Source organism: Miniopterus schreibersii, assembly GCF_964146895.1.
Source record: "Miniopterus schreibersii genome assembly, chromosome: 2".
In the NCBI taxonomy this organism is placed as follows: Eukaryota; Metazoa; Chordata; class Mammalia; order Chiroptera; family Miniopteridae; genus Miniopterus; species Miniopterus schreibersii.
Genome location: NC_138102.1, coordinates 184,985,925 through 185,054,681, shown reverse-complemented (window position 1 = coordinate 185,054,681; position 68,757 = coordinate 184,985,925). Strand labels below are relative to the sequence as shown.

The 68,757-nt window shown below is 61.0% G+C and overlaps 1 protein-coding gene across 1 annotated transcript; it reads left to right on the top strand.

Moving 5' to 3' along the window:
• Positions 1–15,869: 15,869 nt before the first annotated feature.
• On the top strand, positions 15,870–67,820 carry PHF21B (PHD finger protein 21B). The gene is made up of 13 exons (XM_081129245.1): positions 15,870–15,984; positions 16,847–16,912; positions 49,781–49,873; positions 52,143–52,490; positions 54,330–54,482; positions 55,909–55,960; positions 57,238–57,314; positions 58,978–59,032; positions 60,432–60,454; positions 62,247–62,405; positions 64,248–64,323; positions 64,571–64,674; positions 65,845–67,820. The coding sequence occupies exons 1-13, from the start codon at positions 15,931–15,933 to the stop codon at positions 66,061–66,063; spliced, it is 1,479 nt and encodes a 492-aa protein (XP_080985371.1). The 5' UTR covers positions 15,870–15,930; the 3' UTR covers positions 66,064–67,820.
• Positions 67,821–68,757: the final 937 nt, after the last annotated feature.

The following is a 68,757-nucleotide window of genomic DNA, read 5'->3' as shown; positions in this document are numbered from 1 at the left end:
GGGCCAAGGGGTGCCGGGGGCTGTTCCCTCCAGGGCCAAGGGGTGCCGGGGGCTGTTCCCTCCAGGGCCAAGGGGTGCCGGGGGGCTGTTCCCTCCAGGGCCAAGGGGCGCCGGGGGGGGCTGCTCCCTCCAGGGCCAAGGGGTCCCGGGGGGCTGTTCCCTCCAGGGCCAAGGGGTCCCTGGGGACTGTTCCCTCCAGGGCCAAGGGGCGCCGGGGGGCTGTTCCCTCCAGGGCCAAGGGGCGCCGGGGGGGCTGCTCCCTCCAGGGCCAAGGGGTGCCAGGGGGGCTGCTCCCTGCATTGTGTAAATGGTGCTTCGAGACGTTGGGCGCACAGGTTAGGCACTCGGACGGCTGAGCGATGCCCTCCCTGTTGCCACCGCAGTCGGTGAAAATCACAGGCCACGTTGTAACAGAAAGGATTTTTTCACCTGATAGGTCATAATAGCTCCCCAGGGTAGTGACGGCCTGAAGAGTCCGTGAGAGCTCGGGAGGTGGGGGGCGGGGCGGGGTGGGGGCAGGAGGGGAGCGCATCCTGTCCTTCCCCCCAGAGCCAGCAGAGAAACGCCGCTCCCACCGCCCCTGGAACTTCAGCCCCTAACTGCACTGTGCTCAGCGGGCCCCTCAACATCACGGACTCCTTTTCTACGTGTATTTTTTAGACAAGGAGTTTCTGTTTCATTGTAAGTATTAGGTTGATCAACGTAAAGTCGTTGATTTTCTTTCTTTAAAAAATTTAAATTAGCCCGGCCGGGCCTGGCTCAGCGGCTGGGCATCGGCCTAGGATCCAGGGGGTCGGGTTCGAGTCCCGGTCAGGGCACAGGCCCGGGTTGGGGCTCGATCCCCAGTCGGGGGCGTAAGGGAGGCAGCCGATCGATGACTCTCTGTCGTTGATGTTTCTCTCTCTCTCCCTCTCCCTTCCTCTCTCTCTGAAATCAATAAAAATATTTTTTAAAAAATTGAAATTATTTTTTTAAGCACAGTTGGTATACAGTGTTACGTTCAGGTATACAATATAGTGATTCGACATTTAATACACCTTACGATGCGATCGTCCCACTAACTCTAGTAACCACCTGTCACCGTGCAAACTTGTCGGGATGTTGTAGACTCTGTACCCCCCCCCCCCCCCGGCCCCGTCAGCTCATCTCTGCTCCTGGGAGTGGCTCTGCCTGTCTGCCCTCTGAGGGGCCGCAGCAGGCAGCAGGAGGTGCTGGGCACTTGCTGAATGAACGGCCTTCGGAAGTCCCGTGTTCTTGTTCTAAGCGAGCCCACGCGGTCAGCCTGAGCATGCGGACAGGAAAGCGAGAGCTCTCCGGGGGTCACTCGGCCAGTTGCCTGTAAGACCCTGGAGTCCACACGGGTCTTTCTCAAAGGGTGACCCATGGGCCGACCGCATCTGAACCCTGGGAGGGGCCCGGAATCTGCATTTTAAACTCTGTAGGTGATTTTTTAAAAATATTTTTTTAATTGATTTTTTAGAGAGAATGGAAGGGGGAGGGAGAGAGAGAAACATCAATGTGAGAAAGAAACATCTCTCGGGGATCAAACCCGAAACCTGGGTGTGTGCCCTCACTGGGAATTGAACCCGTGACCTTTGGGTGCCCAGGTTGAGGCTCAACCAACTGAGCCACACCAGCCAGGGCCAAACTCTGTAGGTCATTTTTTTAAAATATGTTTTTTACTGACTTTAGAGACAGAAGAGAGAGAGAGAGAAATATCAAGGAGAGAGAAACATCGATCAGCTGCCTCCTGCACACCGGCACTGGGCATTGAGCCCAAAACCAGGGCATGTGCCCGGACCGGGAATTGAACCGGTGACCTCTTGGTGCGTGGGATGACACTCAGCCGGGCAGGGCCATCGCTTTTCTTTTATTGGCTGACAAAGCCACTCTTACAGAGCTTTCATTGTCCCCTGCCTGGGTCTCTGCGGTGGCCTCCCAGCTGGTCTTTCTGCGCCACCTGTGTCCCCTCTAGTCGATTCTCACAACAGCCCCAGTGACCCTGTAAATCCTGAGACCCTCCTCTGTCCAAAGTCCCCCACCCACGGCTCCCACGTCACTCGTGGGGAAAGCCACAGCCCCCACAGGGGCCGGCAAGGCCCTGGCCCCCTCTGCACCCCGTCGGCCCCGCTCCTCCCCACCCCCACCCCAGGGCCTGTGCACTGAGGGTCACTGGCCTGGACGCACCTCGCTGTCTTCAGGGCCCTCTGTCGGAAAGCCCTTTCCGTCCCTCCCCATCAAAGTAGCAGCCCCCACGCTCTCTTTCGGTGGGATTGTCACCTGTCACGCGAGGTATTTACCTGGACTGTGGGCCCTGCGTCGGTGGGAGCTCCATCCCTGTGGTCTGATAGGGGATCTTCTTGGCACGCAGCGGTGTCGGCCTTTGCTGGTGAATGAATGAACGGGGGTGCGGGAGGAGTGGCCGTCTGTCCTGGGAGCGCTGCCCAAGCCGGCCTGACCCAGCGCCGTGGGCCTCGCACCCAACTCTCTCTCTCTTTTATTTCTAATTGTGGTAAAGTAGAGAGACCATAAAACACCAAGATCGCCCTTTTCTAAGCGAGTGGCTCAGGGGCGTTAAGCACACTCACATTGTTGCCCAGCCGTCCCCACCGTCCATTCATTCCCAGCATTTTCCATCTTCGCAAACTGAAACCGGGTCTCCACCCAACACCAACTCCCCAGCCCCCGCCTCCCCCAGCCCCGGCCGACCCCGTCCCACCTTCTAGGCCCCTCATATGAGTGGGGTCCCACAGGGCGCGTTCTTTTGTGACTGGCTCATTTCACTGGGGCGTTTTCAAGGAGCGTCCTGTGGCAGCGGGGGCAGAGGACCCTGCCCTTTTGGGCTGCATCCCGCTCGGTTGTAGGGACGGATCCCATCCTGCTGGCCCGCCCGTCTGTCCGCGGACACCGGCTGCTTCCACCTTTTTGGCTACTGCGACCAGGTCTGCTATGAACAAGGGCGGACAAGCGTCGGTTCCATCTCCCCACTTCCAATTCTGTTTCGCGTTTACCCAGAAAAGGGGTTTGCTGGGTGGTAGGGTAACCCTACGTCTAACGTCGCGAGGAACCGCCCAACCTAGCTCCCTTTTTCCTGTCTCAGGAAAATGCTTAGTCTTGATGTAAATCCCTGGCTTCCCTCACGTCTCACCGCCTGGCTGACAATCCTGCGGCCGGTTCCACGGTGGAGCCTCTGGTCGGCGGGCCTGGCCGGCTGTCCACCCGTGTCCCGCGCCCCAGTGTCCTGGGCTGGCCTCGCCCGCGCGGCCGAGCCTCTCCCAGTCACTAGGGGGCGCTGCAGCGCAGTACAGCTTTCCCCTCTCCTTCCCGCCTGGGAGAAGCCCCCTGGGCTCTTCTGGGCTGGGGTACAGGCTCCCCCTGCCAGGCTGGGGGGGCCGCTTTCCAGGGCTCCCCACCCAGGGCTACATTGCCGGGAAGCTTGGCGACGCTTCTGAGTCCCTAATGTTTTTAGTTGGGGAAGCCCGCACCGCCCCCCTTTCAAAAAGGGGCAATGGTGTTGGGAAAACACGGGCATGTTTGAAAGAACACCGGGTGGGGGGGTCAGAAATCCTACATTTTAAGCCTAGTCCCATCCTGAGAACTCTGTGCGACCGGGACACGTCACCTGGGCCCTCCCGGCCTCAGTTTCTCCCCACCTGCGAAATCTGAGGGTTGGATTAGCAAGTGGCTCTCCGTCCTGGGGGTGCCTGAGGCCCCCTCAGGAGAGGCATCGGTGCCGGTGGAGTCAGGATCTCCAAAGAGCTTCAGGAGGCTCCGGGTGGGGGTGGGGGTGCTGCAGGGTGGGGAGGACCCCTGGGGAGGGGGGCCCTGAGAGCCTGTGGCTGTCACCAGCTGGGTGACCTGGTCGCAATGACCTATGAGGAGGATGCTGGGAATTCGGGATATTGGGGTTGGAAGGGACCTTAAAATGCACCGGATGGGAACCCCCGCGGTGCCTTCACTGCTTCCGCAGCAGGCTGCCGGGGCCGCCTTGGGAATTTGGTTTTTGAGTCCGCCCCATGTGAAGATCCAGACTGTTCAGCTGTAGACAAAATAAAAATAAATGCTTAGAGTGGGAGTCTGAGGGCTCGCTCGTGCGTATAGGCGGGAACCTCAGGGTCTGGATTCTGGGCATCGCTTCTGGAGGCCCAGGAGCCGGCCTCTGCTAGTGACTGTTCTGGAGAATGTTCCAGATAGGACCGTGGAGCTGCAAAGAGGCGGGGGGGAGACCGCGGCACTGGCCTTGGCAGGAGCCTGGGCTTGCGTCTTTATGTTGGGAGGATCTGTCCCCGGGTCCTCATGGAGTCCTCATGGGGCCCTGGGGGGGGGGGGGGGGACAAGCACTTGTCACTCCTCCGTGGGGGCGCGTGGGGGGCAGATAATCGGCACCTGGCAGTGGGAAGGCCCCTGAGCTGCCCACAGTGACTAAGCCTGATGCATGGAAATAGCAGCTGAAAACGTCACCACCTGCCCCCAAAACTTTCCAAGGAAACAGCAAAACCTTGACGCGGCGTGTGGCTGGCGGCGAGCTCAGTGAAGGAGCAGCGGCGTGTCTGCAGCCGGAGCCCGGGGTCCCTGCAGGAACGCTGCTCCTGACTGCCTGCCTTCGCCGTCCCGGACGAACAGACTCCCTAATGGGCGCCTGCGGCCGGAGCCCAGCCCTTCCCCTGACGGGGCCCCTTCCTCCACACCAGGGTGGCCCGAGTTGGGGGGGGGGCAGGTCGGCTGCCCCAAGAGGACAGGCCACTTGGAACCCGCCAGCCTTGGGTCCTCTGCAGAGGGCTCGGCCCGCTCAGGCTGCCGCCCCGAGCGAGGTGCGTGGACGGTGCTCCAACCAACCGAGCCGCCGGCCTGGGCCGCCGAGGCCTTCAGTGATGAAAGGGACGTGGGGGGCGGGGTTGTAGATGAAAATACACACTGCATTTTGAAGATTTAGTGAAAAAAAGATATAAAATATCTCGCTAATAACTTTACTATTTGATTACGTGTCAAAATGATGATAGTTTGAACATATTTGATTAAATAAAATATATTATTAAATTATTAAAAAAATAAGATAGTGCAAGGTTGTAATGAAATGACTCGGAGAGCCCGGGGACCTCAGGGTGGGGCGCTGAGCCGGGGTCCACCCTGTACAGCCGAGATGTTGCCCCGACACAGGACGCACTGAGCCCCGCGGGGACCCCCCAGCGCCCCCTGCTGCCTGGCCTCCCGGCTGGGCCCCAAGCACCACGCGGCATGACCGGTTGTTTCATGTTCAGTCAACAGTCTTTTTAAGGTTCTGATCAATAGTAATAAACCCTGAAAACCCCAGGAAAGGCGAACTTTGGAGGGATTTAGGGGACAGGTGGAAGCGGCAGCTGGGAGATGAAGTCGTAAGGCTGGGGCCCTTCTCTGATAGGATTAGTGTCCCCGTAAGAAGAAACACCAGAGCCCCGGCCGGGTGGCTTGGTTGGTTGGAGCACCGCCCTGCCCACCAAAAGGTTATGGGTTCGATTCCCGGTCAGGGCACATACCCAGGTTTTGAGTTCGAAGTTCAGTCGGGCATATGTGGGAGGCAACTGATCAACGTGTCTCTCTCACATCAATGTTTCTCTCTCTCTCTCTCCCCTTCCCTTCCACTCTCTAAAAAAATCAATGGGAAGAATATTCTCGGGTGAAGATTAACAAATAAAGGAACAAGTGAAGAATGGACGGTGGTTCAGGCAGCTGGGTTACTGAGGCACGATTTTTGCAGCGTATATGAAATAACCCCTTCAACTCTCTCTGCACCCCTGCGAGGCCGGGGCTACTATCACCTGCAGTGAACAAACTGGGAAACTGAGGCCTGCACAGCTCCATATGTGGTGCACTTGGGCTCACAGGACGCCCCACAGGCCAGGATGGGGGCCCCCCTCTGGGCTCCTGGGCTGCACCCTTCTCTGCGGGGCCATCGGCCTGGTCCCACTGGGCAGTGACGTCACGAGGGGCCGGCTGCTGGCCCAGGAGGAGCGGGGCGGCTCCCAGGGTGGGTGCAGGCTCACCAGCAAGGCCTTGGGTGCTCGGGACCCCCCGTCAGAGCTGAACCCACTGCAGACCCTACAGCCTCCAGGGACCTGTCGACCGCCCACTGGGCGAGGCACCCCCTTTGCATCCTCAGTACCTCCTCGCCCGACCTGTATAATTTCCGTCTAGTCTCAGCGTCGGCTCCCGTCTCCTCCCTTCATTCCTGAATCTCCTTTGTTAAAAATTCCAATAGACAAACCGCCTTTTTTTTTTTTTTAAAACTGTTCTCTGGCAAGGATTTCTAACCGTGTTGTTTTCACATACGCGTCAGATTTCGCCAGCGGCTTCTTTGAGTTTCTATATTTCATTACGTTATTTTGGGAGACCATATGCAAGGATCATTTCGTAGGTGCCGTTTCTGATCGCGGTGTGTTTCTCTCTGGTTATTAAAAGGCACAGTTTATAAACCAGGCACATAAAGATGGCACTTCCCTCAGCTTCCAGGGCGATGCCACGACAAACTCAGCGGCTCGCCTTCTGTAATGTTTTTCTTTTATTTGTTCTTCCGAGTTTCCCGGGGGGGACAGGCCTCCAAGTCATTTCCTTAGGAGATCAGGAGTCCCCTGTGTCTGCTCGTCTCATGCCGTGCCTGGATGAGTCTGTGCACCATTCCTGCTGTTGTACATGTCCGCTAACTGCCAAGTCTCCTTACGTTGCCCCACCCCTGATGGGATTTTTTTTTTGCATTCTTTATTTTTTAATTTTTTTAAAAAAAGTATGTTTTTATTTATTTGAGAAAGAGAGAAACACCAGCTGCCTCCTGCATGCCCCCTACTGGGGGTCGAGCCTGCAACCCAGGCATGTGCCCTGACCGGTAATCGAACCCGAGACACCTCTTGGTGCACAGCCAACTGAGCCACATGGGCCAGGCGCAGACTGAGCCTTTTATTGGGTCTGAACCCCACCGTGTCCTACGGGGAGGAGGCTCTGAGCACGGGCGACTTGGGAGCAAGATGCTGGCACATTCGGGCTCCAGACACCCAGCCCTGGAGCAGAACCCTACGTTCTCCTCATGCCTTTTTCCGTGTACAGCCTCTCCTTCATCCCAGCCGCCGTCCCCCCGGTCCCCCCGGTCCCCCCGGTCCCCCCGGTCCCCCCGGTCCCCCCGCCTGCCCGGGAGCTCGCCCGCTGCAGGGAAGCAGAGCCGAGCGGCTCCAGGTGGGGACTCGGTGTGTTTTTGCTGTTCTTTCAAACTTCTTCCCTCCGCAGATTAATGATCTCTATCCGTCACCCCCTACAGGGCGAATAACTCACGGTGGGAACCGTGGCCGTGGGAATTGCACCTGATTTACCTGGAACGGCTTTGAACTTCAAAGCTCCCCCCTTTCACTGTGGAGCTGACAGGACTCGGGATCGTACAGTGATTGTAATTACACTGCTGCTTAGTTCGTAGCAGGGATGTGCTGGACACTCCACACCCACGCTCTCAGCTTCCCCGAAACCTCTGCGAGTCAGGAATTACCGTCCCCTCTGAGGGGGGGAGAGAGGGAGGGAGAGAGAGACTGACTAAAGTGTGTATTCCAGGAAGGTCCAATAACTTAAGGCCACACAGTGGGTCAAATTTGACCCAGGGTGTGAACCAGGCCTGCCCACGCTTCTTTCAGTCTCAGTGAGGCTCCGGTTCAAGGACATGGAAACGACCAAGTGCCTTAATATTGCCCCCCCCCTCGACTTCGCAGGTGAAGACACACCCCTCCGAGGGACACGAGGACAGGGGCAGGATTCTTGGGGGGGGGGGCTGTGCAGAGTGAGTGAGGGGGTGAGGCTGTCTGTGCTCCTGGATGGGGGCAGGGAGGAGGGGGGGGGTGATGGCCAGCTGGGGACAGGCTAGTCCCAGGCAGGCCAGCGACCCCTTGATGTCGCAGGCCTACACGGCACTTCCAGCGGGGGAACCGCGGCAGCCCCCCCCCCCCCCCCCCCCCCCCCCCCCGTGCCTGCTGCGTTTCCCAGGTCTCTGTGTTCTGTGACCTAATCACCTTCAGTCAGAAGTCAAAGGGCAGAAGCAGCAGCAGTTAGGTGGGCAGGGTGGGAGGGAGGGAAGAAGACTGTGCAGAGGCCCACTCCTCTCCTCCGAGGTCCTTCCCTTCACCGGCTCCTCAAACCAGCAGGAGAACACCCCCCGCGCCCCACCTCCCTGCCGAGTTCCGCTGGCCCGAGGCCCAGGCCTCCCTGCCCCCCCACTTTCCCGCTCTGTTCCTTCCTTCATTTGTTCACACATCTGCGCTCTCTCGAGGGCCACCTACTGGGCTCCCCGTGGGCCAGGGCCAGGGCCCCAGGAAGGAATTGGGCCTAGGGCTCTGGCCTCCGCAGAAGCCTCTGGATGGTGGGAAAGACCGTGTGCTGGAATATAAGACACAAGATAAACTGATGAACAAAATAGATCCAGAGACCCAGAAGCATGGAGCAGACTGAGGGGTGTCAGAGGGAAGGCGGGGTGGGGAGAGATTCATCAGAGAACTTATATGTTTATAAGCGTAACCTACGGACACAGACATTGGTCTGGGGCGGGCCTGGGGGTGGGGTGGAGGGGATCCATGGGGGAAAGAGGGGGACATCTGTAATACTTTCAACAATAAATATAAATTAAAAAAAAAATTTAGAGCAGGGGTTGGCAAACTACAGCCTCTGGGCCAAATTTAGCCGCCTGTTTTATAAATAAAGTTTTATTGGAACACACACACACACACACACACACACACACACCCAGGTGTGCCCACCAGCAGGTACAGGTGAGGGAGGGGCTGTGGTAAGACAGAGGGGCATGGTTCGGAGGGGTGGCAGTGCCACACCAGGGGAGGTGACACTGAAGCTGGGTTGGGGGGATCATTCAGAATCCATCACAACCTTCCCCCAAGTACTTGGGTCCACTCAGACCCTCTCTCATCTCAACACCAGTGACGTCCTTCATCACCCACAGTCCAGTGCCAGGAGCCACAGAGTCCTGCCCCCTACAGGCAGCCTCCGGCCAGGCCGGGACACCCCCTCTGTGAGGCCTAGAGGAAGACTGTGACACCCCAGTCTAGAACCCCCCCTTTTTTTGGGTTAATACTCAATGGAGGATATTTTTTCCCATTGATTTTTAGAGAGAGTGGGAGGGAGGGGGAGAGAGACAGAGAGGCATTGATCGGTTGCCTCCCACACACACCCTGACTGGAGCCGGGATTGAACCCCAAACCCAGGTACACACCCTTAACCAGCAATCAAACCCGCAACCCTTCAGGCTGCAGGGCGATACTCCAGCCACTGAGCCACAGCAGCCAGGGCTGCACGTTTATTTTGCACTGAGCTCTGCAAGTTACGTAGCCGGTCCTGGCCCAGCCTTAACCCCTTCCTTCCAGCGGAAACACCTAGAGGTGAAACTCTCAGGGTCCTGGGCACTTGACACACTCCAGGGACATCTCACTGCATTTCCTGGCCTCCCCACTCACCGGCCTGATCGCCGCCTTGGGAACAGTTTCTGGCAACAAAGAATGTCCTTGTCTGACGCTCTTTTTATTAAGCGACGCAATAGCGTCAGTAGAGACTCCGCATGTGAATTAGGAAGTGATTATTCCCGTTGGAAAACGGTTCCCAGCGGAATTCCTGAAATAGCCCGCTTTCCTCACCCGCGCTAATGCGCTTCACACATTAGCGGTTATTTACGCGCGGTCTTCCCGGGCCTGCTCATACCCGGTGCGCGCTGGGCTCCGGCTCCGGCTCCGGCTCCGGCTCAGCCCGCCTGGGAGCAGAGGGAGGCCGGGTCCCTCCCAGAGGAGGTCGCCTGGACAGGGGTCACCCCGGAAGGTTTCCCAAAGCAGGGAGCCTGCAGATGGGGCTTGACAGGCGGCCCTGGAGCTTGCCAGGCAGGAGGCAGGGATGGGGGTTCCTGGGAGGGGCTCTGGGCGGAGGCCGGGCCACGTGGGGAGGGCTGTGGCCCCAGAGGAGGGGATGGGCTTGGCTGGTGGCAGAGAGCAGGGGCCTTGTGCTGGTCTGAGGGGTGAGGCCACGAGGCAGTGGGGAGAGGGGCGTGTCACCCCAGAGCCTGTTCTAGGAAATACTTCGGCCCTGGTAGGACAGCTCAGAGCTGGGCCAGCCTGGTCCTGGGTGCAGGTGATGGTAAGGATCAGGCAGCCTGGGGCCGTCTGAGGCACCGACACTGGGAGGGGCAGATTCAGAAATCATCTCCAAGGTGGCACCAGACAGGGGACCGAGGTGTGGAACGAGGGGGCGGGGTGGGGCCGGTGGAAGTGAGAAAAACCATCTCTCTTCTAACTTGGGCCAAAGCTGGAGGGAAGGGGTGACGTACACGTTAGCTGCACGGAGCCCCGGTGGGCACAGGAGGGTTCAGGAGAGAAGACCCAGCCTAGCCGGGTGGCTTCCAGGTGTTCGTCTGCTGAGAGTTTCCAACGTGGGGACGGGAGGAGAGAGGGGCTGTTCAGAAAGAAAACAGGAGAGAAAAGTGAAAGGTGGGGCTAGGTAAGCTGGGCCCCAGGCCGGAGAGGGTGAAGCAGGTCAGCTGGAGGGGGGGGAGCTGGGGGAGGGGGGCTGTGGGAACCTCAAGGATGGTCGACGTGAGCTGGGGGCCCGGGAAGACCACGAGCAGAGACACAAAGGGAGGAGGGTCCTGGAGAACGGTGCGTGTGGGGAAGGGAGGGATGAGCCGGGGACCAGGCGAAGGCTGGGGGACCTCATGTTTCCCATGCGACGTGGAGCCGTCCATATGCACTGGTGGGGCTGGTGATGCCAGAGGCAGGGGTGATGCAGACTCCCTGGCAGTGGCCAAGGACCAGCCCCCGGGCCCCGCATTTTACAGACGAGGACCCTCAGTTGGGGGGGACAGGAGTGTGTCTAAAGTCACTCAGCAAGGTGGACACGGGATGGGAGAGATCGCCAAGCCCGGGGCCAGGTCCCCTCATCCCCAGCCACGGCCCCGCTGGGAGCCACGCGTGGCACAGGTGGGTACGTTGGGGGTACTTGGCAGACTGCGTGTCTGCTGAATGCGGCTCACGCTTCCAGGTGACCGAGCGACATAGTTCAGGTCAGCCACCCTGGGTCACCCCAACGGGTGAACTCTTTATATTCTATCTGCCTCATGTCCTTCTCGGGTGTATTTTTACCCCTTGGCTCTATTTACAAATGCGGGTGCCGGTTATGTCCCGCCCTGCACTCACGCCCCCGCCCTCCGGGTCTGCTCGGGGCTTGGCTGGGAGCCTCCGAACGGCCCCAGGGGCCCGGGTGTCGTGGGCTCCTCTGTCTGTCTGTCTGTCTGTCTGGTGCCCCAGGAGCCACCCTGGGGGAACGGCTTGGATAAGCAATTCTTTGAAAGGCTTCTCCCACGGCGCCAGGCAGATGTTCGGAACTTCCAAGGTCACACAGTTGCTCGCACGCGTCCCTCCCTCTCCTCCCTGATTCACAAGCCTTGAACCAGCTTCTAATTTCCCCAATAAATTCGTAATTATTGCAGTTAAGGCCTGTTCGTGGCGCCTCTCGTGATTATAATAATGACCGTTTCCTTGTTATGTTATCCATAACTCGTAACTGCGTATCTGCGGTTCTCCCCGGGGGCTGCTGCGAGGCAGTCGAAGGGTTTTTACCCGCGCGGTCCCCAGAGAGACCTAAACCGGGGGCTCGGCCCGTACTCCGGCCTCCCGCTGTAACTTGCCCGCAGGCCCGCGGTCAGGCCCCTGGGGTTGCGGGGCGTCAGGGCTGCGAGGCCGGGGGAACCACGCCAGGCTGGGGCCTGGTTCCTTGCAGGTGGATGTCATTACTCACCAGTTTTCCTTCCTTACACAGGCCATTAGGTAGGCGGGCACCTGCCAGGCCTCGAACCCGCAGCGCCTGTCTCCACGGGACTAGATGCACAAAGCAGAAACAAGGACTGAGAGCTAAACCGAGGGCCGTTACGGTGCCGGGCACAGGGACCGGCATGACGTCAGAGCTTAATAAATACTCGTGAGACCCAGAGTGAGTGACAGCCAAGCTCCTGATTGGCTCTTACACTGGAAATCCGACCCCCAAATCCGTATGTCAGAGTCCTGACGTCCAGCGCCTCAGAACATGGTCTCACTTGGAAACAGGTGTTTATAGAGGTCATCAAGCTCAGGCGAGGACGCCTGGAGCGAAGGTGCCCTGCGACATCCAAGGAGATGCGCAGGGGCAGCTGGTCACAGGCCCGAGCCTGCCCGTGTGCGCAGGTGTCTCCCAGGTACACTCGCGGACTCCGAGCTGCTGGGTGAGTGACGTCAGGGCCTGGCCACCCAATTTGTAGGAAGCAGAGCGACAATCTGTGACACAGTAGTTATCCATACGGCTGGACCCCGGCGGCACCCGAGTCCCCTGCGCCTGTGTCCCAGGCTCCAGACAGTGTCATTCCTGGCTTCCGGCCGCTGCTGCAGGGGACACTGTGCCGGGGTGAGACAACACAGAGTGTGGAAAAGACAGCGGGCTCTGGAGTCATTAAAACTGAAGGTAAATTTCTCTGAAGCTGGAGAACCGTATAATTCATCACCCAAGAAGAGACGGGGGCCGAGCTGTTGAGTAACTGGCCCAAGGTCACGGGGCTGCTAAGGGCTGGACCCAGGTCTGAAACCCAGACGCAGTTCCAACCCAGGCCCCTGTCCACCCGACCGCAACGGAGGGGAAGGGATGTGTGGACCCGGGAGCGAAGTGCAGACATCTCATTTCTATGGCCATCATTACGAGCCCATCTTTCCAAAACCAGAATGCATCTCTCTCAGCATCATTCATTCGTCCATTCATTCATTCGCTCATCCCCTCAATCACTTATTCATCCATTAAGCACCTACGTGGCTCCAGGCGCGCGGTCCCTCGACGTGCTTATGCTGTGCCCGCGGGCCAGGCTCGGTCAGCTCCACGGTGAAGACAACGCCACCTTCAGCACGACTCACAGGCCCAGGGTGGTGCCTCTGCCGGCGGACGGTGCAGAATCCACGTGCAGGCGTCAGGGCAAGTTCCCCAGGAGGGGCAGCGCAGGGCGGGAACAGGATTTGTAAGCGGTGGGCTCCGAGGGAAAGGGCTCCCCAGCGGGAGGGCACGCAGGGGCCAAGGCCCCGCAGCCTGGCCTGCAGGGCGCAGGCAGGGAAAGCGTCTGCCCAGGCGCCTCCTGGGTCTGCCTAGGAAACCGCAACTGCGGCGTGGGTTCCCCTCCGCGTAACCAACGCCCCCATCCTCAGACAGCGCCCGCCGCGGGCTTGCTCGGGAATTAGGGGGCTGTGGAAACGACAGAGGGGCGAGCAGATGATCGTTTCTGTAATCCGAATTCATCAACAGAAACTTTGCAAACGGCCCTGGCCGGTTCGGCTCCGTGGTTAGAGCTCGGCCTGGCGTGTGGGTCAAGGGGTCACGGGTTTGAATCCCCGTTTAGGGCGCCTGGGTTGCAGGGTTCCCGCCCCTGCCCGGCGCTTGCAGGAGGCAACCCATCCAAGTGTCTCTCTCACACTGATGTCTCTCTCTCTCCCCCCCTCCCTTCCACTTTCTCTAAAAAAATCAATGGAAAAAAATAACCTCGGTGAAGATTAACCAGAAAAACACACACACACACAAAAAAAAACAAAGAGAAAGGAAACTTTGCAAACAGAACTTTAAAGTCTCTTCAGTGGGCGCCGCTCTCCTCCAGCCAGCATCCGCCTGAGCCTGCGCAGGTCGTGAACAACCTGACTGTCTGCCCTCCGTTGATTTCAATCCCTGCGCAGCCAATAAAATTATAAATTTTTACCGAAAAGCCAGCGACATTTACAGAGATTACAGTAGGACTCCTCTCATGAGCTCCCTCTCTCTGGCTCCCTGAACCCCGGTCCCTGGGGCCGTCCAGTTTACCAGGCTGGCATCCAGGCCAGCAAAGCACTAAAAGGGGCGGCTGCCACCAGGAGATGGACACCATCTGAGCTGAACCCCGAAGGGCAGGAGCCAGAGCGAGCTTTTTTATTTTGCATTTGGTGGATTCTGCGTCTCTCCGGTTGGCCCTAGACCCAGCGGAACAGGACAGGACCACTTAGAACAGGGGTCAGTGCCCGGCTGGTGTGGCTCAGCGGCTGAGCCTCGAAGCATGAACCAGGAGGTCTCGGTTGGATTCCCGGGCAGGGCACATGCCCATGTTGTGGGCTGGATCCCCAGCAGGGGGTGTGCAGGAGGCAGCCGATCAGTGACCCTCCTCATTGATGTTTCTCTCTCTCCCTCTCCCTTCCTCTCTCTGAAATCAATAAAAACTTATTAAAAAACAACAGAACATGTGTTAGTTTCCGTGGGATAACAAAGCTCAGGAGTTAACCGGTGACCCTTACTGAGCCCTTCCTAAAGGGGGCAGGGATGACAGGCCCCCCAGTGTTTGGGGAGCCCCCCCTCACTTGTGGCAAATGCACTAACAGAGTCCAGAGCTACATTGGGGTTCCCAGCTGAAAAAAAAATGCCAACGAGTTCTGCGGACCCCAGACGTAATTTCTGGCCGGCTGGCATATGTGGAAAGGGGCATCTATTTGTTGATTGTGTGCCTGCCTGAGTATTTTTTGCGCAGTGGAGAGATAGGAAGTTATAATGATTTATCAGTTTAAACGTTTGCTTTGAAGTAGGATCGCAGCATTTCTCCCCAGCGCCTTCCAGGCATCCCTTCGGGGGACGCCGTCCACCGGGCCCACGTTAATTGACGGGGATGGAAACTGCACCTCGACGGTGATATCGACTCGGGGACATTAACCTCCCGGGTGCGGGCCTGGGAGTTCGGAAATGCGATCTCCGCGGCCGCAGTTAGAATTGTTTTATGTCCCATTGACCGCGCAACGTTTACGGTTTTTAACAACAGTCTGTAAAAAGTCCAGCGACATCTGTTGAGAGTTTAATTGTGGGTGTAAAAAAAAAAAAAATCATTAAAGGATCAGTCAAGAGATCAATTTTCATCCTGTTTAAACAACGCGGAGGCCATCGGGCGGCGGGGGAGTCTGGCGACGGCGGATTCCGTCTCCAGGCCGCTGCGCTCGGGCGCACGGAGGCGGGAGGGGCGGGGAGCGGTGACCGGCGGCAGGGAGGCGGGCGAGGCCGGTGCGGGGGAGCGGCGAGGCCGGAGGAGACGGGGCACGAAAAGCGAACATTTTTCCTCCCCCCCCCATAAGTATCTTTAACCCCGGCCTTAGGCTGGCGCGGAGGGGATGGGGCGCCCCGTTATCCGCGGGCTTGGCTGGGGTGGGCCAGAGGAAGACGGCGTCGCGGGCGATTCGGGGCGCGCCGCCAGAGCGGCCCTGGAGCAGGCGCCCCGAGCCCCGGGCCCGCGAGTTTGCGCCCCTAGGTGCCACCACTTTTGTTCTCAGCTCGGGGCGCCGGGCCGCGGCGGGGAGGCAGTGCGCACGCGCGGGAGGGGCGGAGCGGGGGCGGAGCGGGGGCGGGGCGAGCTGCGGGCTCCCGCCCCGCTCCCGCCCCGCCCCCGCCGCCCCGGCCCGCTCCATCCGGGCACTGCCGAATTAGCATCGGGCCGAGGCACAACTTTGCCGAGACCCAGCGAGATCCGAGCGCGCTCCGGAGGAAATATAGTCCCTGCCTGCGGGCGGCGGCGGCGGGGCGGGCGCGCGCCGAGCTGCGCGGGGCTGCGCGGGGCTGCGCGGGTCTCCCGGCGCCGGGGGGCCATGCGCCGGGCGGCGCGGGCAGCCTGGGGACCCGGCGCAACTTGCCGGGCGTCCTGAGGAGTTGGGGGGACCGCGGGATCGGCGCCGCGGCGCCCGGCCGCCTTTCTTCCCCTTCGCCAGAACCCCCCCTCCTTTTCGGCCGTGGGGGAGGGGGCTCGTGTCCCCCCTCCCCGGAGGCCCGGCCTGCCCCCGCCCGCCCCCGCCCCCGTCCGCGCGGAGCCGTGCAACTTATCGGGAGCCTGGGCCAAAGTGAGCGCAAAGTGCTGCCCAAGTTGCCGGGATGGAGCTGCAGAGCCGGCCCGAGGCGCTCGCGGTGGAACTCGCGCGCCACCAGGTAGGCGCCCGGGGACCCTGGGCCAGGGTGGGGGCTTCAGGGACCCCAGCCTGGCGTCCTGTTTCTCCTCGCGGGGTCTGCTCCACTGGTGGTGCCAGGAGAGGGGGCTCTTCCTTGAACCTGCCCCGGAGGTGGGGGAAGTAGATACCTGCAGGACCCCGCTGGCTTCCCCCTCCATCCCCTTTCGTGCACAGTTTTGCGGGTATCGGGGGCCCGTGGGACCAGAGCCTGGTGTGCAGACTCGGCGTCTGCAGGACTGAGGGTGCCGGGTGGGGACCCTTCGTGAGCCTGTCCCTGGGCCTGTGCGAGTGTGCGCGCCGACCCCCTGCGGTCCCCACCCCCGTGCGACCCCGCACAGTTTGCAAAAGTAGTTTCGGTGATTGTTGCTGGGCGAGCAGCGGCGTGGCGGCCGGAGCGCGAGCGGTCTTGCGGCGTGCGCGTGTGTGTGTTGGAAAGATTAGGACGCGACTTGAATATTTATGAGCATTGCTCGACACGGACTCGCCGTGTTTACTTGGCTCTTTGTTCCTCCCCCCTCCCCCGGCACACGCTCACACTCACACTCACTTGCACACGCACCCCGGCCTGCAAACTTGCAAGGCTCGGGGCGCGCCGCCGGGTGGCCTCGGCCCCCGCCCCGCCCCACGAGCTGCCCCGATGAGGCGGCAGCCACAGGTAAGCGGCCCGGCACCGCACTGCCCCGCGGCCGCGCGTGCGGGACGCGGCCAGGGAACTTGGGGGCGCGCTGCGGGAGGCCCGGCCCGCGGGCTGCAGGGCCGGGGAGGGCTAAGGCCCGTGGGGCTCCGGGCGTCCCCCACCCCCCGGGCTACCAGCCTGAGCCCACTCCTCCGTGTTTCCGCAGAACGGCGACCTCAAGAAGCAGCTCCACGAGAGGCAGCCGCGGATCGCCGCGCTCAGCGACAAACAAGTAAGCGAGCTGGAGCCCGCGCGCACCCCCGCCAGGGTGGGGAGGAGGGGTCGCCGGGCACTTTGGTAGCACCCTAAAAAGTAGCGGCCTCTGCGCCGCTCGCTTAGACTCCCAAAGGAGTCAGCGTGCTATCCTCAAAGTTTCCGGGTCCCCTCTTTTCTGGAACGAAAGAGCCGGGTTCTTGGAGGCCAGGGGGGAGAGCGCAGTGGCCGAAAGACAGGAGCTGCACTTAAAAGGCGGCGCGCAGCCCGGCGTCCATTTTGAGTTGGTGGACATGGTTTTGGAATGTGGGCATCTCTCCGGGCCCCGGGCCCCCGCTTCACGCTGGTGTGAGGGTAGGGGGAGAGGGGGCGGTGATTGGGGCCTGGACACCAAACTACTTGGAAGCGATTTCTGGGCTCCGCTGCAAATCTTATTTCCAGAAGCGTTCCTCCGGGCGCCCCCTCCCCTCACTTCTCCAGCATCACTTTTTATTCTTGGAACCTGACGCCAGCTCCCGGGGAACAAAAGAAACGCGCCCCCGGGACCCCCCCAGTTCTGCCCCAACTTTGGTCTGCGGGGGTCAGGTGTAGGTTGGGACCCAGGAGAAGCTCTTCACGGTGGGGGCCACGTCCGCCGACCCCCCCCCCCCCGACCCCCGCCGGGCTCTTCGGGGAGGAAAAGTTGTCCATTGTGACTTAGTTGCGCTGAGCTCAGCGCTCGGGGTTTCAGCACCACGAACAGATGCCGCCGCCTGAGCGCGGCCGGCCGCGCGCCCCCGCCCCCTCCCTCCCTCCCTCCCCGCCCCGCCCCGCGCGCCCCTCCCCCTCCGCCCTCCCCGCCCCGCACACGCGCTCCCGCCCCTTCCCCGCACCGCCCGGAGCCGGGAACTTTGAGCGGCGCAGCCAATGGCGCTCTCGGGGCTCCGAGGCGGGCGGGGGGCGGGGGCGCCGGCGCCCCTCCCCGCGGCCCCTCCCCTCCCGCCGCTCACCCCGCGGGCCCGCGCCCCCTGGCCATCGATCGCCGTTCTTTCGGAATGCCAGCCGCCGTCAGCACCAAACTTGGACAGCGCCCGCCCCCGCCCCGGTTCCGCCGCCGATCCGGCCCCCTCCTCCCTCCATCAATCCCGGCCCGGGCGGCCGGATCCGATACCCCCTCCCCGGAGGAATTTTCGGTGGCGGGGGTAGCGGGAGGCGTGGAGGAGACGGGCGGGGGCGGTGGCGACTCCAGAGAGGGAGAACTCCGAGGCCGGGCGCTCGTTTCTAGTCTTTAAAGTTGAAAAGTGGTGGGAGGGGGGCGCGCGGAGGAGGCGGGGGCCGGGGGTTGCGGGAAGAAAGATGGCTGTTCGCCGCCGCGGGTCCGCGCCTGGTCGGGGGCTCCCGGCTGGACCGGAGGGTTGGGACCAGCGCGTTAACCCCTTTCTGCCGGTGCCGCGGCCCCCTCCCGGCGGCGCGCGCCCGGCCTGGAGCGGAAGCTTCCATTCCCGCCGGAGGGGGGCCCGGCGCGCGGCCCCGGCGGAGTCGGGGAGTTCGCGGGGGGAGGGGACCCAGGCCCGGCATTACCATTTTGATTGCTTTGATGCCATTTTTGGAGGGGGAGGGGTTGGAAGACCCTTCTCCGCTGAGCACAAAGATGTTTAATCACCGTGTAGAATCAAATCAGATACTTTCTTTAAAAAAAGAAGCCGCCACCAAATCTGGCACCGTGTGATAGCTGAGGCTAAACCCCCCAACCACCCCTTTTTTTTTTCCTAACTGGGTAAAACGGCAAGTTGTTGACTCTTCGGCTCCGATAGAAGACGATTTAAAAGAGAAGATCCAGTAATCTGGCAGCTTGTATTGCAACAATGTCGCCTTATGTGTGCTTTTTACGTGGCAATAGTTGCACTCTTCGGAGTGGCTTTGCAGAGAGCTTCGATGTAACCATTTCTTCTGTATTGTAGCAACTGTTTCAAGGTGTTTAAATTTTTATGATGATCGTCAATGAGTAGCTATTTATTATCTGCCAGGCCGGAATTTAGAGGAGGGTGGAAGGAACATTGGGAAATCCTGTCGGAAGGAGCTGTCGGACTCCAGGCTGCCTTCGCCTTTAAATTTGAATGGGGAAGGATGCTTGTGAACCGAGTGTACCTCCATCTTTGTGTGTGTGTGTGTGTGTGTGTGTAAGAAGAAAGACAACAACGAAAACTTTTGTTCTCTGGCCTTTTAAAAATGTTTCTCTTTCAAATGACCATTAAAAATAACATCTGGGAAGCAGCCAGGGTTTGGCCTGGCCGCACGAACTTGTGTTTGTAACTGCAACTGTGTTGTTTTTCCTCTCCCCTTTGTGGCATTTTATATAACAAGGGCTCATAAAGGAGGGGAGGGGCGGGGAGGGGGCTGGGGCCGTGGCGCGGCATGCTAATAAAGCCGCCAGGCTCTCCCGGCTCCCAGGCGAAGCCTCGCGGAGGTCACCTATGGAATGAGTTGGGGAGACTTAACATCCACTCGGCTCTCTCTCCTCGGGAGCGTTTGGTGGTGGCTGGCAGCTTGGCTGGGGAGAGGTCGACGAGCTCGTTCTTGGAGGTGGCTCAGGGCTGCACCCCGGCTCTGCTTGGTCACCCCGAACCTGCCCAGGGGCAGCAGAAATGTGGCAGCGGGGGGTGAAAAAGCCGGTGTTTCAGAGTTTGTCTTTGACTCGGCATACATTCGAAGGCGGCGTTCATTTATAAAGGTGCTGGGGGAGAAACTCATACCATCTGCGCCTGCGGAGACAGGTGCGGTCTTGTGCTGCTCCCGCCTGGAATATGGGCGATGAAGGTTACGTTTCAATGAAAAGTGCACACGTGGCTGGTGAGCTGGGTAGCAGCTGAGCGGATGACCTCAGGACCCACGTCTGTTAGAAATACGGTAGCAGCTGAGTAGTATCTCTTGGTGTGCCGGCATCAGTTTCCCTTGCACACCCTTGGCACTGGGATTTTTTCACTTCTAGAAACATGCACACGTGTTTAAAGATGTTTATCAAGGAATCCTAGAAGTTAATAGGTTGGTTGGTGATCAGCAGTAGAGAGAGACAAATCCTGTATAACTCCCCAGAGTTTCTCCCGTTATTTGTGGACTTGGGTAAAAAGGAAACCAGCTCCATAGGACCCTGCTATTTGAAAACAGTGTTCAGATTTTTTTTCTTTAAAAAAGGAGGCGTGGGGAGTTCGTGAGAGCAGAGTTGCAGCCCACGAGAGTTGCCAGGCTTGGCCCAGGTGTGGCTGCGCCCGGTGGCTGGGCTGGGATTCCGGTGGGGGAGCCAGGACCCCTCTCCTTTAACGAGATGCGACGTGTGAAGGCTCCATTAGTTGCTCCAGCAGTTTTACGCCACGAATTTGCAGCACATGCGGAGAGGCAGTAACATTTGTATCTCAATTGTCGAGCAACAAGCACTTCTGTGTAAATAACAGACCCATCACGCGGACTGCAGGGATTTCCCCCCCTCCCTTTTTGGTGTTCTCAGCGCCACATTGGGGTGCCGTGTGTCGCGGGCACCTCCACACCTGAACTTCCTGCAAGTTCAGCTTCGCCACAGAGGAGCTGCTGCGGCTGAGAGGGAGACCGAGCCCCCGGAGGGCAACGCGGGGCCTTGCGCTCTGCTCCATCTGTCGATTTGATGGACTCTGGATTCCGAGGGGCTGTCCTCAAGTGCAGCAATAAAAATATCTCTTCTTGAAGGGTATTGTGCATGTGGCGTGCGCCCGGCGCTGCATCACGTCCTCACTGTGGTTCAGGAGCCGCGCCGGACACCAGGGCTCCTCCCTGGAAATGCTCACCCCGGGACACTGCGGGGTAGCCTCCCTCCGAAAGCTCCCCAGCATTTTCGGCCCCGCAGCAGGGGAGCCCCGTCTTCCAGGTTCTCTCTCCCAGTCTCCTCCTGCCCAGGAGGCTACGTTTTAATTCTCCTGACAGAGAGTTCGAGGTTTCATTCTTCCAACGGCGTCCTTCCATGTGAAGGAGAAAATGAATGCCTCTCCCGGCACCTTCATTCACGCTCTGCGGGGGAGAGCGCGGGCTTGAGACAGCGGCCCGGCCCTGGCTTCGCCCACTGCCACCTGCGTGCCCTGCACCCCTCACCGCCCCTCGCGCGGCCGAGTGCCCTGGGCTCACCCTCCTGAGCCTTGTTTCTGGAATCCTTCCCCTCCCTCCTTCCAGCGCCCTGGTCCCTCCCAGCAGCGTCTCTCGGATGGAGGACTGCAGTCGCCTCCTCGCCGCGTCCACTTAACAAGACCAAACCCGGCTCTATTGAGGTGCGATTCACAGACCACGTAATCCGCCCACTTAAAGTGGACAGCGAAGTGGTGGTGGTGTAGTCACAGATGTTTGCAGCCACCGCTGCCATCAGCTTGAGAACATTTTCATCTCAGAAGGAAACTCTTCGGCTACCAGCCCCCAGCCCTAAGCGACCACCCCTCTACCTTCTGTCCCGGTGGAGTGGCCCCTGGGACTTCCCTATGAGTGGAGTCACGCGAGGCGTGGCCTCTCGTGATGCTGTGTGGTCCCACGTGGCCAGCTCCTTGCACCGAGCACCGTGTCCCGAGGTTCATCCCAATGGCAGCCCGTGTCAGTGCTTCGTTCCTCCTCGTGGCTGAACACTCTCTGCTGTCTGGATGGACCACGTTCTGTCTGTCCATCCACCAGTCGGGGGACACATGCTTGTTTCCATCCTTGGCCCCTTCCCCTGCCTTCTCCACCCAGCAAGTGGCCTCACACCTGGTGGCCATCACGGTGCCCCTTGCTGTTGGGACACGGAGCCCGCAGGGACAGCCCTGCTCCCCCGCTCGCTCGGCTCTGCCGGGGCAGCCTCCACCTCGCTCCTCGGGGGCGCCCTCCGCCCTGCTCGGACGCCCAGCACTGTGGCCCCCCTGCCGGCTTTCCAGTAGCTCCCCTGGCACCCCGAGCATTCTCCTGCCTCTGGAGGGGGCTCCCCATGCCTGTCCTGGCCTCGCCGGGTCAGCGCGCTGGGCTGTGCCTGCTCCCCCCTCGCAGAGCAGTGCCCCCCGGGGGTGGGGCTGAGCGCTTCCTCACCAGGCAGCGGGCGATTTGCAGGAAGATGGTGTGAGGATCAGCAGCCATGTACGTGTCCGTCCTAGTAGAGTCCCCAGCCTGTTGTGGGCATGTGACAAATAGTAGGCTTTTAAAACCGTATGTTTGAAAAGACAGAAATAGAGATGAGTGAGTCCAGCAGCTCCCTGCCCTCAAGAAGCCACAGAAGAGTGAGGGAGGCACCGATCGCCAGGTTTCAGGGGCACTGGGGGCAGGTCCGGGAGAGCTCTCGGCGGGAGTTCCCGCGTCTGCCTGGAGGAGGTGGGGAGAGGGGCGTCCCGGGCACCTGGGGTCCTGGGCAGGAGGAGCCGGTGGCCAAGCTCGCTGAGGGCAGACGCTGCAGGAACCTGTAGGTGAAGGCGAGTGTCTGCGGTGGAATCACGAGTGAGGGGGGGCAGGCGGCAGGGAAGGTGGGGGGCAGAGCAGGAAGGCCTGGGGGGGGGGCTCGGTTTTACCAGCAGGAGGCAGGGTGAGAGCGCAGGTTAGAAGGCAGGAGAGTGAAGGAAGCCCGAACTCCCTCCCGGCCTGGCCCGGCCCCCTGAGCTCCATAGATGTTTATCACCTGCGTGGGGGGGGGCAGGCATGACAGGGAGGGGAGACTGCTGGACCCCTTGCCCTGGGTGACCAGTAACAGGCTGTGGGGTGGGGTGGGGCACGCACATGACCCTCCTCCTCCTTCACCACAGCTTCTTAGAGCTGAGAAATTAGTGGGGACACTTCCAGAGGCCTCCAGAAGGTGACCCAGTGGGCACCTCTGCTCAGCTGGTTTAAGGGAAAGCATGTGTGTGTCTATATCATATACACATATTTGCATTTATTGGCTGTATTTTTATGATTGATTTTATTTGTATTAAAAAGCCCATAATAATAAATATATTAATATACACCGATAAACATAATACATATGAAGTCTGTATATATGTGTGTGTGTGTGTATATGTATATATATGTATAAAATCACATAATTTTTCCAGGATCTTGTTACTGAAGTGAGAGGATCTGTTTTAAAGTAGGAAATAATTACCGTTCTCTCGGTAAAGTAGAATCTTACTGAGGAAGGCGGTGACCACCGTTCTTGCTATAATTTCTGTAATGTTTAGGACATGAGAAGAATTCTACTTTTAAAAAGCTTTTATTATTCCCTGGTGGGTGTGGCTCAGGGCGTCGCCTGCCCGCGGAAGGGCCCCGGGTTCAATTCCCGGTCAAGGGCAGGCACCTCGGTTGCAGGCTCGATCCCTGGCCGTCGGGGTGTGTTCGGGAGGCAGCCAGTCCATGGGTCTCTCTCACATCGATGTGTCTCCCCCTCCCCGACTCTCTTAAAAAATCGGTGGAAAAAAATATCCTCAGGTGATGATTAACAGCCCAAAAAAGTTTGTATTACGTTTTTATTCCAGCCCTGGCCAGGTGGCTCAGGTGGCTGGAGCGTCTTCCTGTAGGGCCGCGGGTTTGAGTCCTGGTCCCGGCAGACGCCCGAGTGTGGGCTTGGTCCCCAGTTGGGGTGCGTGCAAGAGGCAACCGATTGAGGTCTCTCTCTGTCTCTAAGAGCAGTAAACATATCCTTGAGTGAGAAATAAAAAAATAAATTAAAATTACACTTAGCCCTGGGTTGTGGACGGCTTTTGGGAACAGCTCAGCTTAGCCCTATAAACACGGAACAGGCATTGGGGGGGCGTAGAGGTGACGTCTTGTTTTACAAGCTTCACACTTGCCGGGTGCCTTCGCCGGGTCCCTGCCTGCAAACGCCGCATCACGGTGGGGAGGCAGGTTCCCACAGGGCCCCGTCCCGGGGGGCCCAGGGAGCTGCTGCGTGAGCCGGTTCCCCACCCGCCTCGCCTGGCCCTGACGGCGCAGCACCAGGGCGATGCCCGGCTCCCTGCTCCTGGCTGGGGAGCCCGGGCGAGTCCGCTCCCCTCCTGGAGCGCCGGTTCGCAGGTGTGCGGAGAAGACCCGCCTCGACGTGTTATTCCGGTGACACCGGGTGATAGATGTGGAGCCGGCTGGTGTGGAGACAACTGTGGCCATAGCACCTGTGCCCACAGGCAGCTCCGCGGAGTCCTGCCCTGTGCCCGGGGAGCGGCAGGCTTTGCACGGTGGCTGGTCCCATCGGGCATCCTGGTGGAGCTGGACGGTGGCTGTGCCGGCTTCTCCGTCAGCCCTAGTAGGAGTTCAGGTTGGTAGTTGAGCCTCTTAGGACACCTGCTGGCCCTGGCTCGTTTGGCTCGGTGGTTAGAGCGTCGGCCTGCGGACTGAAGGGTCCCAGGTTTTTGTTTTTTTAAAATATATCTTTATCAATTTCAGAGAGAGGAAAAGAGAGAGAGATAGAAATATCATTGATGAGAGAGTCATTGATCGAGCCCACAACCCGGGCATGTGCCCTGACCGGGAATCGAACCCCGATCGCCTGGATCCCAGGTCGACGCTCAGCCGCTGAGCCTCGCCGGCCGGGCTGCACTGTGCTTTTTGCTCGGCAGTTTGGTTGGTCTGGTTAAAACGCAGCAGGATGCCAGCCGATGTGGCTCAGTCGGTGGAGCGTCACCTCATTGCCCGAGAGGCCACCAGTTCGATTCCCCGTCAGGGCGCAGGCCGGGGTTGCGGGTCCTCCATCCCCAGCAGGGGGCAGCGGATCCATGACTCTCATCATTGATGTTTCTCTCTCTCCCTCTCCCTTCCTCTCTCTCTCAAATCAATAAAACATTTAAATAAAACACAACAGAGGGAAGCATGTCATGGGGGGGGTTAATTTCTCGTCCCGGTTCGAGTGGAACCTTTGCCCCCGGGAGGCGGGAGGGCAGGGGCCGGTCCTTGCCGGTGGGAGAATGCCGCGTCCCGGGCCGCGCTGTCCCGAGGGCTCGTGAGGGGCTGCGGGCGCCGGGCGTGAACCCCGACAGCAGGCGGGCCGCCGAGCCGGGGGGGCTGCTTCCCGTGTTGACTTATGAACAATAACCCGGGATGCGGAAGCTGACGGTGCCCGGAGGTGCCGCCTGGAGAAGTCGACGGGCACCTGCGGTTTTTGTCGGGACAGAGCCTCCGGTTGCTTTTGGTCCCTGGGGACTGGTTTGTCCACGGCCGGGACCGGGCCCTGAACTTGGGATTCGGCGGACGCAAGGGCATGCGTCCCCCCGACGCGACCCGATGACTTAAAGCACAGGGCGTGAGAGGCAGGGGGTCTTGTCCCCAAGCTCCCTTCTTACGCGTGGGACGTTCTGGGCCTGAGCGGGGGTGGGGACAGCACCCGGGAAGGCCCAGGAGCCCTGGGGACTTCGGTCCTCTGACCGCACAACACAGCCGCTCGGACGCCTGTTGCGTTGGTTGACGTCGTGAGGTTCTGTTCCCTGGAGTTTTCTTTCAGAAGCTACTTGCCCAAGGGGGTGTCCCCTGCGTGGGACGTGCTGAGGTCCTGCACATGCCGTCCTCGTGGGACAACAGGGCCACCAAGAAAGGACCCCGGGGCGGCTGGGAGGCCTTCGGGGCTGTGACTTCTGATGTTCCCGAGGGACGGATGACTGTGCCGGGTGCAGGGCATCCGAGGACGGTCCGTCCTGTGAGACGTGCTGAGTCGGGGACTGTAGGTGTGTAGTGGGGGGCAGGTCACAGAGACTCCCAGGAGTGGGGTGGTGACAAGGCTCTGTCCTTAGAGTCCACCCATGGGGTGGGCGAGTCACATTTCCAGATACAAAAGCTGCTGAGAGATGGTCATCGGGGGTCATCTTTAGGGGAAGTGATGAGACTTCTTAGTCTCCTGAGTGGAGGCAGGAGAAAGTTACTGGGAGCGGCAGACGGGGTCCGGGGGGCCCTTGGGCGACGTTGACCGGCTGTCCAAGAGTGATGCTGTAATGTTTTAAATTTTAAAATCCTTACCTGAGGATGTTTTTTCCATTGCTTTTCAGAGAGAGTGGGGGGAGAGAGAGATCGATGTGAGAGGACCCAAGCCCCTTGGTGCACAGGCCGATGCTCTAAGCCCTGAGCCACACCGACCAGGGCGCAGCTGGCCCTTTTAAATAGGACGGGCGAGCCCGGCCAGGGTGGCTCAGCAGTTGAGCGTCGACCTGGGATCCAGGCGATCGGGGTTCGATTCCCGGTCAGGCACATGCCCGGGTCGTGGGCTTGATCAATGACTCTCTCATCATTGATGTTTCTGTCTCTCTCTCTCCCTCTCCTTTCCTCTCTTCGAAATCAATAAAGATATATTTAAAAAATAAAAATAAAAATAGGATGGGCAAGGGGGCGTCATCAAGAAGGCCACCCTGCGGAGGTTGGAGGAGTGAGCCCGGTGGCTTCTGCAGGAAGAGTGTTCCAGGTCGGGGGGACCAGCCTATGCAAAGGCCCTGGGGTGGGCCTGGCATTTCTAGAGTAAGTGGCAGGTGAGCGTGAGGGAGGAGGTCAGAGAGCCGGTGGGCTGGGGCAGCGGGAGCGTAACTGACCCTGCCTTTGAACTGCCGACTGGCCGTCTTGGATGAGGGGGCAGAATTTGACTGGCAGCTGGAAGTTACCAGAAGGCCGACTTCAGCTCCAAGTCCTGAGGGATTGATCCTCTGAGAGTGAGAGCTGTCCAGGGCTGGAGGTGACGGCTCTGGGACCTTCGCCGGTCAAACCCGCCCCATCCGTGAGGAGGGGCAGCACTGGCCGTGGTCGAGGGGAGACCAGCGGGCTCTCCCGGAGCTGAGGTTCTGTGGCTTAGCAACGCCAAGAATTCTGTCCCCGACGAGTCACAGCTTGAGCCGCTCTGACAGACAGAGCCGCAAACCCCGAGGCTGTGGGCCGAGGCGTGGTCCTGGGCCCGCTAAGCCCCACCCCGGTCGGTCGTCACGCGGCGTGGCCCCCACACGGCCAGAAACCACGCGTGTGTGGCAGCTCCTGGGCTTCGACGTGGGCAGTGCTCGAAGCCTTTGCTAAGTGCTGGGGCCAAAGGAACTCCTGCAGGCCAGCTCCCACGTGTGGGCCCTCCCCGGCCACCTGTCACCTGCTCCTCCGTCTTCCCGACAGGTCCGGGGACCCTCCTCCCCGCTCGCGCTTCTTCACGGCTCCATCCTGCGGGTTGTAATCTAGTAATTTCCCGCCTCCCCGCCTCCGTGTCCCCCATTCACCCACCGCCTCACTTGAGGCCCCCACACGGCGCTAGACACAGCTGCTGAGCGAGGCCGAGCCTCGGGGCTCGGGGCCCAGAACCTTAAGGCTCCACCGCGACCGGAGTGGCTGACAGTGAGCCCGAGGCCCAGCTCCTGCGGAGAAACAGGAGCGCGTGTGGCCGGAGGGCCGTCGAGGCCCTTTGAGATTGTTCCTCTCATTTGGACAAGTGCGTGGAACTCAAATCTAGTTCCGTAAAGAGACCAGTCCGGCCGCCCACCCCCCGGTGCCCCCATGCCTGCCGGACGGTGGAGTCGGTGTCTGGTTGAAGTTATTTTAAATAACTTATTTATCCTATTCTCACTGGATATATATATATATTTCCATTGCCTTGTTAGAGAGAGTGGAGGGGAAGGGGGGTCGGAGAGGGAGACATGGATCGGTTGCCTCCCCCAAGCACCCCGACTGGGGCTGGGGGTCAAACCTGCAACCGAGGTAGGTGCCCTTGGCGGGAATCGAACCTGGGACCCTTCAGTCCGCCGGCCGACGCTCTAACCACTGAGCCAAACCGGCCCGGGCTCGTTGGAGTTATTTTATCAGCAGTGGGTTCGAGCGGGGCAGGGCCCTCCCGTTGCAGGTCTAATTATAAACAGGCCGGCACCGAATCCGCCGCCGTTGAAGGGAGAAGAGCCTGGCAGCGCCGTTTAAAGTGTCCTTTAATGAACTTCTTTGGCACTTGTATCTTAGCAACACATTTTATTACATCCTGGTGCAGCTGGGCTCGTGCTCAGTAATGTATCCCCCCCCAGCTCCCCACCCGGGCTGCGGGGAGGAACGTGCCGCTTTCCCAAGGCCGTTTGCATCTCCGCGGCTTTGTTTCGTTGATGAAAAAGACAAACACGGCGCTGGGAGCGGGGACCTTGCTGGCCCGCGGAGCTGGGGCAAGGGGCCCGCGGCCCGGGGCCCGAGGGCGGCGGCCCTCCCGGAGTTCGCGCCCTGCGCCCCAGGCCGCCCTGCCCCGCGCTGACACTGCCCCCAGTTCTTTCTGGGTTTGGGTATTTTTATCTGGGCTCCTTTCCTGCAGTGACACGAATTTGGAGATGGCGGAAGTAGGGACGGTTGCAAATCTGTCGTCCTAGTCAGCAGCCTGTGAGTGGGGGTGGGTGGGGGGCGTGCTCCAGAGGAGGTGGGCACGGCCGGGGCGCACGGGAGAGAAAAGAGGGCCGAGGGGCCGAGCCCCTGCCCGTGGTGAGGGCGGGGACCTCGCCGGGTCCTTCCTCTCTCAGCCCCGCTGTGAGTTTCCCGAGCCTGCTGGGACGGACGACCACACGCCGGGTGGCTTCAAACAGCCGAAGTTTGCCCTCCCACTCATCTGGAGGCTAGACGCCCAGCACCGAGCCGGCGGCTGGCGGAGCCCCGTCCAGAGGCTCCAGGAGAGGGCCCTTCCCGCCCCCGAGGGCTCCAGGGGCGCCTGGGGCTGTGGCCCCATCGCCCAGCCTTTGTCTCCATCCTCTGTGTGTGGCTTTCATCAGGACCCCAGTCTCTGGGCGAGGGTCCCATCCTAATCCACTGTGACCTGGGGGCTTGGGGTGTCTCCCGCCAGCCCCGGGCCCCTGGGAGCATGGGCGTGGGTGAAGCCCGCCGGCCACTTCAGCGCGCACTTTATTAAGGCCGCGCATGCCCTGTTTCTCCCGCTAGAGACCTGCGTTGACTGAAACACATGGACATTAGAAAGGGCTGCGTGGTTTGTGCGGACTTTGTAGTAAGTGACTGCTGTTCCTTTCCGTTCTCCGGACAGTGGGCGCAGGCGTGGGGCCGACCCCCAGCCCTCTGGCTCGCTAACAGCAGCTGGCGTTGTCCGCAGCGTTTTGGCGCATCGGCCCGGCGCTGCGTTGACACTTGGGAAGGTCGGGCGGGTGGGGAAGCCGGGGCCTGAGGGCAGGTGGGTCGGGTCCCGGCCGCCTGTGGGTGAGGGTCCGGGAGGGCGCAGGTGGGGTTGGCCACAGGTCCCCGAGCCTCTGCTCCACGCCCACGCCAGGGCCGCTCCTCGTTCGCTCCTGGCGTCCTGGGTTCAGGTGTCATTGTTGAAAGGTTTCCCAACATCTGCTGATGACGCGGCTCTTCAGCTGGTTCTGCAGGCCGAGTCCCTGAGCTCGGGACGCGTCCTGGACGGGCGCCACCGCTAACTAACTTCAGGCCAGTCTTTCCCACCGCGGAGGCCTGCAGTGGGGCCGCCTGCAGACCCTCCCATTCACGTCTTTTCCTGGCACCCACAGTTCCTGAACCTCCCGTGTTGGGCTCTCGCGGGTGACAGACGCTGCAGGAAGCAGACACTAGTTTATAGTTGGTGGTGATTCTTTTGGAGACTCGGGAGGACTCCTGCCCGTCTTTTGTTCGGGGTGATTTTGCTGTAGGTGTGATTTCCAGGTTACCTTTCCCAGCATCATAGCGCGTCGGGGTGAGGGGGTGTGATCCCCCCCTGGGCTCCGGGTGAGGGGGTGTGATCCCCCCGTGGGCCCCGGGTGAGGGGGTGTGATCCCCCCCTGGGCTCCGGGTGAGGGGGTGTGATCCTCCCCGTGGGCTCTGGGTGAGGGGGTGTGATCCCCCCCCATGGGCTCCGGGTGAGAGGGTGTGACCCCCCCCCCCCCCCCCCCCGTGGCGGTTGCAGACAGGCTCAGGTGCTGGGCTGGCCCCGGCTCTGCTACTTTGTGGCGATCGGACTCCTGGGTGCAGCAGGCGGGAGGGGCGCTGAGTCTGACACATAAACGCGCCAGAGTTACATTTTGATTAGTGCGCAGGGGGCGGGATGTACTCAGAAACCGTAAGTGGGGCGGGAACGTTTTGCTGTTACACTGTGTCCTTCAGGACAGGATTGACACGGAGCGCGAACCGCATGGGCTCCTTTTAAAGACCGAGCCCAGCGGCCTTTCCCAGGCAGCGTATCTTGTGCGTTATTTTTATGACACCTGCCCTCCCTTAGTAGGTCTGTCAGACATCCCGGGTCTGCTCCGGGACGCCGTCCGCCCCTCTGGCCGTGCCGCAGTCCCAGAGGCTGCCAGCGGGTGACGCCGAGGATCTGGAAGGAAATGGCAGGAGCAGGAAATTAAAACTTTAAGAGAAAAAGAGCCAAAATAAACAATCCCACCACCCTACACATTTTAACTGATGAATTACGGAGCAAGATTTACGTGTAACTAGCATATACGCCGAGTACTTTCATTGACGTAATTGCCACTCATCACGCTTAACTAGTTTTTAACGCCCAGGGGGCCCCTCACCCTCAGCTGCAGTGTTTTCAGGCTGGAGCCTCCCCGGGGTCTGCCCCCGACCCTCCTGGGAGCTCCGCCTGCCAGCAGGCGCCGGTGCCACCCTGCCCCGTGGAACTAGAAGCTCCCCCTCGGGTCCCAGGACATGCTCCCCACAAGATCCTGGAGCCCCGGAGTGTGAGGGCCAGGCCTCCAGGTGCGGACGAGCCTGGCCCCGGCCGCCTGGCCCAGGGGAACGGTGTGGACAGAGCACTGCCTCCGCCTTCAGCAGAGCCTTTCCCTTCCGTGATGGTGATGGTGTTGGCGATGGTGATCGCGACGGTGGCGGTGGTGATTGTGGGGTGATGATGCTGATTGTGATGATGTCGGTGGTGATTGTGGGGTGATGATGCTGATTGTGATGATGTCGGTGATGGTGGTGATGGTGGTGATGTTAGTGACGGTGGTGGCAGTGTGGTCGTCATGGTTGTTAATGTGATGACAGTGATCACTGTGATGTGATGCTGATGGTGATGTTAGTGATGGGGTGGGGGTGGGGGTGGGGTGTCATCATGATTCCTAATGCGATGGTGGTGCTTCTTGTGAAGATGATGGTAGGTCCTGGCTCACCTCGGGGAAAGATTGGAGAGGCCGGGGCATGGGAGAGGGGCTCGGCTCCAGGTCCTGAGATGATTCACCGTGCACACCCAAGTAAGGCATGGAAACCCCTGAACCTCAGTATCCCCGCCTGTCGAATGGGAGTAATGATCTTCCTAAGCCATGAAGGCCTGCCCTGGTATAAGCGGTCTCATCCTCATAACTCAGTGTAATCACGCGGCACCTTTATGGGAAGGTAAAAAGAGGATAACGGTGTGAAACAGTCTGTGATGTTAGACAGTTTTCCCTTAATTTACGTGATTGGTAGACATTTCTGTTCATCCGCGTTGATTTTTCCTTAGGTTACGTTTTAAAACTTATTTCTTAAAAAAAAAATTCAAAGCAGACAAACACAGGAGGCACGAAGGAAATCGCGCAAGCCTCCTTACCTGCCCTTTGGTGTGGTGTTTGGGGATAAGCCGGGGTCCCGGGTCCCATGTCTAGGCCCCTCTGTGGCCGGGCGATGCTGGGGGGTGGCCCCTTCAGCGCCCACATGGGGTCTGTCCTCACAGTGCTGCCTCTGAAGCCTCCACCTGAGTTGGGGCCCCCCCACCCCCGGCCACGGCTGAGGGGCGGCAGGAGCCCAGCCCCCTTTGCCCATGTTAGGTTGTGAAATGGATTCCCCCGTTTTGCCCTGGCTCCGTCCTGATCGGGTTTAGTTTTGTCCCCTGGAGCTTTGTTTCGTGACTGCTGGCCCTGGTCTTACCGTCACAGTCTGGGCGTCTTCCCCGGCTGGCGTCTCCCCGGGCCCCCAGGGGCCTGACCCCGAACCTGCTGCTCTTGTAATAGGTACTGGCCCCAAATGAGCTCCTTAAAAAGTAAGCATTGATTTCTCGGTAAAAATCACAATTAGCCCTGGCCGGTTTGGCTCAGTAGATAGAGCGTCTGCCCACGGACTGAAGGGTCTCGGGTTCGATTCCAGTCCAGAGCGCCCACCTCGGCTGCAGGCTCGATCCCTGGCCGCGCTTGGGGCACGTGGGGGAGGCAACCAGTTGCTGTGTTTCTCTCACGTCGATGTTTCTCTCTCTCTCTCCCCCTTCCGCTCTCTGTGAAAAGCGATGGAAAAAATATCCTCGGGTGAGGGTTAAAAGAAAAAAAATCAGAATTAATTTTAAATGCCCTGTGTAAACCTGGTTACATGCAATTACCCGAAACGCACACAGTCTGAAATTAATTAAAACGGATGGCCTCGTGTGGTGCGGGATGTGCCTCTCACCTCTTAGTGATGGACGTGTGGGTCCCGCCCGAGCAGAAGCAGTGGCTGTGAGACGCCAGGCGGGGGGCGGGGGGGTCACTGGAGACCGGCTGAGCTGCCTGGTGCCGGGCAGGAGGGGGCAGAACCCAGGTCTGGAGTCGCCCAGACGGGGCTGGCAGCCCTGCCTCCTCTCACAGGGGCTGAATGACCTTCCGAGCCTCAGGCTCCCCATCTGTGAAATGGGTCCAGCCTGAGAGCACCTCTCGAGGTGACCGTGAGGACGCTCCTGCTCAGAGCCGATCGATGCTGTGTTTCTTGACCCCTCTCCCCCCGCACTCTCCCTGCTGCAAACCTACCTTGGGCAGGCTCAGCCCGCACGGCGCCGTTGCAGTTGTATTCACTCGCTCGCTCGCTCCTGCCACGAGAGAACGGGAGAACGGAGGTGGCCGGGACCCAGGCGGAGCTCCTCTCGTCCGCACAGAAACTCTGAGAAGAGGGCAACGACTGGGTCTGGGCCAGGTCTGGCAGAACCAGGTGAGAACCTGGGTCTCCCCCTAGCACCCTCCGGTCCTGTCAAGGCTGATGGGGTGATGGGGGGTTGGCATTGGAGCCCTTGGAGGGCTGTGGCTGGGAGCTCTGGGGTCCCCTGCCCCTGGGGTGACGGGAGCCCCTTTCCCCGCAGGGGGTAACTGTGAGGTGAGGAAATTCCTCAGCAGCATTGCTATAGTAACCGGGGCATTTCTATTAGGCCGCATTCAGGGGCGGCCTCCCCCGTCTCCACTCCAGAATTCTCAGAAACACTCCAGCGTGTCCTTGAGCGGAGCCCGAGCGCCGAGCGCGTCTCGCTCCCCATTGGTCCGTGTGGCCGCTGTCTAGGGCCACCTCTCCCTGCCCGCCTCCCGAGGGGCACAGGGGCAGGGCCAGGCCTTCCAGGGAGGGACTGGGGCCTCGGGCCCCTCCTTACCGATCACAAGTGCGGGGCACTCACTTAGCGTCTCTTAGCACCCCGTTTCCTGCTCTGCGAGCCAGGCTGTGTGCTCGCGTGTTCATCAGCCTGGGCTCCTGAGCACCTGCCACATGCTGGGTCCCGGGTGAGGTGCTGGGGAAACAGACCAGCTACAAGGGGTCCCGGCCCTTAGCAAGCTCCCAGCCCCGTCTGGGAACAGATAAGAGCACCCCAACCTGCCGAGTGGAAGGGGGGAGCTCAGGGGTCCGAGGGTGCTGAGAAGGAGCCCCCAGTCCGGCCAGGGTCTTCTGGAGACCCCATCCCGGAGAGGGTGGGCACGACCCAGGAAAAGTGGTTAAGAGATGGCACAGGTTCAACGGTGACAGTTCCTTCCCTCCCTCCCTCCCTCCCTCCCTCCCGCCCAGTCCCCAGGTATTTCTTACCCTCCGTTTCCCCCTCTCTTTGGAAACTTTGGACAGCACAGGCCAGCTCCTCATCAGATTCCTTCTCTGCCTTTGGTCCCAGAGACAATAAATGCCCCCCCCCATGTTTCTGCAGCTCCAGAGAAGAGAGAGCAAAGCTGGGAGTCATTTATTTATCTCGCGCTTTGCAGAAATGTTTATTGGGAAGCCGCGGCCAGGCGGAGGGTTTGATTTGATTAGCAAGTCTAAATGTATTAGCAAGACAGAAACGATATTACAATTAGCGGTAATTAGCTGTGCGGGGTGGCTGTGCGGGTAACAGATGTGCTTCCTGGGGCCGGTCGGCCTGGGAGGGCAGTTGCCCCCGTGAGGGGACACGGCTCCCTGGGGGCCCGGCCCAGTTGTCCGCGAGTCTGAGAAACAGCTAATTAGTCGCCTTGCAGACAATCGCCCGACCCCTCCGGTGCTGTGCAGGGACCTCGTGGTGTTTGGGGGCAGTGGGCCCAGCCTTGGGGAGCCGGGCCTTCCAGGCTGCCCTGAGGTGGCACTGTTGGTGACGGCAGCCGTGGAGTCCTTTGTCCCTACTCCTCTCTCTACAGGTCGTCATCACAGCTCAGCTCCTCCCGGCCGGCGCTCTGTCCCAGGCTCAGCCGGACGCCCTCGGCTACATTTGCTGGCCCGTGGGGGGTGCCTGGTAGCACTGCGAGGTGCTGGTGGGTGTGGGGTAGGTGTCGGGCAGGGCTCCCTAGAAGAGGGAAGAATAGTTGGTCAGCATGTGAGAAGGTGCCCAGCCCGACCTGTGGCCCATCAGCGCCCGTGGATACGCCGATGGCGCCCAGGGCTGGTGAGCACAGGACCGGCCGGGCCTCTTACCAGGCGCCCGTGGGCTGGGAGCTGGAGTACTCAGAGACCACCTGGGGTCATCTGATGGAGCTGTGACAAGAAACCCGACTTCCAGGTGGGTATCTCCCCTAGAAAAGCTCCCACACAGGGGGGCCAGGAGGCCTGCGCATTCCCAGCAGCCAAACCAAACAGGTGGACGCGGCGAGGGCCGAGGCGCCACCGCGGGGAGTGGGAAGCAGGGCCGCGCCGTGGACGGGCCGCAATGACCCTGAGCAACCTGCAGCTGAGTCCAAAGAGGAAGCTGCAGAAGACTCTGGTAGCCTTGCATGTATGTGAAGCTGAAATACACGCAAAACAAAACAAGGTGTTTCTGATAAACATGCTTGGTAAACTGCACACAAAAGTCACGGGTGATGTACAGAGTTGCAGTTACCTGCAGGGGAGGGGAGGGGAGCGCTCAGGTGCTTCAAGTCCATGCAGATTTCCTGTTAAGCCGGGTGCCGTGTGCACAGATGAATTGCGATTCTTTAAATGTTACACGTGTGGTCATTCCTAGGGGCGTCCGTGCTTAGGACCTGCGAGCGATTTTAAACAGGACCCGTGTCCCGCCTCAAACCCACAGTGAGATTCTAGGCTTCAGGGCAGGGGGACAGGGGTCAGGGGTCAGGGCTGTCCTCAGCCATATGACCTCCAGGCACGTGGCACCTCCGGCCGCCCAGAAGAAAAACGTGTAATTTTCCAAACCAAGATGGAACAGCCCAAAGCGCCCGAGCCGTGGAAATTGGGGGGCGTGAGTCCTAAGCTTGCTTTACTTGTTTTCTAAAGCAGCGTTCTGTTTGCGCCGAGATAGATGCTGGAAATGAAGGAAAGCGGATGAGCGCCTCCTCCTGGGCGCGGCGGGAGGCCGGCCGGCCCTCGGCTCAGCACCGCGGCAGGGCCCCGCGGCCTCGCCCTGCGGGTGCTCTGCCTCGCCAGCAGGCAGCTTGGCGGAGGGCGGCCCCGGAGCCCGGGGGCCGGGGCTGGAATCCTGCCTCTTGCATGTCTTAGCTGTGCGGCTCTGGGCCAGTCTCCTGCGGTCCTGGAGCCGCTGTCCCTTCTTGGAAGTGTTCCTCGGAGGGGGGACGAGGCGGGGAGCTGCTGGATGGTGCCCAGGGTGCGCTTGGTGCTCCGGGAGTGGCCGTCCGGTCAGATTACCCTCTGTGCTGTTGCGGGGAATGGGCTCCTTTACACCAGTGGGTCTGGCACTGGTGTCTCTGTCAAGTGTCCAGTTCTCTGAAAGGGTGGTCAAGGGGGCAGGGTGAGCAGGGCAGGAGGCACCCGATCAGTCCTGCTGGTTGGAGCTGCGTGGTCAGGTGGCTGGCATGGGGTGGGTCACCGGCGGGACAGACGCCCCACCGTGGCTCAGCGAGGCACCTGCCTCTCCACCACCTGCACGCACCCCGAGGTGACCAGAGGAGGAGCCAGGTCAGGCAGGAGCCCGCCAGGGACTTGGACGCTTGGCCCTCAGTCCCTGCAGAGACAGGTGTCTTGATGTACTTTGGGGGGGTGTGTGTGGAGAAATGGTGGCGTTGGCTTCTTGGAAGTTCTCTCTTCTCTTTCCTAGTGAAATAAGCAAGGCCCTCAGCTGAGCATGAGGCCGGGGGCGCGCTGGAGGCGGTGGAAGGTGGGGGTCATCGGTCAGGAGGGCCACCAGGCTGAGACCAGCTTTAAATCCTGGGGCATCTGCTTCTAGTCACAGTGACACCCATTGGTTGAATCATATTTCTTTCTGATTTGTTCAACGCCTGGGCACTGAGCAGTATTATACGATCAGAACTTTCAGTAACACGGAGAAGGCTATACCGTTAATTAAAACGAATTGGCTGCCATCTATGTCTCTGTCTCCCGCTCCGGTCCTATTAAACCTAAGTCACAGTCTCACTCGGCAGCTCCGGTTTGAACTGGAAAGCAGCGTGGGCAGGAGGGTGCCCGCTGATTGAAGGGCCACCTCTCTTTCTCCTCTGCGTCTGGCTCATTCGGACGTGCACCGTTCAACGTGCGGCCACCTCTGTGAGCGCTGGTGACGGGGCCCGGGGGTGACCTGCTCGGTGTAAGTTGTGCAGATGCAGGACTTGGTGCTATGTAGCGGTAGAACATGCGGCTGGGTAGGTTGTGTACGTAAAAATGTAAGCGTGGGCCCAGCCGGCGTGGCTCAGTGGTTGAGCGTCAACCCGTGAACCAGGAGGTCACGGTTCGATTCCCGCTCAGGGCACAGGCCTGAGCTGCAGGCTCCTCGATCCCCAGTCGGGGGCGAGCAGGAGGCAGCCGATCGATGTTTCTAATCATTGATGTTTCTCTCTCCCTCTCCCCCTCCCTTCCTCTCTCTCTAAAAATCAATAAAAACATTTAAAAAACTGCAAGCGTGGGTCACATCAGGGCTCGTGGGTGCGGACCCGCGTCCTTACACACGCGTGTGCTCACAGCATCGCACACCAACACTTCAGGGCCAAGAACGGAACTGATGTTTTATGCCTGTCTGTCCATGCACCTCCCGTGACCCCAGCCCGCTGCTTTAGTGCTTCTGAGCAAGGAGGAGGGGTCAGCCTCCTCCAGGGGCCCAGGGACACAAGCCCAGCCCCCGTCCTCCAGACTTGGATGGCTCATCACTGCCCAAAACATGCATGGGGTTTTGTTTCTGCGTTTAATGCTATCTTTGCCTTTCTTGCCTCCTCCTGGCTTATTCCTGCTAATCCTTTCAGAACTGACCTGGCACCTCCTCCTCTGAGAAGCCTCTCCTGATTTTGCAGCCCGAGGCTAGGCCTTCCTCAGCTGGTTGCACAGCTCGGGGAGCAGGAGCCATGCAGCCCCCTCCCGCGGTGCCCCCCCCCCGGCAGGTGCCTGACATGTTGTATTTCACATTGGTACTTGCCCCCTTCCCTGGGTCACGCACGAGAGGCTTCTCCTCCAGTCCCCCCGTGAGAACCCGATGGGGCTCCTGGGGCTCCCCGGGGCATCTAACTCAAGCTAGTCCACGCTCAGTCTCGAGCGACGCGCTGAAAGCACTGCTGCGCGTTCCTGCCAGTGCCGGTTCCAGCGGCTGCTGCTCTTGGAGCCGTGATTCTCTGCGGCCACGTGTCTGGCTCCCCGGGTGGCCTCCTCCCTGCCCTCCCGGGGCCTGTGCCGGGCCGAGTTGCCTGCGTGAGGAGCCCCCGTCCGAGGGGCGCACACGTAGCTCTGGTGCCCGCTGCTGTGGGGAGGCCCCGGGAAAAGGTCAGCCCCCGAGCCCGCGCCCTGAAGTGCTCCGGTGTTTGCTGACTGAGGGAGGGTCTGCCCCGGGCGCACCCTGAGCCACCCACCATGGTGGCGTTTGGGCTCCGCCGTGTGTGGGCCACAAGAGCCACGGCCACGTCCTCTGTCCACTTGGGAAGTCGTCCCGGCCAGGACTACGTTCCAGGCTCCTTTGGGTTTTTTGTTTCTTCAACAAAAGATGAAAATGCACAATAGGCCCAAAATGCCCAAACCTGAGACTCAGGATGCATTTTCCCAGAGTAAAAAAAAAAAAATGACAAGTTCCCCAAAATCACCTTTCACAGCTTCTTGAGCAACATCAAAGCCCTAGGTCTGGAAAAACCCGTCGCATCCCGGCTGCAGAAGCTGATGAAGACGGGGAAATATTTGCATTTCAAAGACCGGCCTTTCTCTCTCAGGACTGTTTTCTGCTGTGAGGGCTCCCCCAAGACCCAGCCGTGGCATCCATTAGGGATGCGCGTGAATCAACACACGTGGCGTCTTTGCTCATTGACAGCGGTCAGTGCCCATGGCGTGGGCGGCCCACGGGGAGCCACGTGACCTCCTGCTCTCCCCAGCCCGTGAACCTGGGACTCCAGTGCCAGCAACTCTGAGCCTGTGTCCACATGGCAGGACTTAGGGCACTTGCTGCCGCCTGGCGGCACTGGGCCAGGGGGGTAGCAGGTGTGTGAGATGGGACACGCCCTTAGGGGGCTCTCTGCCCAGGGGGGAGACGGGTTATGGTATCCAGGCCCTGAGCATCTTGTGGTGCCAGAAACTAACGGACATCACAGCCACGGGGTGATGTCGAAAGGACACAGGAGCCAACTCAGAGCTCCCTGTGGCCACCTTGGGGACAGTCTGAACAACATGTACTACTGGTTCTGACCCAAGTATAAAGCAAATGTCAATTAGTCTACACGGACATAAATACACGATTAAGTAAATAAGGGAGAGGAGACAAGTCTCCCACAAAGAAGAATTCCAAATAAATGACATAGGTCCTCTGCCCGCCAGGAGGGAGGCGTGACCCCAGCCCTTAGACGTGTGAATTGCACATCGGTGACTTCCTGTCAAAGAGACAGTGTGGACGGGGCTCCTGTGTGGACGGGGTGCCTGTGTGGACGGGGTGCCTGTGTGGATGGGCAAGAGGAACTTCACAGTGGAGGAGTCTGGCTGGCACCTCAGCCTGGGTTGGTCCCGCTGTGGCGAGATGAGAAGGCGTTTCCCCCCATGGTCCTCCCCAAACCCATGACCCCCCATCACGGGTGAACATCAGGCAAACCCCAGCTGACGGACAGTCTGCAGGATTCCTGCCCAGTCCTCGTGGGAGCCCTGAGGAATTCGCAGTTCAGAGGAGCTGGGACATGAGCACTAAAGGTCGTGAGAGCCCTGGGAGGGGTCCTGGGCCAGCAAAAGGACGTGAGGTCCGGCCGCAGGGACCGAGGACAAAGTGGGCCCCGGTCGACAGGAGCGTATCCCTGTTGCTGCCTGGCTGAGACCAGTGTGGGCGGATGCGATGGTCACAGCGGGGAGCTGGGCGCGGGCCACGTGGGGACTCTGTCCTGGCTTTGCAGCTTCTCCTAAACCTGAAACTATTCTAAAATTAAGTTTTAAAGAGTATTCAGGAGCTAGCTAGCGATTTTGCTTTTTGTGTGCGGCCCAAGCAGGAGGCGTGTGGATGGCACCCCCCGCCCCCGCAGGGGACACTCCCACTTCAGGGGACTCAGTGACCAGTAAAAGTTTCCAGCTCCCACCGTGCGGACATGGCTGGGCCAGGAATCCCGTTTCCTTGCGCGCGTGGAGACGTGGTCGCCTTGGATTCTGTGCCCTCGGTGCGCACGGGAGTGTGCTGGGCGCGGGGGCCCTGGCGCCCGGTGTGGACCGCGAAGGCCGTCCTGGCATCTCGTCACGGCACTAACCCGAAAGCGGGCGACACTCTAGGCCACCTGTCCCTGAGACCTGGGGTGAGCCCCTGTACCCCAGAGCACCCAGTTTTCTCACCTGCAAGGTGGACGTGATCATTTCTGCTTCCGGGGCTGCCAGGAGGACCAGGTGAGAGCGGACAGGCCAACACTGTAAACCACGGACGCTGCACAGCTCCAAGGGACCTCTATTCGTGTTACCGTCGTGGTCATCTCCGTGCTTGGAAGAAAAACCCTGCCGTGTGCAGGTTGTGCCCGGTGCTAGGGAGTGATCTGGGGATGCCTGCGTCCTCTGGCCACATCAGGAGTAGGGCATGTCTCTGTCCCCCAGCCTCCGCCCCCAGGGCTGTTCCGGGAGGGCTCCATCTATTCGTGTGTCCATCCGATGTCCAGTGTCCCCTGCGCACAAGACCCCGGGCCACATGTTACCCAGCTTGTGTTAGGGTTCTCCAGAGAGACAAACCCGACAGGAAGCAGATTTGCACACACACAGGGACACATGCACACACATGCACACGCTAGTACATACAAGAGTTACTTGAGAACCCGACTCCTGCAGCGACGGGGCTGGGAGGTCCCCAGCCCGGCGGCCAGCAAGCTGGAGGCCCGGGAGAGCAGATGTCAGTGCCGCCGGAGGCCGGCAGGTGCCAGGGCTGCAAGGGCCCGCATTTCACCGAGTCCGGAGGCCGGACGAGACGGATGCCCAGCTCAGGCTGCCAGGCAGGGGGAGGCCCCCCTTCCTTGGACGTTTAAGTTCTGGTCAGGCCTCCAGTGGAGTGGACGGGGCCGGCCACCCTGGGGAGGGCCGCCCGCCGGACCCGTGTACCGACTGGGATGTTACTCTCATCGCTAAAAAGAGGGGCCCTGGAAATTGAACACAGATGGTGGAACTCAATAGAGGGAGGACTCGGAGATCTCTCAGAAAGGAAAGTGACACGTGGAAGGGAGCACGTGGATAGGGGAAATTAAGGGCATTGGAGGGTTTCCACCTGACGGCCAGAGTTCAGGTGAAACGGGGAGATGGGCAGATCGAGACCAGAAACAGGAGCCTCCTCGTAATCACAGGGCCGTGTGAACTGGCCTTCGCGCTCCCATAAGGGGGAGAGACAGCTTTTCAGAGACAGTGAAGACTCACACGGGATAGTCTGGTTCCTGACTCCCGAGAGGGCTCGACAGGGGCTGCCTGGTCACGTTTTCTACGTGGTAGGTGGACACTGGTCCCTTTGCGGATGGTCAGGGGCCGGGCCAGGCAGTGGCTGTGGGCCAGCGGAAGCACCCTGGTGCTGGGCTCTCGGGTTGGGGGCAGGCCAGGGAGGCGGTGAGCTCAGAGGGGAGGGGGGCCGAGCTCAGCCGTGACTATGGGACCCCCAGCGGGGGGGTAGGGCACAGCGGCCACTTGGTCCAGCTCCCACTGGTGGAAAGAGGGTGTGGGTGACACTCTTGATTGATCGAAAGCACCGCAGGGCCGCTCAGCAGAGCCCTCCCTCCAGTCCCAGCTCCGGGGAGGCCGGGGGAGGGAGGCGAGAGGATCAGGAGGGAAGACCCACCGCTTGGCAGGACCACCCAGCTCTCGCTTCCTCCTGCCCATTTCCAGAGACGGGCAAGTGGATTCTGAAAGTGGGCACCACCGCCCCGGGCGGGCCAGCGGCAGCCCTGGGGTCCAGTCCGCCTTGGACCGCTGTCCTCTCCAAGCATCTCCAGGAGGTCCCCTGGGTCTCCCCCCCAGAGAAGCCCCAGTATCTCTGCCGTTAAGCAGTGGTGTCGGGAGGGCTGAATTGCCACCTGCAATGAGTAAATTAAATAATGACGATTTCATTGACTGTTAGATTTAATTTGGAGCCATTGCTGGGCTGTAACGGGGCTGCAGATGACTTACTCTCAAGTCCCGGCTGTCATCCCGTTAGGAGTGAGCGATGGGGAAAAGATGCACTCGGCAGGGTGGGAAGTCCCGACGCCCCGGGTCAGGCCCGCGCCCCGTAAATTTGGTGACAGCCCTCTTTGTCACCCCTTCTCAGCCCCTCCCCCGGGTGCCGCTGAGGACCTCGCCTCTCTTCCCAGGGGAGCCTGGATCTCAGCCTCTCTAGGCCCGGGGCGTGGGGGGGGGCACTTTGCCCCCTGGAGTGCGCACCTGCTCGGGGCAGCTCTGCTGCGTCATCGGGCCTGGGGCCGGGAAGCCCTGTGGGTAATCAGTGAGGCCCGTATGCGTTTCATGTGTGTAAACTGGCCGGATTGGCCCCATTGCTTCACTCGGCGCCACCCAGAAATCCTACCTATTCCTGACCCTGTTGCGGGTCCCCTGTCCCCTCCTGCGGACGGCACCTTGCTTTTCAGGCCTGATTGACATCCTGGGGATACCGACTCCAGCCCTGGGCAGCGGGACAGCCGTGTGGCTGCCGACGGTTGGGGATGGGGAACCCGTGTGGCGTCCCCGGTGGGCCTGGGTCTACACAGAGCAGCCGCCCCTCCCGAGCCCGCTTCCCCTTCTCCCCAGGATGGTTGGAGCCACGGCTCTTGCCTCCTTTCTTTTAATTTGTTAATCCGCACCCCAGGATATTTTTTTCCATTGCTTTTCAGAGAGAGAGAGAGAAACGTCGATGTGAGAGAGACACATCGATCCATCAGTTGCCTCGCGCACACCCTGACCGGGGCCGGGGATCGAGCCTGCATGAGGTACGTGCCCTTGGCCAGAATCAAACCCGGGACCCTTCAGTCTACGGGCCGACGCTCTAACCACTGAGCCAAACCAGCCAGGGCTTGCCTTCTTAATACGTGCTTTTTTTCTTTATATATAATTTACATACATTGACGTTCACGGATCTTTGTGCTGGTTGATGAGCTTTGACAGTTGTATTATAGACCCAAGTAGCTTACGCCCCGTCCAGACGGAGGACCGTCCCATCACCCCGAAAGCTCCGAGCGCCCGCCGGGGCCCTGCGCTGAGCTCCCTCGCCTCGGGTGCTTGCCGGGTCCGGGGCCTCAGCGGGTGGCCTCTGCCTCCCTGTTCAGCCGCATCGTGCTCCCGGGCTTCCTCCGCGCCGCTGGTGTGCCCCCGCTCACCTGTGCCCGCGGGCAGTGCCGTGGCGTGGACGCGCCTCAGTGGACGGACACGGGATGGTTTCCACCCTCTGCCCATCACGATGGAGCTGCTGTGGACGTTGGCACACAGGTCACTCTGAGGACAAGTGTTTATTTCTCACGTCCATACCTGGGAATGAAATTGCCTGGCTCATTCGGCACTGGGGTGGGGGGTTGCCCAGCCCTGGCCCTTCCCCTCCTGAGCTCGGTGTGGTTCCCCCACAGCCCTCACCTCCTGGTCCCCAAAGTGCTGCCACCAAGTGTCATGGTCCCCTCTGCCCTGCTGGGGACAGGCCGGTGCAGGGACTCACCCCAGAGGAGGGGGTGCGTTTATCAAGTGCCTCCTTTGCGCCGGGCGCCGTGGAGGCTGGGACACAATGTGACTGTTCTCTCCAGCCCCCTGTAAGTCTGAGACGGCCAAGCCGACCCTGCAGGGGACACTGAGCTCCTCTGCGTGTGCTCCGTTCCTCCCCGTGACCCGGTCTCATCCCGCGGACAGGGCCCGGAGGAAGGGTGGGTGGGGTCGGGTGGTAGGAGGTCCGTCCACCAAAGCCTGAGGGCCAGGGCCCACCCTCAGGTCCCCTCCCACACCTCTCACCCGCCCCCTGCCTGGGGCAGGTCATTTCCCCTCCCCTCATTTTCCCCATCCTCACGTGGGTCCTGAAGTCACCCCCCAGAGCTGTGGAAATCGTGCGGACACCCCTCCCCCTTCCCGTCCACCCCGTCTGCAATGGCCCAGCGGCATCGGATCTCTGGGTTCACACCTGGCCGGGCAGACGGGGCGGGATCCCTGCCTTACCCTGTCTGCCCCGTAGGGCCTGGCGCAGTGTAGCTGCTCCACCAACAGTTGCTGAGTTTAATTGGTGCCAACAGGTTAAGAAAATCGTGGGGATTTTGTCCTGTTTTCCTAACAGCTGTGGCTCAGGGGTCAAGCCAGGGGCCCCGGGTTTGCTGGAATGTTCTACCTTGCGGTCTGGGTGGTGCTGGCTTGGCCGTAGACATTTGTCACAGTCCGTGGAGCTGTGCACTCGGCCCTGCACCCTTCCCTGTGACTGGATTGTGTCTCAGTTTTGCACCGTGGGGCCCCCTTCGGGCGGCCAGGACTCTGAGGGGACAGGCCGCCCCCTGGGGCCCCTGCCCGCACCCCAGGAGGCCTCTCCAACGTGAGGAGCGCGTCACGGCTGTTGGCGGCTTCCCGGGCGCCGTGCAGCTGTGCTTCCTCTAAATTAGATCCCGGGGCACCGAGGTGGCGGATGACAAGGCGAGGCCAGTGGGAGTGGAAATTAGATTTCCTGAGTGTCTGTTTATTTGACTGAGGCCCAGAGGTCAGTGGGGGGGAGGCTGGTAGAAACACTCCCATCCCTCGAGTTCCGTCCTCGCTGTGGTTGGTTTAGATTAGACGACGCCTGCCTAGCGGGGGGCCTCCGGGATCCCAGAGCCCAGGCCGTGGCTCCGGGGCCGCCTGCCAAGGAGCAGACACAAAGGCTCCCCGGTCTCGGATATTGGGGAGCACGAGGTGAGGGGGACAGGCGGTCTGTGGGGACCAGGGGTGGGGAAGGGCAGGCACCAACCATGCCATGTTTCCCTGTTGCCCCAGCCCCCAGGAGGCTGCCCTGGAGATAAGCCCTGTACCGACCCATCCTTCCAGGGACAGACCAGAGGGAGGCAAGCACCCCAGGGTCTTCCTTGTGGCCTGGGAGGCTCCAGCTCCAGCCCCTGGGTCCTCTGGGGGCACCCCACCTCCCCCATCCCTCTGCAAGGCTTTGAGGCTGTGTCCTCAGCTGCGTGGCCTCCTGAGGGGTCCCTCCCATGGTGGGGGGCAGCCTGCTCTCCGGCCTTCTAACCAGGGGCTACCGCCCAGGACCACCTCCGTCCCCATGACTTTGGACAAGCCCTGCAGACAGAGCAGGCAGCAAGGCGGTGTCTCCTCCTTGGGGATCAGGGGTGCCCCGAGGCCCCCCAAGCCCAATTCTTTCAGACGTGACGTTTCTCAGTTGAGTCAATGTGATGTGGCGCTTTAGCTGGTTCCACGGACACCCCGCCACAGAACCAGCGTGGCTTCCGAGGCCACCATCTGTGCGGAAGTTTCCAGCACGCCCCACCCCCACCCCACACCTGTGGTCGCCAGACACGCGTGGCCAGGTTCTGCACACCCTCGAGGTCACAGCCCGATTCTTAGTCCATGATGCCATTTAGAGTGTGTGTTCCCTACTAAATAGCAGAAAATTACACCCTTTCAAGTTAATTAAACCACTTGGCCACACTGGGCTGCTGAAAGGATGTGGTAAATGTCAGCTTGGAGGAGCCACTTGTGTCTTCTGGGGCTTTCTGATGAAGGACGGCCTCCCCGGCACAGACCTCCGTGTGGTTAAGTGGCCGGGCAGTCCGCCTCGCCTCGCCCTCGCGGTCAGGGTCACCGGGACCCAGCCAGGCTGGAGCCGCCTGTGCCCGGCATCGCTGCAGCGGCCCCGCAGCGTTTCCCCGAGGTTCGCTCTGGACGGGAGGGGCATGTGCAGCATCCCTGCGCGCGCTTCAGAGGATGACTTCCCTCGGGGGCTCGAAGAAGCCGGTTTGGGGAGAGGGCTCTGGTTTTTTAAAGTCTCCTGAGAGCACCCTGGGTGTGCTCCCCTCTCCTCACAGCGGCCATGCACTGGGGACCGTCCCCAGGCCCCAGGAGAAAGCAGAACGCCTAGGGCCGGGGCTGGCAGGGGCGGGTGCCCGTGGGCATGAGGCACAGACAGTCCTGGGAGGGGAGATCTGAGCGGGGCCTCTGCACCGCCACGGGCTAGTCGGACACTCTGCCCCTGCGGGGAGACAGCCGCCCGCAACCCGTCACGTGGAGAGAGGTGAGGACCATCCCTGTCCCCCGCCTGCCCCGGAGAGCTCCTCCCTGGCCCAGTCACCGTACACAGGGTCTCAGGTCCCTCCGTCCCTCCTGCCTCCCTAGGGCAGCGCAGCCGTTAATCGGTTTTGCCTGTTTACTGTACGCCCCGGCCACGCAGCCTGCGGTGCTAACTTTCCGTGAGTGGTGCCGGGTGGCGTGTGCACCCGTGGGTTTCGTGGGGACACGTCTTCATGCTCGTGTGGCACGTGTGTGCGGTGGTCCATTGCCTCTGGCGTCTGGGGGCTTTTCCATCATGGGAACAACCCCGATGGACACTCGGGATGCTGTTTCCCCCCCGTGGCACTGTTGCGGGTCTGTGTCCCTACGCACGTGGGCGTGGGTGGCCCCGGATATGCCCAGAAGGGGCGCCACAGGGGGCTGCTCACCCTCGCGTGTCAGCTGTGTCGCTCTCCTGGGCCCATCCCTCCCTCTCGACTGTGACCACACTCGGTCCCTGAGGTATCTGCGGGAGCAGCTCTGCCGGCGCCTCTGCCCTCCCCGCCGGCCCTGGGAGCAGGGAAAGGAGGTGAGGCCAGGCCAGCGAGGATGAAAGCTGAGGGCAGGCTGGTCGGCGTCGCTCTGGGTACGTGCCGGTCACGGCTGGGGACACGGACGTGGGCTGGGAGGAGAGGGGCTTCCAGGGGCAGCAGACACGTGTGCGCATCCCTGGGTTGTCACACGCATCCCACACACCCCTGGCAGGCCTGTATGGACAGGCGTGGGGTCCGTGGGAGTGGGCGTGGGGTCCGTGGGAATGAGCGTGGGGTCAGCGGGAGTGGGCGTGGGGTCCGTGGGAATGAGCGTGGGGTCCGTGGGAGTGGGCGTGGGGTCAGTGGGAGTGGGCGTGGGGTCCGTGGGAGTGGGCGTGGGGTCAGCGGGAGTGGGCGTGGGGTCGGTGGGAGTGGGCGTGGGGTCGGGGGAGGCGGGAGTGGGGTCCGTGGGAGTGGGCGTGGGGTCCGTGGGAGTGGGCGTGGGGTCAGGGGAGGTGGGGGGGGTCAATGGGAGTGGGCGTGGGGTCAGGGGAGGCGGGCGTGGGGTCGGTGGGAGTGGGCGTGGGGTCGGTGGGAGTGGGCGTGGGGTCGGTGGGAGTGAGTGTGGGGTCGGTGGGAGTGGGCGTGGGGTCCGTGGGAGTGGGCGTGGGGTCGGTGGGAGTGGGCGTGGGGTCCGTGGGAGTGGGCGTGGGGTCAGGGGTGGTGGGGGGGGTCAATGGGAGTGGGCGTGGGGTTGGTGGGAGTGGGCGTGGGGTCGGTGGGAGTGGGTGTGGGGTCCGTGGGAGTGGGTGTGGGGTCCGTGGGAGTGGGCGTGGGGTCAGGGGAGGTGGGGGGGTCAATGGGAGTGGGCGTGGGGTTGGTGGGAGTGGGCGTGGGGTCCGTGGGAGTGGGCGTGGGGTCGGGGGAGGCGGGCGTGGGGTCGGTGGGAGTGGGCGTGGGGTCGGTGGGAGTGGGCGTGGGGTCGGTGGGAGTGGGTGTGGGGTCCGTGGGAGTGGGCGTGGGGTCAGGGGAGGTGGGGGGGGTCAATGGGAGTGGGCGTGGGGTTGGTGGGAGTGGGCGTGGGGTTGGTGGGAGTGGGTGTGGGGTCGGTGGGAGTGGGTGTGGGGTCCGTGGGAGTGGGCGTGGGGTCAGGGGAGGTGGGGGGGGTCAATGGGAGTGGGCGTGGGGTTGGTGGGAGTGGGCGTGGGGTCCGTGGGAGTGGGCGTGGGGTCGGGGGAGGCGGGCGTGGGGTCGGTGGGAGTGGGCGTGGGGTCGGTGGGAGTGGGCGTGGGGTCGGTGGGAGTGGGTGTGGGGTCCGTGGGAGTGGGCGTGGGGTCAGGGGAGGTGGGGGGGGTCAATGGGAGTGGGCGTGGGGTTGGTGGGAGTGGGCGTGGGGTCCGTGGGAGTGGGCGTGGGGTCGGGGGAGGCGGGCGTGGGGTCGGTGGGAGTGGGCGTGGGGTCGGTGGGAGTGGGCGTGGGGTCGGGGGAGGCGGGAGTGGGGTCCGTGGGAGTGAGTGTGGGGTCGGTGGGAGTGGGCGTGGGGTCGGTGGGAGTGGGCGTGGGGTCGGTGGGAGTGGGCGTGGGGTCCGTGGGAGTGGGCGTGGGGTCGGTGGGAGTGGGCGTGGGGTCGGGGGAGGCGGGAGTGGGGCCCGAGCTGGCGGGACAGCCCCCCGGCAGGAGCGGCCCGCAGCACGTGGAGCTGCCTGACACTCCGGGCAGAGAGGATGGCGGCGGCCGGGTGTCCTCTGAATACTAAGCTGGCTTCACCTGACAGTGAAAGTGATGTGTACGTTATATTAATATTTATTGGCATCGACGGAGGTGGAAGCTTAGGTGTCACCTTCGCCCGGCATCCCAGGGATTCCGTTACGATGCGAGGAAACTGCGGCTGGAGAAGCTGCTGGGCGCCGCCAGCGGGGCGCGGAGGCAAGGCCGCGGCTCCCGGGCTGTCCCGCGTGGGTCCCCGAGGCCTGGGCAGCTGCCCCACCTCCCTCACCCAGCCGGTGGGGGCGCGGCCCTCCTGGGGTGCAGGCGGCAGGAGCCCCGCCCTGGTCAGCTCAGCAAACATGCTCCCAGTCGGTGGGGGGGTGCGGTGCCCCCTTCCCCACTGTCCTTGAAGCCACGCCCGGCGTGCAGGCCCCACAGGGAGCAGTCCAGGCCCCAGCTGCCCCAACCAGCCCCCGGTGTCCCCTCCTGGACACCAGCCTCCCAGACCAAGGTCACAGGGAATGTCCCGGATAAGGGCGTTCAGGACAAGGTCCCTGCCTCCTTCTGCAGCGGGGCTGGGCTCCCCGGCCAGCCCCGGAGGTCAAGTGAGGAGAGGGATGGACCTGCCCTTTAGAAATGTCATCTCCACGTGCAGTAGCCCCATCCTTCGGGGACCACTGCTCAGGGATGGAGCCTGAGCTTCGGCGTCAGCCTGTGGCCCGGCCCCCTCCCCCTGCACAGCCCGCACCCCTTTCTCCGCCTCCCCCGAGCTCCCTGAGTCCTGATCCCCTCCTCTGGCTGAGTCTCAGCCCAGGACTCACCTCGCGTCACTAGGAGGCCTGTGGGCACCTGGGCGGCGGGTGGTGCCAGGGAGGGGCTGGGGGCCGCCTCGGATGAAGCCAGGGGGCACATCTGCAGGGACATTTGGGGACTGAGCACAGCACCTGTCCCCTCTGCGCCTCCCACCTGCCTCAGTGTCAGGCCCCTCGGGCTGCCCCGGGGACTCCCCCATGCAGGGGGAATCTGAAGTTATCTTTGACTTTTATGGCCCCGTTTTTCCCTATTAAAGCGCCTCGGGCTGTAAATGCAGTCATAAGGAGCTCGTTTATCTTAACAAAAGTGAGGCTATAAACTATCCGGTGCTCGGGAAACGACCTCCGTGATGGTTTCCGCTGCTGTCGATAAATTCCGACGCGGAGCAGAGGTCGGCCCCCGCCAGATAAAGTGTCCTCTCAGCTTGTTAATTAAAGGTCTATACGGGGGGCCTCAGAGCCGAGAGAAGCTAAGAGATGGAGGTCGGGGGCCCTGGCAGGAGAACGGACAGTGGGTGGGAGGTGACGGGCGTTCTGGGAGGAAACCCACCCTGCCGAGGGGGCGGCGGGGAGGCAGGGCCACTGCTCAGCCCCCTCATTTATAGCAGATTTCCCTCAAAAGACTTTGGGCTGTGACTCAGGAGATCGCCCCCCGTCTTCTGTGCTCCTCCCACTGCCCGGGCACCGGGGCACCCACACCCTGTAAGATGCCCCTGAAGAGCTGCAGGCAGATATATCAGGGCCTGTTTCCATTGGGGGCACCTACCAAGGGCTTATCTGCAGACCTGTTTCCACTGGGCGGATATACCAGGTGTTCATATACCAGGACCTGTTGGTGGATGTTTGGGCTGTTTCTGGATATTTGAGACATTTACAAGTCCCTGGGTGGACACGTGCTTTCATTTCTCTTGGGTATAGTTTGGGAGCGGGATGGCTGGACCTTACGGCAAATGACCTTGTTTGGACTGCTGCAAAAATCCCCACAGACTGGGGGCCTCACACGACAGGCATTTACTTCTCGCAGTGCCGGAGGCCGGGAGGTCCAAGGTCAAGGTGGACCAGCTGACTCAGTTCCGGGTGAGGGTCCCCTTCCTGGTTTGCAGGTGGAGGCTGCCTTAGCCCGTTTGAGCTGCTATAACAAAATCCCACAGACCGGGGGGCTCGTAAACCACAGAAATGTATTGCTCACAGTTCTGGAGGCTGAGTCCGCGGTCGGGGTGCCAGCACGGACGGGCGAGGGCCCTCTCCCCGGCTGCAGGCCGTGTGCGTCTCGGCCACGTCCCGTCTCAGCAGCGCCCTCCTGTCTTCCAGGCTTTGGGATCCATCACTGCAGTGCCTGTCACGGGTCCTCAGGTCAGCTCCTTGCAGAGGTTGGCCGGGCAAGGAGCGGCAGTGCTACCTCAGGTAAGCAGCCCGAGGGTGGCCCTGGGGTGCGCCTGTCCGTCCGTCCCTGTGGTCTCTAACCCCAGCCCCTCGGCACTGAGGTTCAGTTGGGCGCTGAGCTGGGCGGGAGCCCCTTCCCTCGCCTGTCTCCTCCCGTCCTGCAGAGGCGTTCGGACCAGCCCCAGTTATTCCCAGTGAGGAACTGGGAAATCAGTTTAGTGGGTAATGACCGGGATTTTTTTTAAATGGCATGAACTAGGCTGAACTAGAATAGAACAGAGACTGTCAAGATGCATCGTAGGGTTGCTTCTTGAATAACTCGTTTCTGGGCTGGGTCATAAAGTAACGAAGATTTTATTTTAATTGATTTTAGAGAGGGAGGAAGGGAGAGAGAGAGACAGAGACAGACAGAGAGGGAGAGAGAGAAACATCAGTGTGAGAGAGACACATTCATCGGTTGCCTCTGACCAGGGACCAAACCTGCAACCTGGGCATGTGCCCTGACCAGGAATCGAACCTACAACCTTTTGAGTGATGTTCAACCAACTGAGCCACACTGGCCAGGGCCATCATGAAGATGTTAAACTACGGGTCATGGTCAAAAGAGTGAGAAACTGGACAGGAGGACTCCTTTAGGGAGGCAGCAGACACGGGGCCAGGTGCCCTGGGTTCCTGGCCGGGCTCCGCGCTCTGGACACACATGTCACTTGGCCTCTCACCTTCCCGGGCTGGTCTCCTCTCCTGCAAAGGGGCTGACACAGGTGCCCTCTGGGTGCCACGAGAACTGAGCCACGTGGTGCGAAGCCTTTGTAGCCGTGCCTGGTACAGAGCCGACCCCTGCTGGTTACTGCCGGTCTCGGCTTTGCTGAGCCCTGTTGTGTCTACCACACCCTGGGTCTCCCGTCTTTGTGGAGCCTTCACCAGGTGGCCACCTGTGCTGAATCCGACAGGTTCCTGCTCCTGAAAGGAGGCGCAGAGTCCGGGGGCTGGACAGACAGGGAAACGGACGTTTTGAACCCCGGGGGACTGGGCTAAGTCAACAGGATACACAGGGGCAGTAGGAGCCCTGAGGAGGCCCATAGTCCACCTGGGGTTCAGGGAGGGCTTCCTGGAGGAGGTGGCACTCAAAGCAGGCCTCCGTGGGTGGGAGGTCTTGGCAAACCCCAGGGAGCAAGCCCCCAAAAGGATCGTCCAGCACAAGGCTACAAGGATGAGAAATGGAGGCCGTGGGCAGTGGGGGGGCCAGAATCACAGTCCTCACAGCACTGGGAGGGGCGGTCAGAGCAGGCAGAGAGGTGGAGATGTCAACAGGGGCCTTTGGGGGCCTCACGTATCAGGCCACGGAGCTGGGTTTTGCCCGTCAGTGACCTGAGGGCAACAGGGAGCTGTGAAGGCTTTGGAGCAAGGGAGGGTTGGGTCGGTGCTTCTGATCAAGACTGGTGCTGCTTTCCTTGGAGTTCTCACTCCCACGTGCACCCCTCACTTGTCAAAGTCCGAGGCCCCACCCCGCTCTCCACCATAACATGGGTTCACACACACGCACGCAGGCCTGTGCTGTCTTCACAGTCACTCATCATTGGCCTCTGCGCCTCCCCCCAACCTTCTTCCTCCCACCCACGCACTTGAGCAGAACCCTGAGCCCCTGGCTGAGCCAATATTCAAAGTCCGGCCCGTGTGGTCTGGGCCCGGCTCACCCGCCTTCAGATCCTGGTTCACCGTGTGAACCAGAGCACGTGGGCAAACCCCGTGACCAGGAGGAGCGGGCAGAGCTCGGAGCAGCCTCTCTTGACATGAACTGGAGATCGCCGCTGGGCCCCTGGCTGCTGGTCCTCCTCAGAGACGGAACCGCCGTCCCAGAGCCGTCGCTGCGTCCCGGAGCAGGCACGGGCCAGGAGCCTGCCTGCAGCCTTCCGCGCGCGGCGTCCGTGTTGGTGCCGGGGCGCTTTGCAGCCTTGCACCTTGATGGGGACAGGCTCCCACTGCACCCACGGTCCCTCTGACTCATCCGTCCGCTGCCCCCCCCTCGTCCGGCTCTGGTCACACTGTTCTCTCTGCGTTGGGCTGGGAGGGACTCAGGCCCAGAGTGGCTCCTCCTGAGACCCCTGGACGGTCAGTGCCAGCTCAGGACGTGGGCGGCCTCGGCTGGTCCCCTCGCCTCTGATGCGGGAGGTCCGCGAGCCAGGCCATATCGGCGCCCGCGCTCTGTCCTCCCGCGTCCTGGCTCTGCTCGGGGCTGCCCCTGGGCCATGCCTGTCATCACTCACCTGTCTTTCTGTCTGTCTGCCCCCAGGTTAGGCCAAAGACTCTGATTCCCGACAGCCTCCCCATCACCCCGGGCCGGGACCGGCCGCCCAAGCAGCCGCCAGCGTTCCAGAAGGCCACCGTGGTCAGTATCAAGAACCCCAGCCCAGCCCTCCCCACCGCCAACAACACCGTGAGCCATGTGCCGGCGCCCGGCAGCCAGCCCCAGGCCCTCGCCGAGCCGGCCGCCATCACCTCCTCCCTGAGCAGCGCCGGGGTGGCCTACGCCATCATCTCCACGGCCCCCAGCAATGCCGCCATCGCCCCCAGCACCGCCGTGTCCGTGGTCAGCGACAGCATCAAAGTCCAGCCCCTCCTCATCAGTGCCGACAGCAAGGTGAGGCTGCGCCCGCCGGAGGCGCCGGTCCCGGGGGGGGGGGGCCTGGGGCACGAGCCCGGGCCGGGGGGGGGGGGGGGGGGCGGCCGGGGGACGGCCGGGTGGATGGGTGTGACTGCGGGAGGGATCGCGTGGATCCGCGCATACGTGAGGGCCAAGCCGAGGGGTGTGCGGCTGAAAGAATATAGGGCTGAGCTCATTAATACCAGCACAACGGGAACGGCTGGTCAGTGGGTGAGTTATTTCATTCTTTGGGACAATTAATTAACTCACCAGACCCGGGCGGAAGGGAGGCCTGGAAGAGAGCCCTCTCTGCTGGTGGGCTTGGGTAGCCACGGACTTTTTTGGACCCCAGGGGTCTGAATGGAAAAACCTATGATTTCTTACCAAGATTTAGAACAAACTAAGATCGTCTCCCTGTTCCCCTCCGAGCTCCTTCTGACTGCGCTTCGAGGGGCCTGTGGGGCTGCGTGGAAGGGGCCGCGCCCTCTCTTTGGCCTCTTTTTCTGTTCCCAGCTTGGGGCCTGCCGGGCCGCCCCCTCTTGTTTGTGGCCGTGTCCCTTCCATTCCCCAGCCTGAATGTCGGCACCGTTGGTCACTGCATACAGTTTCCTTCTGGAGTGTTGTGCTTTTTTTAAAATATGTTTTTATTGATGTTGGAGAGAGAGGAAGGGAGAGGGGGAGAGAGAGAAACACCAGTGATGAGAGTCATTGATCGGCTGCCTCCCGCACGCCCCCGACTGGGGATCGAGCCCGCACCCCGGGCCTGGGCCCTGACCGGGAATCGAACCGCGACCTCCTGGTTCCTGGGCCGATGCTGAACCGCGGAGCCGCACCGGCCGGGGTGGTGTTATGCTTTTGAGCCTCACACCCAGGGACCGTGTCCCCAGGGCGTCCAACGGCCTGAAGAGTTCTTTGCGGGCTCCGGTCTGACCGCGGGTCCCAGTGACCGGCCTGAGCTGGTCCAGCGGGCAGCTCAGCTGGTGTTTGTCGAATGAATGTTCCTGTCTCACTGCCGCCTCCCCAGCCCCCGGTGCTGTCGTTTTAAGCACTTTTGGCTCGTTCAGTTGGTGGGAACAGATACTCGCTATTGAAAGTTGACTTTATTTGGTTATGATTAAGCTTGAATGTTTTCCCTGTGCTTTTCAAGAATTCTGACTTCTTTTGTGGGACTTGTTTAAAGATATTCTTTGCCCTTCTTTCTACTGGGGATCTTAACGTTTTTCCCCCCGTGGATATAAAAGGGGGCGTTATGTTCCATCCAGAGGATTCTGGGGCAAGTCAGCAGGAAAATGGATGCTCCTTCCCTTTGTGATTCACAAATAGTCATCCCCGCTCCCCTTCACCCCCCCCGCCCCCTTCACCCCCGTCCCCTTCACCCCCTGTCCCCCTTCACCCCCACCCCCTTCCCCTCCCCACCACCCCTTCACCCCCGCCCCCTTCACCCTCCCTGCCACCCCTTCACCCCACCCCCTTCACCCCCCTTCACCCCTTCACCCTCCCCCACCCCTTCACCCCCGCACCCTTCACCCCCGCACCCTTCACCCCCCTTCACCCCTTCACACCCCCCGCCCCCTTCACCCCCGCCCCCTTCACCCCCGCCCCCTTCACACCCCCCGCCACCCCTTCACCCCACCCCCTTCACCCCCCTTCACCCCTTCACCCTCCCCCACCCCTTCACCCCCGCACCCTTCACCCCCGCACCCTTCACCCCCTTCACCCCTTCACCCCTTCACCACCCCTTCACCCCCCTTCACCCCTTCACCCTCCCCCACCCCTTCACCCCCTTCACCCCTTCACCCCTTCACCCCCCCTTCACCCCCCCGCCATATCTCCCAGGTCATCATCATTCAGCCTCAAGTGCAGACCCAGCCCGAGAGCACGGCGGAGTCACGCTCGGCAGAGTCACGGCCTCCCACGGAGGAGCCATCTCAGGGAGCTCAGGCCACCAAAAAGAAGGAAGACCGGCCCCCGAGCCAGGAGAACCCCGAGGTAGGGTGGCTGTGGCCTGGGAACTGCTGCACAGGGGCGGGGACGCCTCGCGGGGAGCAGGCGGACGAGCCCCGGGCACAGCCGCCCTGTGCAGTCGGGGCTGCGAGTGGGGACTGGCCCGGTGGGCCCAGGGCTCAGCCGAGGGGTCTCCTGGGTCTCCTCGCTGCGCCGGGGGGGGGGTCGGCTCGGGTTCTAGAACCGGCTGCCTGAGTTTGCATCCCGTCCTGCTGGCTCCCCGCCCCCAGCCCCGCGGCCTCTGGGGGCCACACGTGTGCCCACGGATGCTGCTCGCCCCCCACGCCATCCCCTTGCCAGGCCCCGTTCCTGCCCGTCTCTCCCCAGGCTCTGGCCCCCCTGCCCCTAGATGGGCTCCTCCCTGGCTCTTCACTCTGCGGCTGGGAGGACCTTCCCGAAATTCAGAAAGAACCAGGTCACCCCCTTCTTGGGATCCATCCAAGCCCCCCCCGTCGGGATGACTCTTGGATGCCCTGTCTGCTACAGTAAAAGGATTCAGCACTCCCTTGAAAGTTTAAAACCCCTGAAGACAAAAAAAAAATAGAGGCACAACGTGGTTCGGGCAGGGGTTTATTATAAAGTTGTCGGTGTGCCCTAAGTTAATTTATAAATTTAACGTCAGCCTGATAAATATGCCCGCTGATTCCCACTTATTCTCAGATAAACTCCAAATGATAAAAAATCTAAATGTAGCCCAGCTGGTGTGGCTCAGGGGTTGAGCGGCGGCCTGTGCACAGAGAGGTCGCGGGTTCGATTTCCGGTCGGGCACACGCCTGGGTTTCGGGCGCGATCCCCTGTAGGAGGCATGCAGGAGGCGGCCGATCAGCGCTTCTCTCACATCGATGTTTCTGTTTCTTTCTCCCTCCCTCTCTTTCTGAAAATCTAGTAAAAACATTTAAAAAAATCTAAATGTAAAACGTGAAACATAGGTACTCAAAGAGAACAGGATCGGCTTGCTTTGTAGCCTCAGAGCCTCTGGCCAAGAGTCAAAAATCCAAACACTGCAGAGGGAAGAACTGATAAAGTCTACTACGTACAATTGTTAAGTGTCCATGGCGCCCCCCAAAAGCCCCAGTGGTGCCCGGCTCCGTGATGTGAGCTGTGCGTGGGGACCTCCTCCCAGAGACCACGGGCAAGTCCCCGTGGGAAGCGGGACAGGCACGCCTCCGCCGGGCGGCCGGGTCGGCGTCGCCCTGGCCGGTGGGCAGCTCGTCCCCTGACCGGATTGTGAGGCGGCCCCTCCCCTCTGTCTTCTGCCCCAAACCCACGGCCCGCTGCGCCCCCGAGGAAACGCCAGACAAACCCCAGCGGCGGGGCTGCCCCAGGACTCCCGTCCCGCCCTCCAGACCCGCACGCGCGCCCCGACAAGGAGCGTCTGTGACACTAACCCGTCCCCGTTTCCTTCCCTCAGAAAATCGCCTTCATGGTCGCTCTGGGCCTGGTCACCACGGAGCACTTGGAAGGTAAGGGTCCCGCGGCATGGATGGGCTGGGGCTGGCCGCCCCCTTTGGTTCCCGGGACACTTGCTCTCCGTGGCAGCTGGGTCGGTCCCGGTGGTGGGTAGAGAAGGACAGGGCCATGCTCAGCCTCCCGGACCCTGGGCTGCGTGGCCTGGCTCCGGGGGGAAGCCCAGCTGAGCAGCCCTGCGGGGAGGGCTGGGCGCCCCTGAGCTTTCCACCCGAGTGTCCGAAGGCTCCTGTTGAATCGGGTGTCAGGGGCCCGGCCGGGCTCGGCGGCCTTGAGAGCTGCTTATGCTCTGACTTTGGAGCCCTGGGGGCAGCAGGGGTCGGGCCCGTGGCCTGTCGGAAGTGCCGCCTTCGGGTCCCGCACGTGCTGCTCAGAGCTGGGTGACCTCGGGCAAGCTCCTGCCCCGCTCTGAACCTCACTCAGTCTCCTCACCGACGGCTTCTTCCAACTTCGCAGGGTTGTTGTGGGGACCGAGAGCAAAGGGCTTTGCTAGTCTACCGTGGCTATTACTTTGATTTTTATAAATAATTCTCGTTTTGAAAACTCTCCCCCGGCCATGGCACTATAAATAGCTACTATATTTGCACCCTGATTTCCCGAGGTGCCTGTGGGAAATGCATGAATAATATTGAAAAGGTTTGAAAGGAAGTCAGGGCCAAGCTACGGGGGTTAGAAAATGAGGCCAAAGCAGCTACACCCGGGGCAGCCGGTCAGAGGTCCCTCCTGGCGGCAAAGCAGGAGGGGGGGGGAGACGGAGCGAAGGAAGCACACATGGCCATTGTCCCTGCACACAGCACGTGCCAGCCTCTGGGAGGCTCCATGCCTGGGGCTTCATGGGGCGCGGCTCCCTGAGCAGCAGGTCTGCGCCTGGTCCCCCCAGGATCCCCAAGCCTCGCTCTGCAGCTCAGCCAGGCCAGCATTTGACCAACGGGCACCTGTTGTCCTGAGGGTCCCAAGAGAGACAGCCCCAGGTTAGATGATGGTCATACAGGGGTCCCCAAGCCAAGAGTGGGTACCTGGATTCCAGGTCCCTGCCACCTCCCTGCCCACCCCTCCTCCAGCCTGAGCCCAGCAGAGCGGTCCCGCCTCAGAGGGAGCGATGCCGGGCGACCCCAACCTGTTCCGGGCACCATGGGGCCGCTGCTGTGCAGACAGAGGCTGGGGGGCGGGCGGGCGGGCGGGCGGGCGGGCGGGGACGCCGTGGCCGGGCCCGCGGAGGAGGCGCTCGGGGCTCCCGGCAGGACGGGGCGGGTGACCGGGCTCTGCCTTTCAGAGATCCAGAGCAAGCGCCAGGAGCGGAAGCGGAGAAGCACCGCCAACCCCGCGTACAGCGGCCTCCTGGAGACGGAGGTGAGGCCGCCCGCCCTGTGCTGCGGGGAGGGGCTCCCGGGCTGGCCGCCCTCACCCCCCTGCTGGGCTGGGAGCTGGGGGGACAGTAAATAAACCCTGTCCTTCCTCACCCCTGAGTTCAGGGTCCATTGAGATGGAAATGCCGGTCGTGTCCCTCACATGGGCTGCCCTGGGTGCGGGGCTGCAGAGTATGGTGGCTTCCTGAGCCTTCACCCGATCATTGGGCATGTCTCCCGGTCACAGGCCGCGGGGAGTGACACCTGGAGTTGTCCCCTAGACTAGAAGCAGTGTTTTTAGGGCCCCGAAGTCCAAAGCTGGGGTCAGCCCTCTGACACAGAGCCACAACCCCCGAGGCCGTGAGGCTCTGCGGGGCCTGGGGGGGGGTCAGGAAGGTGTCCCGCTTGCCTCCCTAGGTGTCGGTCAGCCTGGCCCACTTGTCCCTGACCCGCATCTTATGAACGGGAACTCAGCTGGAGGGAGGGCAGCCCTGTCCCTGAGTCAGGGTCTCGAGCACTGTGCCTGTTTGTAGGCGTGTCACCGAGCTTTCTCGGCCTCGCCCAGAGAGTGGCAGATTCTCTGTTTGACGAGAGCCCTGTTCCCTTTGCTGGGCTATGGATGAGCCTTTGCTCTGCCCTGGGTCTGCAGAGCCAGACCCTGGTCTCTGGAGTCTGTGGCAGGGGCCAAAGATGACCTGTGAGCAAATCAGGAGCCAAAGCAGAGCCCTATGACCTTGGGCCCTGGACACAGGCGTAGGGTCAAGGGCAGCCCTTCCACGGGTTCCTCCTGACGCCCTGACCACAGCCCGACCACATCCAGAGAGACTGGTTTAAAGCCACACACATAATTCTAGAACAATCTTTCTGAGCAATCACAGCCAAAGCCACAGAGAACCACCAAGGCCCGGACCAGCGTGGCCGTGAGTGGTAGAGCCCCCCTTCTGGAAGGCACCGGAAACTTCCATCTCCCCGTGACGCACAAGGACCACACCTTGTCTGGAACCAGCGTTCTTGGGCCACATGCCAAAAGCGGAGTTTAGGGTCCTGGCCAGTGTGGGCATCATCCTGTGCACTGAAAAGTTGCTGGTCTGATTCCTAGGTTTGGGGCTCAATCCCTGGTGGGGGTGTGCAGGAGGCAGCTGATCCATGCTCTGCTCTCACATCAATGTTTCTCTCTTGCTCTCTCTCTCTTCCTCTCTCTCTAAAAATCAATAAAATTTTTAAAAAAAAACGATATGGGGTTTGGGAGCTAATCCGTGACACACCCATTTCCCCACCTGACTCCAGAACCAGCCGGGAGAGAAGATACGGAGACAGGCAGGTGGGGGACCAGATGTCTGCTCCGTTACTGAGTTGCCCCAGTGTGGGCCCTAGTCCGTCCTTCCTGGTGTGTCCGATGGTCCCACAGGGAGCGGAGACCACTCCGCCCTGGTGAGGGGCAGGGCCTTTGCTGACCTGCCCCTGCCGACCGCCTCTGCCCCGTGCACGTGCCTCTCCCCTGCCCTGCGTCCCCGGCACCTGTCCCCGTGCCTGCCCCCTGCCATGGGTGTCTAGCAGAGCCCAGAGCCTGGGTGGGGAGCCTGTCCCGGTGAGTCCTGGGCAGGGATCGTAGGCTGAGGAGGGCTCTACACAACGGGTGGTTTTGTTTCGTTTTATGTCCCCTGCAGAGGAAGCGGCTGGCGTCCAACTATCTGAACAGCCCCCTGTTTCTCACAGCACGAGGTAAGCAGGGGGGCCCGCGGCTTCTGCCCGGGCTGCTCCGGGGCCAGGGCTTCGGTGGCCTCCGCTCCTGGCCTGAGCATCCGGCCTCGGCATCGATGCAGGTGCTTTCTGGTGGGCAGTGGGCCCCCCAGGCCCCCAGGCCCCCAGGCCCGGCCTCCTCCATCCTCACGCTGCTCGGGGAGGGGGCAGGTGGAGCGTGCCCGCGTCTGACAGGCGCAGGGCTGGGGCCCAGACCCCGGGCTGCAGGCTGCCTCTCTGTCCCACCCCCGGGTGTGGCCCTGAGCAGAGCCAGGCCCCATGGTGGCAAAGGCCACTGCGGCAGGACCTGCCCACTACAGAACTGCCCCGGGTAGGGGTGAGGACTGTGTGACAGGAGGGGCACTCACCCCCCTTACCCTGTCCCCCTGCACCTGCATCTGCAGACTTGGCTTCGTGGCCTCTGCCCCGTGGCCCTGCCCAGGTGCCACCTGCCACCACACAGCCCTGGAGAGAACCTCCCCGCCCCCCCACATGGGCGGATGGCGCTCCCCAGGCCTCACTCACCCGTGTGTGCCTGCCCCGGGCAGCGACGGGGCCCAGGCTGCACGCGGGAACCCTGGGGCCTCGGCCCCGCCTGCCTCTGACTCTGTGTGGTCAGAGCTGTGTGGCCAGGGCCAGACCTTCCCCTGCGCCTCGGGCTCCTGCACAATAAGACACTGGGTCCCTAGCACTGGCAGGTGGGACCTCACCTGAGGCCCTCACCCCCGGGTGCATGGGCACCTCCCTCCTCTGCCAGCCTCAGGGTCCGAGAAACCGACATCCGCGAATATAACATCCACCGGGAGGTTGCCTTTTATTTTCAATTAGAAAACAGCAAATAGTCTTAAGGGCAGGAAGTGACTGTCCTCTTCTCGGGACTCCGGCTTCCGACATGGCCGGTCGCCTGCTTGGGCCTCGGTTTACTGATATAAAATGAGCCCGTGGCAGCACGTCCCTGGGAAAGCGGCACGAGGGGCGGACGTGGCAGCACTGTGCCAACTGTGGGGTGCTGGCTGGCACTACCTGCAGGCTGGTCTGATCGCTAAGATGAGTGAGAGTGGGTTACGGGCAAAAACAGAGTCAAAGGAGCCACTTATTTTCGCCGGCGCGATAGTTCCCTCTGCTGGACAGCTCGCAGCGGCCACGTTCCTCAGGACCTCCGGCCGTGGTGAGCCTGGGCCGTGCTGGGCCCTGGCTGTGACGAGGACAGAGGCTCTTAGTCCCCCCGTGCCCTGGGTGGCAACCAGCTGCTGCTGGGGCCTGTGACGCTCCCGTCACGCCCTGGGTGAGAACCTGGCCACACGGGGCCTCTTGGACTCCAGTCCCGGCTGGCTCCCCAGATGCCCACTAACATGCTCTCCGCCCTTCTTCCCTGTGCTAGCCAATGAGGACCCCTGCTGGAAGGTATGTGTCCCCTCTCTTCATACCTGGGGGTGGGGCATGCTTTCAATAGTCCAGGTAGGGTCACTGCTGGCAAGGGTGAGGGGCCCAGTGTCCTGCTGCCTTGGAGCCGAGCAGAGGGCCTCTGGGCCCTGCCCTGGGCGCTGAGAGCTTTGCACCCAGTCCACTCTCCAGCCTGCCCGGCAGTCAGACATCACTGCCGGGGACAGCCCGCAGGTTCAAGCTGGGCCCTCCCTGCCCACTGCTGAGGATGCAGGGACCCCGGGAGCCACAACGACCTGGGTGCCAGTTGGACTCTTCCAGACTCTGCCTGGCCTCACTGTGTGATCCTGGGCAGAGCTGCCCTTCTCTGGTCCTCACTGTGCACCCCTTGAGGGGTTGACTTGGCAGGCCCCAGGGCCTTGCCCCATTCATCCACATTTCTGTGACCCTGTGAGACCCCAATCCCGCATGCATATGCACGTCCCTGCCCCCCAGGACACTGGCTGGTCGTGACCTCATTTGAGGGCACAGCTCAGAATTTACTCAGGGCTTTAGGTACTAAGTTTTAGATCTAATTCTAAGAGTTTTCCGGTCTCCACATGCCTGTAATGTTCCAGCAGCTGAGAAGCATTAAGTGATGGGTGTAGACTCCAGTCACACTGTGTTATTTCCACAATGAGCCTGCACCGCCATGATCGGTGCTGGTGACCTGGTAGCCTTTGTCTGAAGCCACCCCATGCCCAGCCCGTGCTGGCATAGGGACAGGAGACACCTCGAGCCCAAGCCCCGCTCCCGCAGAGCCCACAGTGCTGGAGGGGCATTGGTGCAGAGGTAGGAGACCCAGATGCTGGTCCTGGCTCCACCTCCAGCTCACTGTGTGACTGTGGGCAAGCGGCTCACCCTCTCTGGGGCCTTGAACTGAAACTAGAAGTGAGGACGGCCTGGGATCTAGTGTCCCAGTGGCACTGGTCATCCCAGATGAGAGCCCACTGGTCCCTTCCAAGTCTGAAGATGGGAGATGCTGACACATGGATAGAGAACAGATGTAAAGTGCAGGGAGAAAGGTTTCTGTTGGGTGGTGGGAGATCGTGCAGGTCACGGGAGGCGTGGCTATGAACGGCTCCTCACTCTCAGGGCTGTGCAGGGCAGCCAAGGCTTGAGAGGTAGTGAGCCCCCTGTCCCTGGAGGTGTGTAAGCAGAGGCTGAATGACCACATGATGATGACTATAGATGATCATTCTGAGGAAAGGGGAAGCTACCCTTCCCTGGGTTCCTACCTGGTTGTGCTTTTGCGCCTTATCCGTGAGTCCTCCCAGCAACCCGTGGGGTGGGCGGGACGTGTGGTAACCAACCAGGATGTTGGAGACACCAGGTTAGATCGAGGTGCTGCTGAGAGGATTGGAGAGGACCGTGAAACACGCAAATCGCACAGCCCCCCTCCCCAGGCAGTGCGCACACAGGGACCCCGTGGGGGATCTCTGTGACAACCAGCCTGCCCCAGCCCAGACAGGAGCCCCGGGACAATGCAGACCCCAAGGGAGGCTGTTTCCTCAGCCTCAGAGCAGGACCCCCACACTGCCCCACACCTGGAGTCCTGTCTCACGGTGGAAGAGTCAGGACACTGGAGCCCCTCCACGCCCAACTCGAACACCCAGCAAATGCGCCCATGGGCGCCCTAGGACCCTGCTGTTCCTCCCAGTCACGTTCAGGCTCATCCCTCTCTCCCAGAGCCGCTGAAAATCGTGGCCGGGACACAAACGGGTAGGGAGGCAGCTGCCTGGAGACCTGCTCCCCCTCCGGCCTTCTCTTTCAGAGTGAGATCACCCACGACGAGCTCTGCGCCGCCTGCAAGAGAGGGGCCAACCTGCAGCCCTGCGGCACCTGCCCGGGGGCCTACCACCTCAGCTGCCTGGACCCCCCCCTCAAGGCAGCGCCCAAGGGCGTGTGGGTGTGCCCCAAGTGCCAGCAGAAGGTATGGGGTGAGGGTCCCGTGGGGGGGTGAGCCCCTGCCCTGGCCTGTGCTCCCCGGGTGGCCCCCTCGCAGGGTGGAGACGGGGAGGGCAGAGGGGGGTGAGGAGGGGCTGGGCGTAGAGCCTGCCTTCCCAGCCTTGCTGATCACCCGTCGCGGGCCGCCCTGTGGCGCAGCCCCCCCCACCAGGGCCTCGCAGACACTGCGGGGTGGGGAGCCCTGGTCTGGACCCAGCTGGGGTCCCCCGCTGCGCCTATCTGACTCCAGGACTCCTCTGGGCTCCAAGCTCCCCCCAGGTAGAACGGAAACTGCAAAAATAGTCAGGATGCAGCCCTGGCCTGTGGCTCAGTTGAGGCGTCGTCCTGTCCACCAAAAGGTTGCGGGTTCAATTCCCGGTCAGGGCGAGTGTGGGAGGCAACTGATCGATGTTTCTGTCTCTCATTGATTTCTCTCTCTGTCTCTCTCTCTCCCTGTCCCTCCCTCCCTCTCTCTGAAAATCAATTAAAAAAAACATCCTCAGGTGAGGGTAAAAAAACTAGTAATGGCACAAGTGAAAAGCTATCAAATTAGCAAAAACAATAACGCGCCCTTCAGGTGACGATGCAGGGAGACGGGCACTCCAACACATTGCAGCAGTTTACAAAGAGACTTAAAAATGTGTGTGCCTTTAACACCCAGAATCTTGCTTGGGGGAATGTAGTCTAAGGATATAATCCAAATACAGATAAAAATCCTGTGCACATAGAAGCCCCTCCCTTATTTATAAAATGGAAAAGATGGGACCAGCCTGACCTCCTAGCAGTGAGGTGGTGAAATGAACTCAGTGATGTATGTGATCATTGAAAATGATTTTTTTTATAAAGATCTTGCGATTCTTTGGGACTTGTTCACTATATGGAATTAAGTTGGTTGTTTTATTTAAAAAGCCTTTATAGCTGCTGTATAGTTTGACCATCAGCTGTCTAAGGAAAGCTGTGTAGAATATAAACCTGTGTACAGAATAAGAACCTGGGAGAAGCTCCCCCAAGTGTTCAGCGTGTGTGTGGCTGGTGGTGAGGGCAGTGTCTGTTGCTTTTACAAAGCCTGCTTTCCTGCCGAATGACCTGCTTCCAAAATCATAGGGGAGTTATCCCTATTTCCAGAAGCACTACCTCTAGCCTGGCCGGTGTGGCTCGGTGGGTTGAGCATCTGACAATGTGCCAAGAGGTCGCCGGTTCGAGTCCCAGTCAAGGCGCGAGCTTAGGTTGCAGGCTTGATCCCCAGTGGGGGGCGTGCAGGAGGCTCAGTGTTTCTATCTGTCTCTCCCTCTCCCTTCCTCGCTCTCTAAAAACCAATAAAAACATATATATATATTTAAAAGCACTCCCTCTGCGGCCCGTCTTCCCAGGGGGGCTGTATGTCACTGTGGGGCTGTCCCCTGTGGCACTGGCAGCTCCTGCACTGAGACTGCCTGGGGGGTGACCGCTCTCTGAAGGGATGTTGAGAGGGAATGGGGTTGTTTCCCACTTTGGCATGACGATGGGGCCTCCCTGGGTCCCTGAGTTGTCCCCTGCGGCTCTCAGGTCCCCAGGACATGGGAACAAGACAGAGTGCTCATTTGTTTAGTCGTTCGTTCAAGAAGAGTTCGGGCCTGCTTGTGCGAGGCACTGTCTGAGGCCCGGGTGACAAGCAGGTCCGGCCCTCGCTGAGCGGCCTCTGTGAACCGGACCCCGAGACAGGTGTGGCCCTGTCCCCTTGTCCCAGCTGAGGAGCTGCGGCCGAGGGAGCTCGTGGCTCCCCCAGGGTCACGCACAGGGCATGGTGGTCCCCGCCTGTCTGCCTGCTCACTTCCCCTCTGCCTGCCAGGCCCTGAAGAAAGGCGAAGGCGTGCCCTGGACCGGGATGCTGGCCATTGTGCGCTCCTACGTCACCCACAAGACAGGTAGGCCATGGGCAGGGGCGCCACTCCACCTCCAGGCCTCTGGGCACACTCTGGGCCTGTTGGAGGCTGTTCTGGGCCAGGACTCTGGAAGGAGGGCCCTGGGACTGGTCCTGTGTGCAGCGCAGTTACTGTGGGAGGCTGGCGTTCCAGCCCCTGTGCATCCGGCCGGGGCCACTGGCTCCTGCAGGAGGGGGCGGCCTGCAGACATAGACCTCGGGTTCCCACTGCTCACCTGCCCTCTTCCTAGTCAAAGAAGAGGAGAAGCGGAAGCTGCTGCAGAGGGGCAGCGAGCTGCAGAGCGAGCACCAGCAGCTGGAGGACCGCGACCGGCGCCTGGCCTCGGCGGTGAAGGTGCGCTGGGGTCGGGTGCGGCGTGGGCAAGGGGCTGTCCCAGAACCACAAGGTGCAGGTCCGGAGCATCACTGTCCGGCCAACATCACTCAGTGGGAGAAGGCGGAGCGTGTAACTCTGTGACTCATTTGACAAACAGTTATCAAGCGACTGAGCATCTGACTCTGCTCCTCAGCTCTGAGCTTAGCAAGGCCCTGTCTGTCTCTGAACCGGCCTCCTCTTGTGTAAAATGAACACAATGATTTCTCCTCTCTAGGGTGGTGATAAGACAATGGTGATGGTTGTGATGATGGTAGTGGTGATGGTGATGGTGATTATGGTGGTGATGGTGGTGATGGTGGTGATGATGGTGGTGATGGTGGTGGTGGTGGTGGTGGTGATGGTGATGGTGGTGATGATGGTGATGTGATGGTGGTGATGGTGATGGTGGTGGTGATGATGGTGGTGATGGTGATGGTGGTGATGGTGATGGTGATGGTGATGGTGATGATGATGGTGATGGTGGTGATGATGGTGGTGATGGTGACCATGGTGGTGGTGATGGTGACTATGGTGATGGTGGTGACAGTGATGGTAACAGCAGTGCCATGCCCTAGCAAAACCCTTTAAATGTAATATGAAGAGACTCTGATTATTCCTATATTAGAGTTTTGGACACAGTCTCAGGGAGTTTCAGCTATTGGCCTAAGCAGCAAATAACCTAAGCTCTAACTCAAGGCATTAGTCCTTAGCTCTTTACTGTGTTGACTGATACATATAAAGGCTAAAAAAGACAAGAACACAGCCTGCAAGAGAAAGAGAGAAAGCTGGCTGGTGATCTAAAGGTCTGTGCAGCGCAGTAGCTGACAGAGCTGCTCTGAGCTGCGTCCAGGAGGAGAAACACGTGGGGGGCTAGGTAGGTGGCAGCCATGAGCAGAGGTTCCCACGCTCCTGCGCACTATTTCTAGCCCTAAATTTAAAATAAACTCCTGTGTGTCTGGCTGCCACACAGGAGAAAAATTCCATTTTTCTCCCCTGCCTTGTTTCTCCGAGGCCATCTGCCTGGTTTCTTTCAGGCGTCCGCAATAAGAGGGAGCAGCTTTGGGAGAGGGGGCCGCGGGGTGGCTGCCCAGGATGCCTGCACAGTTGAATTCTGAGACCCTTCTCTCTGGCCCCCCTCTCCCCGGACAGAAATGCCTGGAGCTGAAGACGAGCCTGCTGGCCCAGCAGAGGGGCACCCAGTCCTCCTTGGACCGCCTGCGGGCCCTCCTGAGACTGATTCAGGGAGAGCAGATGCTCCAGGTCACCATGACGACCACCAGCCCCGCCCCGCTGCTGGCTGGGCCCTGGACCAAGCCCTCAGCAGCATCCGTGCACTCTGCCCTCCAGCACCCCCAGGGGCACAACTGACCCAGAGGGACCCGTCTTCACCCCCATGGAAAGTCACTGGGACCCTGCTCACAAGACCTGAGGGTTCTGTCAGCCTTAATTCATGGACACTATGAATTTCAGACAGAAATAAAACCAGACAGAGAAAGGCAGAAGAAAGAAGGGAGGCGGAGCTGGGTGAGAGTCCTAGTCCTTCAGGCTCACGCAGGACCCCAGCAGCCGGTGGGGCGCACCGTGGGCAGGCTGTGGTGGGACTGCCCAGCTCTGGCTGCCAGCACGGCCGTCCCCAGGCCTCGTGGGGCGGTGAGGGCACCCCGCACCGAGGGCCAGCGCCTGTCCAGTGCCCTGTGGGGAGGGAGCCGGGACCGCAGAGGTAGCTGAGTAGTGCAGGTAGTGGGACAGAAGTGGGTAGCGAATCTAGGTAGGACTCTAGGCCCTGCCCTCACCGGGGGCCCGCCCGGGGCCTGGGTGCTCAGGTACCTTCCAGAACGCCCAGACCCGCCCGTCAGTATTATTAGCATTAAGAATAGCAGCTATTTGACTTGAAACTCTGCCCAGCCCACGCTCCGAGGGGACGCTGCCAGGCTCCCTGCCAGTGCCCAGGTCCCAGGCCCCGAAGCCCCGCCCGTGCCGCGCCTCCGTCTCGTCAGCGCGTTTTTCTCCTGGAGTTTCGGGGCCACGGAGCTGCGGTGTGCGGGAGGCGTTGGGCAGGTGCTCTGCGTTGGGTTGAATCCAACTTCCGACTGAAGCCTTTTACTTTCTCCTTTCGAAGAGCCGATGAAGTATTCCACTCCTCGTTTCTTGCCAGTACAGACACTATGCCAAAAAATAACCTTACGTTTTTGTATGGCGTTTTTATTGTGAGATATTTAATGTGAAGGGGGGGCACTCGCTGGCGTCTTTCTCTGCTCACAGTGGTCTCTGCTGCATGTACGAATGGGAACCCCCCCCCGGGGGGCAGCTGGGACCCGAGGCACCCAGAGGGTGGGCAAGGAAGAGGGGGCGGTGGCCTCGGGGGTGGGGGTGGGGGAGGCGGCCTTTGGAGACTCCAGAGCCCCTCTTCTTGCCTTGAGAGCAGAGAGTATGCGCGTGGGCTTAAAGGGCTCCCGCACCCCGGGGTGGGCTGTGCCCGCCCCTCACACCCACCAGCTTCTCCAGTCCCGAGGGACTTAGCACAACAAACAGATAAGCACCCGGGAGCCTCGGGCCCCCCCCAGCATGTCACGCCGTGAGCGCCGAGTTGCATCGGGCACACGTGTGTGTGTGCGTGAGCACGGCCCAGACCCGCACGCACGGCCCGGGCCGCAGAGCAGGGAGCTGGCCGGAGCCCCCTGCCCGCCGCGGGCCCTCCTGTCACCTTCACGTCTCCGGGAGAAACTGTGCTGTACGATACAGATCTATTTTAATACACTTAACACTGGGTTGAACAAGATTTTTATATTCTTTTATCGATGAACAAAGCGAACTGTGAAACACACGTCTTATATATTGGTTACTTTGCGCGGATTGCGCATTTCCGCGCGGCTTGCGATGTCAACGTCTTCAGGTTCGTTTCTGTTGGTTTGTTTTCTTCTGGGATGGATTGAATTAAATTTTTAAAAAAAACGTAATGTGAGGATGTGAAAGGTTGGACCCGAGAGGGGTAGCTGCTGACGTGTCTTGAGACTTAGTTTTTTGGACCGAGGAGGCCCGTCCAGTGGGTAGCGAGGATAGAGAAGTGTTCGTCTTAAATACGCCCGTGTAGTTCCTCTGTGCGACGCATTAAACGCGATTGATGACTGCGGAGCCCTGTGGTTTTTGTTTGCTGCCTTCAGCAGAGGCCCCTGGGAGCACAGGGGCGGGAGGTGGGGATTGGAGAGACTGAAAACCCGGGCCCTGCCCCCCACCCGGAGGGGGAGGGAGGAGGGGAGCTCGGGGGTGCCCTCCGCAGGGTGATCCCCCCCAGGAGGTGGCAGGTGCACCTGCTCGGGCCGGGATTGATGGTCGCCGGGATCAGACACCTGCCTCCTGCAGCTTCGCCAGCCCAGCCAGCACCCAGGTGAGGCCCTGGGTGAGGACGGCCGTCGCTCCAGCACCTTCCCCAGCTCCATCTGACCCGGCCCCTGGAGCAGGGCTGGTCATAGCTCTCCGGGGGCTTCCCCGGCCATGCTCAGGGTTGGAGCCCTCCAGGGATGGAGGGACCCGGGCGTCAGGATGGCCACCTTCTGTGTGGCGGCTGCTCACATAACTTCGGTGATAGGGGACTCCCCACTTCCTAGAGGGCTGTGCAGCCGGCACAGTCTTAGTTTGGGGGCCAGCTGTGACAAAGCACCCCAGACCCCACAGCTAAGCAACAAATGTCTTTATTTTCTGCCAGTCCTGGAGGCTGGTAGTCCGAGATCCAGGTGCCAGCAGGGCGGGGTCCTTCTGAGAGCGGGGGACAGACTGTTCCAGGCCTCCCGCCCAGTTCCTGGTGACCCCGGGAGTCCTTGGCCTGTAGATGGCCGTCTCTTCCCTGGCGTTCTCACCGGTGTCCCTCCGTGCTGTTTGCTGGCGATCTCTGGCGTCCCCTGGCCTACTTCTGCCTCTGCCTGCACAAGGCGTCCTTCCTGGGTGCGCGTGCGTCCAAATGTCCGCTTTCATAAGGACACAGGCATATTGGATGAGGGGCCACCCAGGTGATCTCATTTAAACTCAAGTCATCCTACTTCCAAAGACGGTCACATTCAGGATACG

Bases quoted from the DNA above. Each gene is read 5' to 3' on its own strand.
- PHF21B (XM_081129245.1), top strand. From the start codon at position 15,931: ATGGAGCTGCAGAGCCGGCCCGAGGCGCTCGCGGTGGAACTCGCGCGC. The intron at 16,913-49,780 runs GTAAGCGAGCTG...CCTGTCTTCCAG, and splicing joins CCGCGCTCAGCGACAAACAA to GCTTTGGGATCCATCACTGC. The intron at 55,961-57,237 runs GTAAGGGTCCCG...TCTGCCTTTCAG, and splicing joins CACCACGGAGCACTTGGAAG to AGATCCAGAGCAAGCGCCAG.